The 72,089-nt window shown below is 34.6% G+C and overlaps 3 protein-coding genes across 3 annotated transcripts; 1 reads left to right on the top strand and 2 right to left on the bottom strand.

The window, feature by feature from the left end:
• Nucleotides 1-14,973: 14,973 nt before the first annotated feature.
• On the bottom strand, nt 14,974-17,707 carry LOC139888276 ((E)-beta-farnesene synthase-like). The gene is made up of 6 exons (XM_071871295.1): nt 17,611-17,707; nt 16,811-17,222; nt 16,455-16,673; nt 15,943-16,081; nt 15,603-15,851; nt 14,974-15,270 (listed from the first exon to the last, which is right to left on the bottom strand). The coding sequence occupies exons 1-6, from the start codon at nt 17,705-17,707 to the stop codon at nt 14,974-14,976; spliced, it is 1,413 nt and encodes a 470-aa protein (XP_071727396.1).
• Nucleotides 17,708-18,275: 568 nt separating this feature from the next.
• Nucleotides 18,276-21,666, bottom strand: LOC139888272 ((E)-beta-farnesene synthase-like). The gene is made up of 7 exons (XM_071871292.1): nt 21,520-21,666; nt 21,113-21,404; nt 20,113-20,491; nt 19,757-19,975; nt 19,245-19,383; nt 18,905-19,153; nt 18,276-18,572 (listed from the first exon to the last, which is right to left on the bottom strand). The coding sequence occupies exons 1-7, from the start codon at nt 21,664-21,666 to the stop codon at nt 18,276-18,278; spliced, it is 1,722 nt and encodes a 573-aa protein (XP_071727393.1).
• Nucleotides 21,667-39,303: 17,637 nt separating this feature from the next.
• LOC139888260 (uncharacterized mitochondrial protein AtMg00810-like) lies at nt 39,304-39,651 on the top strand. Its single transcript, XM_071871280.1, has one exon. The coding sequence runs from the start codon at nt 39,304-39,306 to the stop codon at nt 39,649-39,651; it is 348 nt and encodes a 115-aa protein (XP_071727381.1).
• The last annotated feature ends 32,438 nt before the right edge of the window (nt 39,652-72,089 follow it).

Here is a 72,089-nt window from a genome sequence, read left to right as displayed (position 1 = left end):
AGGTTTGAATCAAAGTGCATACATTGAAAAGATCTTGAAAAGGTTCAAGATGGAGAACTCTAAGAAAGGTTTGGTACCTATTCAAAGAGGAACGCTCCTTAGTTCATCTCAGTATCCCACCACGAAAGATGAACAGGAGAGAATGAAGAAAGTCCCATATGCGTCTGCTATTGGGTCAATCATGTATGCAATGATATGCACTAGACCGGATGTGTCATGCGCTCTTAGCCTGACAAGTAGATACAAGAATAACCCAGGAAACAGTCATTGTATTGCTGTTAAAAGTATATTGAAATACCTTAGGAGGACTAAGGATATGTTTCTAATATATGGGTCTGGTGAGGAGGAACTCGCTGTAAAAGGTTACGTGGACGCAAGTTTCCAAACTGATCGAGATGATTCTCGATCACAGTCCGGTTATGTCTTCACGTTAAATGGAGGTGCGGTCTCTTGGAAGAGTTCAAAACAGGATGTTGTTGCATTATCCACTACAGAGTCAGAGTATATTGCCGCCTCATTGGCAGCTCAGGAAGCTGCATGGATAAAGAAATTCATCGACGACTTAGGAGTAGTCCCTTCCATTCAGGACCCTCTTGAGATCTTTTGTGACAACGAGGGTGCGATTGGTCAAATCAAGGAACCTCATGCTCACCAAAAGACACGTCACATTGAGCGGAGATTCAACTACATAAGGGATGAAGTTGAAAAGGGAAAGATATGTATTCGCAAAGTTCACACAGATCTTAACATAGCGGATCCTCTCACGAAGCTCTTACATGGAGCAAAACATGCAGGACATGTTTGTGCATTAGGGTTTCGATATTATAGTGATTGGTTGTGATCTGTTTTAAGTATTGTAACGGAACAAAATTGTTCAAACTCATTAATATAATTATGGCATTAATTTATTTTGAGTTATGTTCCTATTTTGCATATTTTATCCATGAATAAGTAATTATTCTAAACTCCGTAGTCGATTACATTTGTGGGAACAAGTGTGAGGTTTAGACTATTATGAACTTGGATTGGTATACATTCGCGGCATGAATGTGGGGCAAGGTTGCAACCAAGGTTCATAGATATTTGTGGGATACAAATATTGGAAGACCCGCCCTCAAGATTTACTAAATGGAGCCTTTGTGGTTGATCACATGTAATCTTGAGTAAAGGCGAATGTCATTGTATCCTCTGACCTGAGATGCATATTGGGTTCGGATATTTACCAAGTATTGCGCCTTGATTCTTTCCTTCGCTATTCTGAAATATGGTAGTTCACAAGAAAGAGCTCAGGTATAATGCAAGGTATATATTTTGGACGTATGTAGTCAAGATGGAATTTGTCCCTCTTATTCGTTGAGAGTCAGATGTCTAAGGCCTGATAAAGTTAAATCTAGAAGAGAGTGATCACTCTGTATCTCTTGGATTTAACATGACATCTAGGACAAAAGGATGTGATGTAAGATTCACCTATTCATATTCGAGATGGGAACTCGAAAAGGATGATGTTATTGAATGGCACAAAGTCATAACATATTAGGGGTGATGGACGGTCGTTAGGTGGTATCCATCACTTGCATTAATTTCTTATGTTTCTCGTGCAAGTGGGAGATTGAAGGTTTTTCGTATGCCCGAGAGACATATTTAATTAATGTGGCTAACATGTTATGATCCAAGTCGGGTCATACCCAATAACAAGCTTACCGACACCTTATATGTATTTATCTTAACAATTGGATCGTTAAATAAATACGCGACACTTGAACTTTAGAAAATCGGTTTTCTAAAATATAATCACTTGAGATAAATTATTTGGATAATTTATATACATTATGAATTTAATTATTTATAGGTTTAAATAATTATACTGTGTTATATTTTGTAAATGGTTTATAAAATATGCAAGTAACTTACAAAATACTTGGCATTTTGTAACAAGCTTTTATAAAACAAAAATACAAGTTTTATAAAATAAAACTAAACCCACCCCACATGGTGGACGGTTTTGGGGAGTCTCCAAGGTCCTCCCATGCTTGTTTCCTTGTTACTTGTGTTGGCACAAGTTCATATATGCATGGGTCATTCAAATACCAAAGTATTCTTTGACTAAAGCCTAGAAAACAAGTGAAAAACACTCTCTTCTTCTTCATACAGCATTCTGGCCGAAATTTTTTGGTAAAAAGGAGTGTGCTTGAGTTTGTTTGAAAGCTTATCTTCAAGTGTCAACAAATCCTAACTATAGTATTAGGTGTTGGGCAAAGTTTGGGGTATTATCTCTTGAGGTTTCATGCTTTTGAAGCTTGCATTCTCATCATCTTTCTAGTTGCTGCTGTCCAGTTTTTCAAGTGCAAATAAAAGGGTTTTGAGCTTGGTTAATTAGTTAGTTAAGTGTCTAAATCTTAACTAACTTAAAGGGTGGTGTTGGTGTATCAAAGGATTGGGTTTTACACACTTGTTCATCATCTTCATCATCACTTATTAACCTCCTAACTTGGAGAAGGTATAACCTCTAAACTACTTCTATTTTGTAAGCATATACTCAAGGCTTAATAATTCATAATGGAATTCAATTGATGAAAATGGTTTAACATATACACTTGTTTATAAATGAAATAATGCTTCCGCTTGACTTAACACTCATAAAATTGGTTTTGTGATTATATAAACATTATGAACTTGTTGTTATGTTGAATTCCATCAATGGTATCTAGAGCCGAAGTCTTGAAATATGCTTCGAGATGGTTTTTGAACTCACCATAACTTTGCATTTTATGTACTTGCATGAAAGTAGAATGTAAAAATATTCGGGTTTGGGTGGGTTCATGATTTTGGCCGAATTTTAAGGGTTCCAAAAGTGGGTTTGGAACTTGCAAATTGGTCATATTTGTTGTATATTGTAGTTCACAATCAATGCCTTGACCTTATGTTTGGATGCATGTGTGTTTGAATGATTTGTATTATTCATTTGGTATGTAATAATTAATTTATTCATTTGGTTGTAATATTCATTCGTTTGGTTATGTAATTTATTTTATATTTGGTATGTAAAGTAGATTAGGTTGTATTTTCATTTTCTAGACAAAATGTATTAGGATATATTTTGTAACAAGATGAAGATGCATGAAGATCACAAGGAAGAACACAAGAAGCATGTGGATGCAAGGTTAAGTGGGAGGTTAAAACCTCTTACTTTGTGTTTTACCCATTGACCGGTGGCATTTTGTTTTCGGCTAAACAAAATGTCTACCAAAAGGCTTGATTGTGAACATTTGTTTTGCATGCGTGATTGTTTTAATTTCTTGTATGATTGTGGCTTGTGTATGTTACTACAACAAGTTATCACACAAGTTAACAACAAGCAAAACTAAAATTTAAATGGTTAAATTATTAACAACATGAAATTTACCAAACCACAATTTAATCGGTTAAATTGAAATGACTAAAAGGACATTAATAAACGGTTATTAAGAACATGATTAGGATCATATATATAAAATGGTTTATATCAAGTAATTGGCTAAAATTACAAGACTTGAAAATGAATTTCAAATGAACCATACACTAAATGCATGTTGGTGTATGGCATATAAGTTTTCTTAAACTAGAAATAATGAAAACTTAAAATCCCTTTTACACAAGGTAAACAAGTTAAACGCCATCCTTTTATGTGACACTTAGACATATTAGGGAACTCATGATGGGATAAAGGTCACCTAACCGTCATGAACAAACTAATATGATTAAGGTGAATTTCGCATGCTTGTGGGATAAAGGTCACCTAACCACTTGTATGTTAAGTTTACACGTTTACACAAGTAGGACGACTTGATTTGGAAATCATGAACTTAGGGTCACCAAAGCATGATGAACAAATAGGCGTTGATGGGATAATATGCCATGCAAAAGGATTGCATGATCCCATAACTTAGAAGTTGCAAAAGGATTGCAATTGTCATATAATGACTACCTAGCTAAATCAAATGACGGGATAAAGGTCACCTAATCGAAATTTGGTTTACCGTTGGATTCTAAAATTTAATAAATATCAATTGGATTTAAAGAGTATTGATTGTTAAATTAAAATTAATACTTAAACAACTTTGTTAAATTTTGTAGATGGCCGCCAATAACAACAACATTTCAAACGCACCAATAAACTTTAACAACCTATCGTTGAGGTCAATCCTCGAAAAGGAAAAACTCAACCATACGAACTTCATGGATTGGTTCCGCAATCTAAGAATTGTCCTCAAACTAGAGGATAGGGCGTATGTGTTAGAAGACCCCATTCCCGACCAACCGGACGAGGATGATACGGAAGCCATGACTTATTGGGAGAAATATTGCACCGATTCGTTGCAAGTTTCTTGCCTCATGCTTGGGACTATGATACCCGAACTCCAAAAGGATTTTGAGCATCATAGTGCATATGACATGATCACACAATTGAAGGAGATGTTCCTTCAACAAGCTCGTGTCGAGCGCTTTGAAACGGTCCGAGCGCTTCATGCATGTCGGATGGACGACACCCAATCCGTTTCATCTTATGTCCTGAAGATGATAAGCCTTATTGATCGTGCAAACCGTCTAAATTGCAACGTGTCTAATGAATTAGCCACGGACCTTATCCTTAATTCCTTGTCAAAGAGGTTTGACACATTTGTAATGAATTACAACATGAATGGATGGGATAAAAGCATTGGCGAGTTACATGCCTTGCTTAAGACGGCAGAAGCAAGCATGGGTAAAAGGGCTTCACCCGTGTTTACGATCAATGAAGGCGGGTCTAAAAACAATAACACTTCTAAGCTGAAGGCGGCTAAGAGGAAAGGACCCGCCTACCAAGGCAAGGGCAAGGGAAAGGGGAAGATGGTTACCCCAACCAACAACAACAAGAAGCAAAAGGTTGCCGGTAAAGCTAACCCCAAGGAAGATCCGTGCTTTGGTTGCGGTGAAATGGGTCACTGGAAACGCAATTTCCCGGTCTACCTTAAGGAGTTGAAGGAAAAGAGGGATGCAGGGCAAACCTCAGGTAATGTATATATGGTATACATTGAGCTCAATATTACTTCTTCTAGTACATGGGTATTAGACACAGGATGTGGAACTCATATTTGCAATTCTTTGCAGGGGTTCAAAAGAAGTGATCAAGAAGCGGGAACGACAAGTCCCTTCATGGGAAATGGAGCAAGGGTGCAAGTGAAAGCTCAAGGAGACTTTGTTTTAAAGCTACCAAGTAGTTTGGAGCTTATTTTGAAAAATATTTTGTATGCACCCGATTTATCTCGAAACATTATTTCTGTATCCCGTTTGAAACACTATGGTTTTAATCTTAATTTCATTAATGATGATATCCATGTTTCTTTAGATAATGTGTTCTATTTTAAGGCTTCGCCTTCGAATGGTATTTATGAATTGGTTCATAATGACACATCATGCAGTAGCTCAATGTTCCATACGAACACCAAGAAACTCAAAAGGGATTTGAGTGATTCCTACTTATGGCATTGTCGCCTTGGTCACATAAACAAGAATCGAATGCATACACTTCAAAAGAATGGACTTTTGAAATCAAATGAACTAGACTCGTTTGATGTATGTGAATCTTTTTTACAAGGCAAAATGACTAAAGCACCTTTCAAAGGGACCTATGAAAGGGCTAAAGACTTATTGGGATAATACATTCGGATGTATGTGGACCCTTTAAGCCCATAACTAGGAATGGTGAAAGATACTTCGTTACTTTCATTGATGACTTCAGTCGTTTCGGATATGTCTACTTATTAAGACACAAGGACGAAACTTTTGAAGCATTCAAGGAATATCAAAACGAAGTAAAAAATCAACTCAATAAGACAATCAAGGTACTTCGTACCGATAGAGGAGGTGAATACCTAAGCGATGCTTTCCAAGATCATCTTAAAAGTTGTCGGATTATCTCGCAACTTACTCCTCCCGGAACACCCCAACTTAATGGATTTTCCGAAAGGAGGAACCGAACCCTAATGGATATGGTCCGATCTATGATGGCTAGAAGCACATTACCTCTATCATTTTGGGGTTATTGTCTATGCTCCGCGGCTCGTATTTTAAATATGGCCCCAACCAAGAAAGTGGAACAAACACCTCATGAGATGTGGTTTGGAAAACCTCCATCTCTATCATACTTAAAGGTATGGGGATGTGAAGCTTACCCTAAGCGTTACGTCCCTAATAAGTTGAATGCTCGATCCACGAAGTGTATCTTCATAGGATATCCCAAGGATGATATGGGATACTATTTCTATGATCCATCCGAGCAGAATGTATTTGTTGCTCGGAAGGCTGAATTCCTTGAAACTAAATTCCTAATGGAAGCTAATAGTGAAAGGAAGATAGATCTTGAAGAGGTTCACGATCAAGTGGATAATACACAATTGGTTGACACTAGCACTCAACATGAAAATGTTGAGAATGATCAAATGGATGATCAAAGTATACAAGACGTTCGCAGATCTGGTAGGATTAGTAATCCTCCTGAGAGATATGGGTTTCTCATGGATAATTACTATGTGGTTGATTTGGATGAACCAACAAACTACCAAGATGCTTTATCAAGGATTGATAAAGATAAATGGCAGGAAGCCATGAACGCTGAGATGCAATCCATGTATGATAACCAAGTTTGGGAACTAGTTGTGCAACCTGCTAACTCCAAGTTAGTTGATTGTAAATGGATTTTCAAAATGAAAACCGACATGCATGGAAACTTAAATACATATAAATCTAGACTTGTAGCAAAAGGTTTTACTCAAACTCAAGGGGTTGACTATGATGAAACTTTTTCGCCTGTGGCAATGCTAAAGTCTATTAGGATATTATTTGCCATTGCTGCTCATTATGATTATGAAATATGGTAAATGGATGTCAAGACCGCTTTCCTAAATGGATATCTTGAGGAAGATGTCTATATGGTTCAGCCTGAAGGTTTTGTCGATCCGAAACATCCTAACAAGGTATGTAAGTTAAAGAAGTCAATCTACGGATTGAAACAAGCATCTAGAATGTGGAATCATCGTTTTAATGAGGAAGCCAAGAAATTTGGTTTCATTAAAAATGGTGATGAAGCTTGTGTATACAAGAAAGCTAGGGGGAGCACTATCATGTTCCTTGTATTATATGTGGATGATATATTATTATTTGGAAATGATATCCCGACGATGCAAAGTGTTAAAACTTGGCTAAAAAGCTGCTTCTCCATTAAGGATCTTGAAGAAGCACAATACATTTTGGGGATTAGGATCTACAGGGATAGATCCAAGAAATTGATAGGTTTGAATCAAAGTGCATACATTGAAAAGATCTTGAAAAGGTTCAAGATGGAGAACTCTAAGAAAGGTTTGGTACCTATTCAAAGAGGAACGCTCCTTAGTTCATCTCAGTGTCCCGCCACGAAAGATGAACAGGAGAGAATGAAGAAAGTCCCATATGCGTCTGCTATTGGGTCAATCATGTATGCAATGATATGCACTAGACCGGATGTGTCATGCGCTCTTAGCCTGACAAGTAGATACCAGAATAACCTAGGAAACAGTCATTGTATTGCTGTTAAAAGTATATTGAAATACCTTAGGAGGACTAAGGATATGTTTCTAATATATGGGTCTGGTGAGGAGGAACTCGCTGTAAAAGGTTACGTGGACGCAAGTTTCCAAACTGATCGAGATGATTCTCGATCACAGTCCGGTTATGTCTTCATGTTAAATGGAGGTGCGGTCTCTTGGAAGAGTTCAAAACAGGATGTTGTTGCATTATCCACTACAGAGTCAGAGTATATTGCCGCCTCATTGGCAGCTCAGGAAGCTGAATGGATGAAGAAATTCATCGACGACTTAGGAGTAGTCCCTTCCATTCAGGACCCTCTTGAGATCTTTTGTGACAACGAGGGTGCGATTGCTCAAATCAAGGAACCTCGTGCTCACCAAAAGACACGTCACATTGAGCGGCGATTCAACTACATAAGGGATGAAGTTGAAAAGGGAAAGATATGTATTCGCAAAGTTTACACAGATCTTAACATAGCGGATCCTCTCACGAAGCTCTTACATGTAGCAAAACATGCAGGACATGTTTGTGCATTAGGGCTTCGATATTCTAGTGATTGGTTGTGATCTGTTTTAAGTATTGTAACGAAATAAAATTGTTCAAACTCATTAATATAATTATGGCATTAATTTATTTTGAGTTATGTTCCTATTTTGCATATTTTATCCATGAATAAGTAATCATTCTAAACTCCGTAGTCGATTACATTTGTGGGAAAAAGTGTGAGGTTTAGACTATTATGAACTTGGATTGGTATACATTCGCGGCATGAATGTGGGGCAAGGTTGCAACCAAGGTTCATAGATATTTGTGGGATACAAATATTGGAAGACCCGCCCTCAAGATTTACTAAATGGAGCCTTTGTGGTTGATCACATGTAATCTTGAGTAAAGGCGAATGTCATTGTATCCTCTGACCTGAGATGCATATTGGGTTCGGATATTTACCAAGTATTGCGCCTTGATTCTTTCCTTCGCTATTCTGAAATAAGGTAGTTCACAACGAAGAGCTCAGGTATAATGCAAGGTATATATTTTGGACGTATGTAGTCAAGATGGAATTTGTCCCTCTTATTTGTTGAGATTCTGATGTCTAAGGTCTGATAAAGTTAAATCTAGAAGAGAGTGATCACTCTGTATCTCTTGGATTTAACATGACATCTAGGACAAAAGGATGTGATGTAAGATTCACCTATTCATATTCGAGATGGGAACTCGAAAAGGATGATGTTATTGAATGGCACAAAGTCATAACATATTAGGGGTGATGGACGGTCGTTAGGTGGTATCCATCACTTGCATTAATTTCTTATGTTTCTCGTGCAAGTGGGAGATTGAAGGTTTTTCGTATGCCCGAGAGACATATTTAATTAATGTGGCTAACATGTTATGATCCAAGTCGGGTCATACCCAATAACAAGCTTACCGACACCTTATATGTATTTATCTTAACAATTGGATCGTTAAATAAATACGCGACACTTGAACTTTAGAAAATCGGTTTTCTAAAATATAATCACTTGAGATAAATTATTTGGATAATTTATATACATTATGAATTTAATTATTTATAGGTTTAAATAATTATATTGTGTTATATTTTGTAAATGGTTTATAAAATATGCAAGTAACTTACAAAATACTTGGCATTTTGTAACAAGCTTTTATAAAACAAAAATACAAGTTTTATAAAATAAAACTAAACCCACCCCACATGGTGGACGGTTTTGGGGAGTCTCCAAGGTCCTCCCATGCTTGTTTCCTTGTTACTTGTGTTGGCACAAGTTCATATATGCATGGGTCATTCAAATACCAAAGTATTCTTTGACTAAAGCCTAGAAAACAAGTGAAAAACACTCTCTTCTTCTTCATACAGCATTCTGGCCGAAATTTTTTGGTAAAAAGGAGTGTGCTTGAGTTTGTTTGAAAGCTTATCTTCAAGTGTCAACAAATCCTAACTATAGTATTAGGTGTTGGGCAAAGTTTGGGGTATTATCTCTTGAGGTTTCATGCTTTTGAAGCTTGCATTCTCATCATCTTTCTAGTTGCTGCTGTCCAGTTTTTCAAGTGCAAATAAAAGGGTTTTGAGCTTGGTTAATTAGTTAGTTAAGTGTCTAAATCTTAACTAACTTAAAGGGTGGTGTTGGTGTATCAAAGGATTGGGTTTTACACACTTGTTCATCATCTTCATCATCACTTATTAACCTCCTAACTTGGAGAAGGTATAACCTCTAAACTACTTCTATTTTGTAAGCATATACTCAAGGCTTAATAATTCATAATGGAATTCAATTGATGAAAATGGTTTTAGATATACACTTGTTTATAAATGAAATAATGCTTTCGCTTGACTTAACACTCATAAAATTGGTTTTGTGATTATATAAACATTATGAACTTGTTGTTATGTTGAATTCCATCAATTTGACCTCTATATAATACATTTTACAAACATTGCATTCGTTTTTAAAAGACAAACATTCATCACATTGAAAGTTGACGGCATGCATACCATTTCATAATATATACAACTATAAATGACTTAATAATATTCTTGATTAACTCAACGACTTGAATGCAACGTCTTTTGAAATATGCCATGAATGACTCCAAGTAATATCTTTAAAATGAGCAAATGCACAGCGGAAGATTTCCTTAATACCTGAGAATAAACATGCTTTAAAGTGTCAACCAACGGGTTGGTAAGTTCATTAGTTTATCGTAATCAATCATTTCCATAATTTTAATAGACCACAAGATTTCCTTTATTCAATAATCATACACTCGTAAGTGTTTAAAAATCATTCATAAGGATTGAACACCTGGTAACCGACATTAACATCATGCATATAGAATATCCCCAAAACAGAAATCCATCTGTATAATATAAACTCGAAGTACTAAAGCATACCATTTTCCAGTATGGGTGGTGTTAGTGCCCGTAGATCTACCTTTATGATTCGCGTCAATTAGGGTGTCTGTTCCCTAATTCTTAGGCTACCAAGCTAAAAGGGGTGATATTCGATTCGATAATCCAACCATAGAATGTAGTTTTGATTACTTGTGTTTATTTCGTAAAACATTTATAAAAGCAACGCATGTATTCTCAGTCCCAAAAATATATATTGCAAAAGCATTTAAAAAGGGAGTAAATGAAACTCACGTTACTGTATTTTTGGGTAAAAATACATATGACGACATTGAACAAGTGTAAGGTTGGCCTCGGATTCACGAACCTATATCATACGTATATATATTAAAACATATAATCGTAATTGAGCAAATTTATATATTATATCCTAAATAATATATTATATATATTTAATTTATGTATATATTCAAAAGGATTAATATTTATATAGTTATATTAATATATATATCTGACTTGTAATGTATTAAAATACCTAATTTGTTAATTATGAATATTTATATAAAAATTGTTAATACGATTAATACATACTTATAACCTTAATAATATCTATAAAACTTTTATTTTCATAATAATTTTAATGTTAATAATATTGATAATAATAATAATAATAATAATAATAATGATAGTTTTAGTGATAATAAAATCATGATTGTTAATAATGATAATAATTTTTATTAATAACAATTCTAATAATGATAATTATATTAATAATAATAATGATAATATTTATAATGATACTTATGTTAATAATATTAATAATAATTCTAATAATTATAAAATAATATTAATACTAATATTAATAATGAAATTAATAATAAATTTTATTATTTTCATAATAATAATAATAGTAATAATCATAATCATCATTATAATAATGATAATAATACTTAAATGATACAGTTTAGAATAATCTTAATAATACTTATAAAAATACTAATGTTAATAACATTTCTAATACTTATAATTATAAATATGATATTATTAATAACAATATTATTAATAATAATAACTATAATACTAACAATAACAACAACAATAATAATCATAATATTAATAACGATACTAAAAATGATAAAATTAATAGTAATAATTATATAAACCATACTTATACTAATACTAATGATAATAACGATTATAATACTTATAAGTATGGTAATAATAATAATAATAATAATTATAAGTAAGGTAATAATAACAATAATAATAATAATCATAATAATTATTAATAATAATAGTAATAGAAATAAAATTAAGAAAGTATACCCTTTGAAAGCTTTTTCTAAAAAAAATTGCCCCAGATGAGATTTGAACCCGTAACCTCTAGCTCATACAATAACACCCCAAACCACTCGACCAATTCCATTTTTCTGTTTAATATTACAATTCAATTATATTTATCCATTATTTCTTTTCTGTTTCCCACTTCCTTCTTCCCAAAATCTAAATCGACCCAGAATCAATTCCAAACTTTAACGGATCAATTGTTTAGTTTTAGGATAAATAACCGAAATAGAATCGATTATAATCCAGTTGTGATGTCAAAGTTTTTAAATAAAAATATAAAAAATAAAACAGTCGCTGAATCAAAAAAATAAAACGAAGAACATATAAGTTGATTTTGATTTTCAGAAAGTTTTAGATCACGAGTTCAACATGAAACAAGCTTTAAATCGTTCATGGAAACTTTCTGGAACGTAAATTAAACTTAAAACATCAAAAATTGTTCGAATTTCTTCAAAAACAGAATGGTTGACTTATGAAAGATTAACTTTGACCTCAAAATTCTTACTCGATATTAAAAATTGGGATTTGAAACTTTTCAGTAAGTTTAAATGAAAGATTCATAGCAGAACTGCATTAGTAGAATTTGAAATAAAACTCAAATGTTAATTTTGGCTAAAAATATGAATAACAGAGGTTTACGAGTTCTTTTCTTGAATTTTTGTTTAATTAAATAATTTGAGCCTGTTTAAGACAGTTGTAATTAATAATGAGAGTGGAAAGTAGAATGATTTTTACTCCATAAAATAGAACGATCGATTGTTATATATAAATGGGAGGAGTTGTCAGTATTATTCGAACCAGGAAAAAAAAAATACATACATATATAAAAGCAGGATAAGACGTGCAACGGATTTTGTTTGCATTTGTAATCTGATATCGATTGGTAACAAAGTTGGAGACAGAAAAAAAATATTCGATTGTGATGTTAAACCAACTCTCATTATTTTTACAGTTATATTCTAATTATTATTAATAATAATAATTATAATTATATTAATAATAATAATAATACAATAAATAATAATAATAATAATAATAATAATAATAATAATAATAAATAATAACTGATAATAACAGCTGTAAAGATGATAATAATATTTTTTATGATAATAAGAATATATTGTATTATTTATAATAATAATGATAACTATAAAAACAATAATGATTCTTAGTGATAATGACAACAACAACAACAACAATAATAATAATAATAATAATAATAATAATAATAATAATAATAATAATAATAATAATAATAATAATAATAATAATAATAATAATAATAATGTAATAAGTTTCATGTATTATCTTTTATATCTACGTATAATAATTTTTAGAATATTAATAATACTGATATAAATAATGAAAGTAATAATAATAATATTAGTAAAGATAATAAATTAAATGCATTAAATTTCATATCTATATATTATCTATTATAATATAATTAACACTGATGTTAGTTATTAATATTATTATTAGTATTAATAACAATGAAGTAATAATATTACTATAACAATTATATTTTAACTTATAATTTAAATTTAATGTATTAGTATTAAATATTATTAATTATGTAATATTTAATAATTATATATATAATAACATATTTTAAATATTTAATATCTATTCATTATATATATATTACAAGATTATAGAAATCATATATGTATTCATTTTAATAATAACTTAATTATTTTGTATATTATTTATATATTTAATTCTAATGATTAACTTGTATATTATTATTCCTAATTACTATATATATATATATATATGTGTGTGTGTGTGTGTGTGTGTGTGTGTGTGTGTGTGTGTGTGTATATACGTACATATTTATTTAAATAATTGTTCGTGAATCGTCGAGACTGGTCGAGGTTAAATGAATATACGAAAATAGTTAAAAAATTTTGAGACGCAACATAACGGACTTTGCTTATCGAGTCAAAATATTAAATCGTATCGAGAGTTTGATTTAAAATTAGTCGAAATTTTCCGGGTCATCACAGCTCGATTTACTAACAGAACAAGTTAGGCCGCAATTTTGCGGTGGGTTTTTGCAGCAAAGGTAAAGCAGGCCGCAACTGGGGTCACACCACCGCAATTTGCGGTGGTGACGGATCAGGGCATTTTTGTTAATGCCGAATTTAAGGGTTTTTGGCTTGGGGATTAAGTTACTGATTTCCTATAACCTTCATATTTTGTCCATAGTGAATTTTTTCCCAAAAGTCTCCATATTTTTCAAAAGCCTCCATATTTTGTTCAAAGCCTTCATATTTTGTCCAAAAGACTTCATATTTTGTCCAAAAACCTTCATATTTTGTCCAAAATACTTCATATTTTGCCAAAAAAACCTCCATATTTTGCACCCCAAACCCCCCCCCCCCCCCCCCCCAAAAAAAAACAAAAAAAGAAAAAAAAAGATTGCGACACTTGTAAAAAACAATTCGCCCTCGGTAAAAAAAAAATTATGCTTCCGGTATTAATGAGGTGGTATTTATAATTGATACCACTCACCATACAATCAAGCTTAACAATAAGCTCAACCTTCTTTATCAGTAATCTGTATCTATAATTACTAGGAATATTATTCCTAACACAAAGCATCTAAATAAATTTGTTTCTAAATAATAATAACATGTTTGATAAATATTATAACTCAACAATATGAATAATAAGATAAAATTACATTATTAACTTTATTTTTATTAGAATGATGAATGATGAATAATGACATGTGATATGATTAACTCTTACGTTTATTCTTGTTTTTTTTTTTTTTTTTTTTTTTTTTTTTTTTTTTTAATTATTTTATGAAAAGCCATTTATTTATATATGAACAAAAGTATAAGGAAATAAATATACAAACATAGTATCTCACAGATCGATAATCACGAAGCAAACAATTACATAAGCAACCCACAAAGTATATTACTCTCAATACAAGGTAGCAAAATGAACCCTAACCCACACATGTACGCTCCATGTTCACAAAATCCATCGAGTTATCTTAGCTAACTCTACTTTTTTAGTACTTGAAGAGGGAAATACAAAGACTGACAATCAAACCAATACAACAAGTAATAAAATTAAAATAAGGGCACCAACAGTACTGTAACAAAGAAAGGTACTTGTAAAACATAGACGTACATTTCCAACGAAGACATTAATCTTAATTATGCGTCCATAGGGTTAACGAAGAGTGCTTGGATGTAATATTTGATGTCACTACCACCATGACTGTAACCATCCCTGCCTCCAGAATAAAAAGTATCGGCCACACGCGCAAGGTTGAGTGGAGGCATTAATAGAGGAACTGCGACATCTGTAGGCCTCAACAAAGCTCGGTTCATAACTTTCCAAGCATCTTCAACTTTTTTCGAGAAATATTCACATGCTTCCTCCTCTGATCCACCTGTTTCCTTTTCGTAGCATTCTATGCATGAAGCAACATGATCTCTTTCTTGTTCAATCTGATCCAAAGTTATGTCATTAATTATAACATTTTTAGTCTATTAGTCTATATATGAATATATTATGTACAATTAATTAGTAGCCAAGGTTACCCCTTAACCCTTGAATTCCACCCTAGGGTGTCTTCCGCACATCGCATTGCGGGGGCAGTGGCGGAGGGGTATTTTTTACCGCCCATGCCCTCGAATTGGATCGGGTTTCCTCCTGGGTAGCAGTTGGGGATAGGTTATACAACCGCAACGGGAGATGAACGCGTGGGTGGTTTAGTCCCCTGAGTGATCCGAACTGTAGTTAAAAAAACAATTGATTAGTAGCTAGGCATAGTGTATACCTTGTGGCCCCCAATGTCGTCCATAAGCCTTAAAACCATGGCCGAGGCTTTAACAATAGGTGGATGTGCAGCAACCCACTTAAAGGCATCCTCAGTAACATAGTCACCCTCGCCGACATAAGATCTCGCTGTCACAAGCGCGTACGCGCCTGTTATCTCCGAAACAACCATGTACTCTTCTACTTTTGGTATGTATCCATCTTTTACCCATTTGGCTTCCATTACGAGGTACCTAGTGTATTCTTTCGCCTACAATCCAATTTCCAAATTAATCATTAATTTAAATTAATAAATATAATATAATATAGAGATTTGGTTAATAATTATGCAATTTATTTACCATCTCCTTAATATAATGAATATGATATGCCTTTCCCTCCTTTTCGAGTTCTTGCTCCATTTCTTGGTGACTTTCCAAAAGTTCACGATAAATGACTTGCATATATTCAGGAAGGTCATTCAAGCAGCTTAAGGACCACCTAGATCGCGTAAAATTAATTATCAATCAATCAATTAGAATAATTATAATGCACATATAATATACTCTCTCCGTCCCATAATAATAAGTGCTTGTTTTGATTTTTTAATTTCTTTCTTTTTCAACTTTAACTTTAAATGTATGTGTTATATAATATTTGATAAAAATTATATAAGTGAACTTAGTTTTAGATAACTATTTGTTTTTATAAGTTTTGTCATCTATTATATAACACAAATAAATATATTTGAGGTCAAAGTTGAAAATAAAAAACTTTGAAAAGTGACACTTAATATGACAGGAGGGAGTATATAATTAAGAGAATTGCGTCGATGGATATAAGAGCAAATAAAACGCGTACACCATGTGCGTACCTTTGAACAGCTTGTGTAATGAGGTCGAGCTCTTCATAAGTACCATAGTTATCGAACAGGTCATCGAAAACAATAGTCCACATGCATAATTTTGTTAAAAAGATTCTCGTACGAGAATGTTGAGGCTCGAAATGGATTCCCAACATCCAAAAAAAACCTTCTACCAATCTGTCTCGAACAAAAGGTAGCTTGTTTCTCACGTCCAAATCCCTCCACCATCTGAAAGATATATATATTAATTAATGCACGTGTTTAATTAACTATATACTATATGAGAATGCATCATCAGTCACACAAAATAAATTGGATGATCAACATATTCATAACATAAATTTTATATGATATTACTAGCTTACTTGCTGACTTGACTAAGCTCATGTTTATGTAGTGATTGAACCATATTATAATCTAACTTTGCAAACTTCAATAAGATCTCATCGTGGTTAGCTTCTTGTGCGTAAATTGGTATGAAACGCAGTGCCTCTATTCTTTGTAGTTTTTTTCGGAGAGGCTGTTTTAAAGCTTGTTCTATTTGTGTTCTTAGTAAAGAGTCACAAGAAGGATCTTTAGCCATCATGCCAAGGTGGATTTTAGTAAACTCGATTGCATCGTCTAGTATTTTTTCGCCTTCGATCCTCATATACGCTGCTTCATATAAACCAAGCATTCCTAGTGCATCATTAGTTAACGATTCCTTAAACTTACCATCCACATCCATCTGGTTCTTGAATATTCCTGAAACATTAGTAGCAACACTCAGCGACGAATCTAGGATCAAACTCAATGGAATTTAAGGGTTTTTGGCTTGGGGATTAAGTTACTGATTTCCTATAACCTTCATATTTTGTCCATAGTGAATTTTTTCCCAAAAGTCTCCATATTTTTCAAAAGCCTCCATATTTTGTTCAAAGCCTTCATATTTTGTCCAAAAGACTTCATATTTTGTCCAAAAACCTTCATATTTTGTCCAAAATACTTCATATTTTGCCAAAAAAACCTCCATATTTTGCACCCCAAACCCCCCCCCCCCCCCCCCCCCCCAAAAAAAAACAAAAAAAGAAAAAAAAAGATTGCGACACTTGTAAAAAACAATTCGCCCTCGGTAAAAAAAAAATTATGCTTCCGGTATTAATGAGGTGGTATTTATAATTGATACCACTCACCATACAATCAAGCTTAACAATAAGCTCAACCTTCTTTATCAGTAATCTGTATCTATAATTACTAGGAATATTATTCCTAACACAAAGCATCTAAATAAATTTGTTTCTAAATAATAATAACATGTTTGATAAATATTATAACTCAACAATATGAATAATAAGATAAAATTACATTATTAACTTTATTTTTATTAGAATGATGAATGATGAATAATGACATGTGATATGATTAACTCTTACGTTTATTCTTGTTTTTTTTTTTTTTTTTTTTTTTTTTTTTTTTTTTAATTATTTTATGAAAAGCCATTTATTTATATATGAACAAAAGTATAAGGAAATAAATATACAAACATAGTATCTCACAGATCGATAATCACGAAGCAAACAATTACATAAGCAACCCACAAAGTATATTACTCTCAATACAAGGTAGCAAAATGAACCCTAACCCACACATGTACGCTCCATGTTCACAAAATCCATCGAGTTATCTTAGCTAACTCTACTTTTTTAGTACTTGAAGAGGGAAATACAAAGACTGACAATCAAACCAATACAACAAGTAATAAAATTAAAATAAGGGCACCAACAGTACTGTAACAAAGAAAGGTACTTGTAAAACATAGACGTACATTTCCAACGAAGACATTAATCTTAATTATGCGTCCATAGGGTTAACGAAGAGTGCTTGGATGTAATATTTGATGTCACTACCACCATGACTGTAACCATCCCTGCCTCCAGAATAAAAAGTATCGGCCACACGCGCAAGGTTGAGTGGAGGCATTAATAGAGGAACTGCGACATCTGTAGGCCTCAACAAAGCTCGGTTCATAACTTTCCAAGCATCTTCAACTTTTTTCGAGAAATATTCACATGCTTCCTCCTCTGATCCACCTGTTTCCTTTTCGTAGCATTCTATGCATGAAGCAACATGATCTCTTTCTTGTTCAATCTGATCCAAAGTTATGTCATTAATTATAACATTTTTAGTCTATTAGTCTATATATGAATATATTATGTACAATTAATTAGTAGCCAAGGTTACCCCTTAACCCTTGAATTCCACCCTAGGGTGTCTTCCGCACATCGCATTGCGGGGGCAGTGGCGGAGGGGTATTTTTTACCGCCCATGCCCTCGAATTGGATCGGGTTTCCTCCTGGGTAGCAGTTGGGGATAGGTTATACAACCGCAACGGGAGATGAACGCGTGGGTGGTTTAGTCCCCTGAGTGATCCGAACTGTAGTTAAAAAAACAATTGATTAGTAGCTAGGCATAGTGTATACCTTGTGGCCCCCAATGTCGTCCATAAGCCTTAAAACCATGGCCGAGGCTTTAACAATAGGTGGATGTGCAGCAACCCACTTAAAGGCATCCTCAGTAACATAGTCACCCTCGCCGACATAAGATCTCGCTGTCACAAGCGCGTACGCGCCTGTTATCTCCGAAACAACCATGTACTCTTCTACTTTTGGTATGTATCCATCTTTTACCCATTTGGCTTCCATTACGAGGTACCTAGTGTATTCTTTCGCCTACAATCCAATTTCCAAATTAATCATTAATTTAAATTAATAAATATAATATAATATAGAGATTTGGTTAATAATTATGCAATTTATTTACCATCTCCTTAATATAATGAATATGATATGCCTTTCCCTCCTTTTCGAGTTCTTGCTCCATTTCTTGGTGACTTTCCAAAAGTTCACGATAAATGACTTGCATATATTCAGGAAGGTCATTCAAGCAGCTTAAGGACCACCTAGATCGCGTAAAATTAATTATCAATCAATCAATTAGAATAATTATAATGCACATATAATATACTCTCTCCGTCCCATAATAATAAGTGCTTGTTTTGATTTTTTAATTTCTTTCTTTTTCAACTTTAACTTTAAATGTATGTGTTATATAATATTTGATAAAAATTATATAAGTGAACTTAGTTTTAGATAACTATTTGTTTTTATAAGTTTTGTCATCTATTATATAACACAAATAAATATATTTGAGGTCAAAGTTGAAAATAAAAAACTTTGAAAAGTGACACTTAATATGACAGGAGGGAGTATATAATTAAGAGAATTGCGTCGATGGATATAAGAGCAAATAAAACGCGTACACCATGTGCGTACCTTTGAACAGCTTGTGTAATGAGGTCGAGCTCTTCATAAGTACCATAGTTATCGAACAGGTCATCGAAAACAATAGTCCACATGCATAATTTTGTTAAAAAGATTCTCGTACGAGAATGTTGAGGCTCGAAATGGATTCCCAACATCCAAAAAAAACCTTCTACCAATCTGTCTCGAACAAAAGGTAGCTTGTTTCTCACGTCCAAATCCCTCCACCATCTGAAAGATATATATATTAATTAATGCACGTGTTTAATTAACTATATACTATATGAGAATGCATCATCAGTCACACAAAATAAATTGGATGATCAACATATTCATAACATAAATTTTATATGATATTACTAGCTTACTTGCTGACTTGACTAAGCTCATGTTTATGTAGTGATTGAACCATATTATAATCTAACTTTGCAAACTTCAATAAGATCTCATCGTGGTTAGCTTCTTGTGCGTAAATTGGTATGAAACGCAGTGCCTCTATTCTTTGTAGTTTTTTTCGGAGAGGCTGTTTTAAAGCTTGTTCTATTTGTGTTCTTAGTAAAGAGTCACAAGAAGGATCTTTAGCCATCATGCCAAGGTGGATTTTAGTAAACTCGATTGCATCGTCTAGTATTTTTTCGCCTTCGATCCTCATATACGCTGCTTCATATAAACCAAGCATTCCTAGTGCATCATTAGTTAACGATTCCTTAAACTTACCATCCACATCCATCTGGTTCTTGAATATTCCTGAAACATTAGTAGCAACACTCAGCGACGAATCTAGGATCAAACTCAATGGAATCCTATACAATGATGGTACCTTGTAAATTTACCCCCCCCCCCCCCCCCCCCCCCCCCCCCCCCCCCCAAAATATGCCAGTTTAGTTATAAAAAATCATTGATTTTAAAAATATATGAAGTCCTATATTTAAATTTAGTGGTGTCCTATAATTTAAGTAATAATTTATTAGAAGTGAAAAAGGTTATCATGGTAGGGAACCTTTAACCCCATGCACCCTTTGGATGCCAACTGTACGCGGGTCAGCACAGCCCCGGGCAAGTGTGGTCGGAACCAACCCCTGTCTCAGCGCCTAATACAACTGGTGGCCTAACCGAGATTCGAACCTTCGCCATATTAGAAGTGAATTGCCAATTGACTAGGTCAACTGAGCATTTGCGGGACACCCTGGCCACCCAGGCTATGCCCGGATGGTTTTTAAGTAATAATTTATAAAAAATTAAATCATAGTGGGATCATTGAACCCCATATGCTATAAGGTAAACTCACTATCATGATAAATGTACATGTTGCAAGTAAAATAGTTTGTTGAATGCAAGTTTAATTTTAAATTTCAAATTATAAGTTACCACATGAAACATTGAAGCCTTGTTGCCTAAGGAGTCGAAACCAAAGCGAAATGCTTTTTAAGTTTTTGTTGTCGATCCAACTATCGCCATATGTAATATAGATATGTTCCAAGGCCTTTTCAATCTCCTCTTCAAAATGATACGCTATGCCAAGGCGTTGGACGGCATCAATAAACTCCAGTACTTCCAAATGTTGCGTCATCGATTCATCGGAAGCACTGATCATTAGCTCTTTTCTCACTTTTTCTTTCAGCTCTTCAACCAGTTGTTCATCTACAACATAAGCATCTTTCTGCATGCATGCATGTATAAAAGAATTTAGAACAAGCTAGCATTCTTATATCAAAATCTAATCAAATCAAATCAAAACATATATTAAAAAGAAACATATATAAATTAAAATTGACCTCATTATATTCAAGAAATTGATCTCCCCATATGCTAGGAATAAAATTTGCAGTGCTGCGGACAACTTCTTGTTTCTTGCTGCTTTCAAAATCAGGAGTTGATAATGGAGCTGAATAAAAAGCAGCAGAAAGAGGAAGAGATGACATCTTAAAATTGTTCAAATTATAATAAGCTTATTATTATTTGATAGGCTAATGAATAATTTGAAATGGATCGAGTGAAGCAAACAAATATATAGGCAATATGTTTTCTATAGTACCATGCAAGTTGATTGACATATACTTTAGTTTATTAGGAATAAGCATTATTATAAGAAAAAAGTAAATTAAAGGTTACTTTTCAGGTATTTCAATTTAAGAAAGACAAACTTTATTTTATTTTATTTTCTTAATAAAGGTATTTTTTTTCTTTATAAATAACATATGGAGTAGCATATCTGCTTAATTGATTGCCATCAATTTTAATATTATTGAGGGTGACGGACAACTTTAAATATGAAAATAATGATGAGTTTTTTTTTTTTTTTTTTTTTTTTTTTTTTTTTTTAATTTATCTCACTAAATAGCTTTAAAATCGATCGAGAAATATTAATCGGTTAAGTAGATAAGTACTCTCTCTGTCTCATCTTAAGTGTCAACTGTTGACTTTTTAAAGTCTTTCTTTATCAACTTTGACCGTAAATATTCTTATTTGTGTTATATAATCTTTGATAAAAATTATATGGAATGAAAATACATTTAAAACTCAATTCATTCATATAATTTTCATCAAATATTATATAGCACAAATAAAAATATTTACGGTTAAAGTTGACAAAGAAAGACTTTGAAAAGTCAACAACGGACACTTAAGATGGGACGGAGGGAGTAACTTATAATGAACAAATTCTGACAACTCATTATATGTAAAATTTTAAGTAATAAAACCTTCCCTAACATGATTACAAAATGTTTTATTATTTTCTCCCGACATATCAACCTAATTATTATTCCTCAACTATCCTAGCATATGACATCGGTAGTCTTTTTTTTTTTTTTTTTTAAACGGCAAAGAAAGTATGTATTATATATATCAACACGAAATAATTACAATAATGTCACGCTTACAAAAACGGAACTACATCTAGGAAAACAAAACGACAAATATATAACCGAGATAGTAAGACTCCACAAGTGTGCAGGAAAACGCCGTAGTCCGTTCATTATCATTAAGGTCGAGATTGGACTTGAGAAGAATTAACTAAACAAGCTGGAGTGGGGACAGAGCACAGTGTTGGCAATTCAACGACAAAGCCCCCTGATCCACCTCAAATTCTCTCGACCAAAACGACCACTCCAAGAGTGGGGCAAAAAACCTGCGTGGAGAACAATTAATTAACCTATCCCGGATCTCCTAGACGATAAAGCTAGCGAATCATAACCTCGTGGATTTGCAAGCCAGACATCCCATTCAATATTGATACCTTTGATCCTATTAGAGAACCATTCGAAGCATTTAATTTGGATGTCTTTGAATACCATTGCGCATGTCGGTTTTATCTTAGTGAAAGTGAAAGTGAAAGCGTTCCTACTTTTCCAAATCATGTATCCCGTAACCCATTCCGTAGCTTGCCACAACAGTTTTCCCAAGTCGGAGGTGAAGTTATATCCATTTCCAAGAAAAGATTCATTTATACCCAAGTTTGTAAAAGGGCCGAGCTTCCACCAATCATAGACACGATTCCAAATGTCAAAAGCGAACGTGCATAAGATGATGGAGTGCTCTACTGATTCCAAACCATTGTCACAAACTGGACAATGTACCGTACCCAAGTCCATACCTCTCTTGTCGAGTTCAACTCTTGTAGGTAACCTTTTGTGTCGAGTACGCCAAATAAACAACTCAACTTTGAGGGGGACCAGTTTGTTGCGGAGCGACTTTATGCTCACGGTTGCGATGTCAGGGCTGCTCCGGACCAGAATATCTGTAAGCTTGTGAACCGAAAACGAGCCATCCTTACTCCAAGACCATGACCATTCTTCTTTACCTGAGCTACACGGGACAAAACTAGATAAAAGATTAGTAAGAGTGGTGAGGTCCCCGGCCAATCTCCCCGAGATATCGCGGGACCAACACCACGTGGCATGAAAGTTCCCGCCCTCCCATCTCGCCCGGTTTAGAATTGTGGCAAATTTATTTGTGTCAAGTCTATAAAGCCGACTAAATTTGTCTTTAAGAACCATTTCCCCAAGCCATAAATCCTCCCAAAAACGTGTACTAGACCCATTTACGACTCTTTTTTTGAAAGAATTAGCAAAAGCGGAGTTTGCATTGAAGATATTTTTACCCACCTTAAGGATACCCGCCCAAGTAGAAGAAGCTCGTGAGGAAGGGGGAGAAAAAGAAGTGCTAAGGCCCCCGTCCTCCCCGTAAATATTTTTAATAACAGACACCCAAAGTGAGTCATTCTCATGTTTAAACCGCCACCACCATTTTGCAAGTAAGGCACGATTTTTAAACGCAAGAGGGGCAATATCTAACCCTCCAAATTCACGAGGCTTAAGACAAGTATCCCATTTAACCCATGCCATTTTTGATACCTCGGAAGATCCGCCCCAAAAAAACCGATGTCTCAACCCCTCAAGTTTATCAATAACACAAGACGGGGATATGTAAAGCGAAAAGAAATAAAGAGGTAGACTAGATAATACCGATTTAATTAATGTAAGTCTACCACCATACGAGAGGGATCTAGCTTTCCAATCCGCCAGCCTCTTACCAAACTTGTCAAATACCGGATCCCATGACTTCGAGAGTTTCATCGACGATCCAAGTGGAAGCCCAAGGTAGGTAATAGGGAGTGTACCTGCTGCGCACCCAAGCCAGGCCGCCATATTTTCCGTTTCTACTTTTGAGACCCCGAGTCCATAAACACAGCTCTTATGAAAATTGATTTTTAGTCCCGATGTCAATTCAAAGCACTTAAGAATTTTAGTAAGATTTTGCACATTACGCCTATCCCATTCACCAAAAAATATAGTGTCGTCCGCGTATTGCAAATGCGTGACCCGTAAGTCCCTCCGCCCAATTGGGATCCCAGAAAATCGGCTATGAAGTGCAGCATATTTAATTAGATGGTTCAAACCTTAGGCTACCATGATAAAAAGATAAGGGGAGAGGGGATCCCCTTGCCTCACGCCTTTCTGAAGAGAAAATTCTTTAGTTGGGGAACCGTTCACCAAAATCGAAATGGAAGCGGAAGAAAGACTTGCGAAGATCCATTGTCTCCATCGAAGACCGAATCCCATTAACTCCATGATTTCCATTAGAAAGTCCCAACTAATGCTATCAAAAGCCTTCTCAAAGTCAACTTTAAAAAAGAAGCCTTTTCTTTTGGTTACTTTGATATCATGAAGGACTTCATTCACAATTAACACGCCATCAAGAATATAACGATTTTTAATGTAAGCACTTTGTTCGAAACCGATAACCGAAGAAATAACCCTTTGTAGCCTTTTGGTCAAAACCTTAGAGAGAACTTTATAAAGGCCCCCGATTAAACTGATTGGACGAAAATCACCAAATCCCTGTGGGTCATTTTTTTTTGGGAGTAATGCAACAAAAGAGGAATTATAACCTTTAGAGATCTCACCAACCTCCCAAAAATGAGTGAATACCGCGAGAAGGTCTTCTTTGACAACGTCCCAATATTTTGAGAAAAATTTCATGTTAAAACCATCGGGTCCGGGGGCCTTTTCACCCCCACATTCTAATATAGCAACATGGATTTCAGAGAGTGTAAAAGGAGATTCAAGGTTCGACGCCTCCTCATCATTAAGTTGTTTGCTCAGGGGGCCACGAATTTTGAAGGTACGAGAGTTATGTTCACTAAAACGATTTTTGAAGTATGTGAATGCCGCCATTTTGATGTCCTCTGGGTTCTCGATCCATAATCCATTTGAATTTATACCCCTTATGTTGTTTTTGTTTTGCCTCCTTTTAATACACGAATGAAAAAATTTGCTATTTTCATCCCCTTCCGTAACCCATTTAATCCTTGCCTTTTGTTTCAATATATCGACTTTCTCCTTATCTTTTTTAAGCCACTTTTTTTTCGAATCTAACCAAGATGCAATTTCAACTTCCGAAAGGTCACGAGTACCGATGATGTTTTCCCACTCAGAGATTTCTTTATGAAGTGAGTCAATTTTGACATTTAGACTATTATATTTAGGATTACATTTTTCCTTCAACACCCCTTTTACGTTCTTAAGTTTATCACGAAATACACAATCAGCCCTTGGATTGCAAATGGTAACTTTCCATGCATCTTTTATCAAATCATCACATTTATCATCTTCGAACCAGTTGTTGAAATTCCTAATAGGTTTCGGCCTGAAGTCATTGTTCATATCCTTCAAAACGATGGGGCAATGGTCGGAGTAATCCCTATCGAGAGTACATGCAGAAATTCCATCCCATGATGCATAAAACGCTTCCGAGACTAAGAATCTGTCAAGTTTACTATATTTCAAAACGTCGTCACTAATCCTAGTAAACTTCATTCCTCCCAATGGAATTTCAATGAGATTAGCCTTGTCAATGAAATCGTTGAACATCTTTGCTCTACTTTCGATAAATTCGCAATTTTTCCTTTCCGCTATTCGCCTTACTTCATTAAAATCGCCACAGAAAACCCAATCATCAATATCCACCTGCATAATATTGTCAAGACTATCCCAAAATTTATGTTTCAATTGATCATTATGTGGCCCATAAACGTTTAATATAATGGAGTCCGCCATTTTGCCCACCCATCGACCTCGTATACCCAAGAAAAATTCTCTTTCAACCGCCCCGGACACACAAAATCTAGTAGGGTTCCAAATTAAAATTGACCCGCCCGATAACCCCACCGATGGTTTAAAGATATATTCAAAAATTTTATTACCCCATAACAACTCAATCATAAAATCAGTAACACGTTTTCTTTTGGATTCTTGAATTGCAAAAATGTCCGGATTATGAAAACGAATTAATTTTTTAATCCAATTAAATTTTTCTTTTTCAAGTTTCCCGAGCCCACGTACGTTTAACGATATTATCTTCATTTTAAACACATAAATAAAGAGAAAACGAAAGAAGGGTAAAGTTACTTCCCTGACGGAGCCCCGATCCACTCAAGTCCAATGTCGTAGCCAAAATCTTTTAAGCCCAAGCTACAATTCGACATCGGTAGTCTAGTAATTCGCTTTCCAAATCACTATTATTAATGATAAAAATAATAAGTTAATAAATTATTTATCATATGAAAATTTTTAAGTCGTATTTCTAAAATTGAATTATTGATAAAAACTTATATTTATATGTACTTTTCCTTTACCATAAATAATATTATAGTCGTTTTAAAAATAAACAAGTATATTTTAATGAGAATGATTAAGCCACAACATAATTATGCGGACAGCCGCGTGGTTTGCACAAATTACATGGTCAGTCCTTAAGTTTTTATTGCATACACAGTCCTCATAGTTTGCACATTTTGCGCATATAGTCCCAGACCCTAACAATCTATAAAATTTCCGTTACTTGCATCAAATGAGTTACATATAGGGGTATTTTTGTCAACTTGTCATTTCTCCACTCTTTTTAACTCAGATAGTTACCTTTTTCATTCAACCTTTAAAAATATTACATTTTCAACCTTTAAATATGTTAGTTCTAAAAAATAATATACATATGCATAATTACTAATATTATCAACTGATTACAAATCAAATACATCAATTCCAACAAAATGATAATATAAATCCTCAAACCCAAATCGTTTCAATCATTTCACCTCTATCTTCAAAAAGTCTTCATAAGATCAAATGGATAAACCCTAATTTAAAACTTCGTTGTCACCAACGCATTTGATAGATCCGTCGAAATCCACCTTCACCGCATTTAATTGATCTAGTCTAAATCGGATGCGTGCCTGATTTTTTTAGTGAGGAGCAAGTCGAAATCCGAAATTTTCAGCTAAAATCCGAACTTTACATCTAATCTCTATCTTTGATAGATTCAACTCGATATGTGTTTGTTTGCAAGTATCTTAGTTCTTGATTTGGAGTTGATTGAAGATTTTGGATTTGATATTGGGTTTGAATTTAACATCCAGCCACTGACAGAGTTAAACCCGGCAACCGACGACCTCCCGTAAGTTCTATCTCTAGAAAAAACCTACCACCGTTCTTTGCCCATTCGCCTGTAATTGGAACTCTTTTTTAACCTTCTGTCACCAGTAATTGTACAATACCTTTATCAGAAACCTGCAACTCCGACCGTCGTTGGATCCTTCATTGTTAATCTTTCATCTACGAAAGGCAGATTGATAAAATATGAAGTTTATGTTCATTCTTATTTTAGTTAAATTTTGTCCTTTGTTTGCAAGTGTTTTTCTGTTTCAGGGTATATATTTGAAATACGTCAAGTTTGGTGCAGAAAGGTTAACTTGTGAAGTTCGGGGTCTGAAGTGTAATTATTATGTATATGCCGATTTTACATCTTCATCTTCATTCTCTGATTCGGTTGTGTGAATGATTACAATCCTGCTGTGTTAATTTATTGAGAGTTTGTATTGTATAAGTGATGATCGACTCTTTAGGTTTTGTATCTTTTGGGCTTTTCCCGGTACTGTTGATGTATTGTTCTTCTTAATTGAAGCATGTTTATTCCGCTGATTGAAGATAAAACTCTATGTTGTTGATTCTATACTTCTTTACATGGTATCAGAGCGTCGATACGATTGATTCTGGTGATTAGATTGGTTCTGGTGATTGTTTTCAACGATTGTTGGAATATGTTGTGGGTGATTTGCTGATTTGAACTTCCAACCCTAATTCTTCAAATTAGGGTTAGGGTTTCCTCTTGGTTGTTCCAGGGGATTTGCTTTCTGCTGATTCTTTTCTTTTGCTTGCACGGAGTACTCTGTAAAACTCTTCCACTCTTCTTTGTATGTTCATTTTATTTAGGGTTGTCCAACATTGTTTCTGCTTTATTGTAGCGGGGAGGGCTCCAAATAAGACCCGGAGTAGATTCCTTGAGAATTTGCTTATCTGGATCACTGTTTGGACTATCCTTGGGGATTTATTTTCTTGCATCTTTGTAGGAATCCGTGTGCTTTATTTCTATTTTTTTTTTATTGCTTTCATATATTCTGCTTGTGCTTGATTTGTTTTTGTTAAGATGATTAAAGGTGATGATACTGAGTCATCATCTGTTACATTGATTAATAAACTAGATTTTGAAGATCCTTTGTATCTTCATTCTAGTGACACATTCTAGTGACACACTTATTTAAGAACTGCTTATGCATCAGATAATGTTCTTTTGAATAGTGAGACAGATGTAACTCTGTTGTTCTTACTTGGATTTTAACTTCTATTTCTGATGAGTTGTATCTAGGGCAAAATTTTTTTGATAATGATAGTACTAGCTGTATGTCAAGAATTTAAGGAGACTTATGACAAAATAGATGGATCTGTTACCTTTAATCTTCATTATAAAATAAATTCATTAACTCAAATTGGATCTACTGTATCTGAATCAAGGTTGTAAAACTCGCAACTCGGGGAGAAATCGGCCAGAAGTTTTTGACGAGTTCTCGGTGACTCGGGGAGAACTCGAGGGAGAACTGGGATGTTATCTTTCGTTGACTTCTTAGTTTTTTAATATAAAAATATATAAATGTGTTGACAAAATATTATTTTAGTGTATAATAACTACTTATTAAATTAAATTATAGCCCAGATATTTTAGTCTCAAACTCTCATCTGATTATATATATATATATATATATATATATATATATATATATATATATATATATATATATATATATATATATATATATATATATATATATATATATATATATAAAAGGTACAATCCATTTATTTACTTTGTTCTAAACCCTTTTATTTACTTTTCTCTAAAAATAGAGTCCATATTTAAACTCTAGTGTTTCTGACTTCCTATACGTACTTCATTATCTTTCTAATGCGTGTGCCTCTTTCTTCTACTCCCCTTTATTTTGCACTTGTTTCTTCTCTTTCTTCCTTAACTTAAATTTGGCCATTAACTTCAACATCCGAGCACCAAATTTCATTTTCCAGCCACAAAGAAGATATAAAATGTGAGAAACAATAGAAAACATAAAAAAATATATTCATATTTGCATGTTTGACCAGCGTTGGCCGCGTTGACCAAGGTTGATCGAGTTTTTAGCAAGTTTGTGACCGATTTCTCGTTTGCTCCCTTATGCCAGTTTCCCACCGAGAACTCGCTCGAGTCGGCTGGGTTTTGAAACACTGATCTGAATACTTTCATAAGTTGAACACCTTATGGAAACAATATGACCCATTAGTTAAATTGCCTACATGTACTTGTGCTGCTGTTAATCAATTTACAACTCACAATCAACTAATGAAGTTAATGAAATTATTAATGGGTTTAGATGATGTTTATCAACCTCTTAGAAGTAATATCCTCACAAGAGACCCTCTGCCCAGTGTGAAAACTGCATTTTCGTTGGTTTCTAGAGAAGAATTACACATGGGAAATTTTTTTTAATGGCAATTTTATTATAAACACAAAATTACAAAGTTCTCACAAGATGGGGCATAATGATACCGAGAAAGAATCATATGCCACCCACTAAGTACAACTCGATGAACTCAAGTACACGAAAATATTAACAATTACATTTACATAACTAGAAAATGGGGATTTTGCAACCAATCTAGCCACTCGAAATTTTTTGTTTTGTTTCTTTTCGCGATCCATTCGTAGCTCTTCACTTGTATGTCATTGAGCGCGACCGGAGGAGACCAACATACACTCTTAAATATCTTGAGATTCCTATTTTTCCAAATTAGATAGATGCTAGTCCACACCGTTGCTTGCCAAATCTTTTCACCCTCACTTGAACAAGGTAAATGAGATTTCCCGCAAAGAATGTTGCCGATACTATGTTGTGCCGGATCCATACCCCACCATTTCAAGACTTTATTCCAAATTTATTGAACCAACTTACAATCAAAAAAATCATGACTAACCATTTCCACCTCATCACCGCACAAAAGACAAAGAACGGAGTTAAGGTCAACCCCTCGTTTGTCTAATTCAAACAACACGGGGAGCCTCTCCTTTCTTGCCCTCCATACGAAAACACCCACTTTAATTGGAACAAGATCATTTTTGAGTGTAGTTAAATTTGAAGCATTTGGGGGAAGACACTTAGCCATGATTTGCTTAGTAAGCGATTTAGTTGAAAATTTACCGGACCCGCATAAATTCCAAGACCAAGAATCCTCCTTTTCGGATGCCATCTTCCAAGTCGAAATCAACCTTTCTAATTCCTCTAGCTCCCCAATCGTCCGCCCCGTTACAACCCGCAACCATTCCAAATTCGGTGAGCACCGAGTACCATCCCAATTAACTCTATCCGCAACCGTCACCTTCGTGTTTGTCTCTAGCCGCACCAATCTTTTGAATACATCTTTCAAAGCAATATCCTTTATCCACGCATCCTCCCAAAATAATGTACCCCTTCCGTTACCGATAAGCTTAGTAAAAGATTTGGAGAAGTTTACCCCTTTGCCATCAATCTCGAAACCTGTTTTGACAATTTTACTCCAAGTAGTATTAGAGTACGCGATAGAATTGAACCCACCCGAATATAAAGCCCCCGAGACCCCATAAATACTTACATTAACCCACAAGGAAGTGGGTTCGGTGAAAAACCTCCACCACCACTTGCCGATTAATGCAAGATTTTTGCAATTAAGAGAACCAAAGTTAAGACCGCCATCCGCCCGAGGGCAAATAACATCATCCCATTTAACCCACGAGATTTTTGCCTCGTCACCCGCCCCACCCCAAAAAAATTTTCTTCTCACACTCTCAAGTTTTTTAAGCACGCAAGGAGGAGCACGGAAGAGGGAAAAGTAATACAACGGTAAACTATTTAGAACCGAATTAACGAGGGTAAAACGTCCACCGAATGACATCGCCCGAGCTTTCCAATCCGCTAACCTTTTCTCAAATTTATCCAATACCGGTTTCCAACTTCCCAATTTTTTCATATTAGCGCCAATTGGTAAACCTAGGTAAATAAACGGAAAGGCACCAACTTTACAACCAAAGAGATCCGCCATAAACTCGACCTCATAGTTTTCTACACCCACACCAAAAAGATTACTTTTCTTATAATTAACTTTAAGACCGGAGCACAATTCGAAGCACTTAAGAAGTTTCATGAGATGAATATTATCCAAACTCTAAGTACCAAAAAAGACGGTATCATCCGCATATTGGAGATGCGATATCGAAATTTTTTCTTTCCCTATCTCCACCCCACTATATAGACCATTTGCGACTGCCGATTTTGTAAGCCAAATAAGTCCTTCCGCCGCAATTATAAAAAGAAAAGGGGAAAGGGGATCGCCTTGTGTCACCCCCCTCCCGAGCTTGAACTCCTTTGTCGGTGAGCCGTTAACGAGAACCGAGATGGAAGCCGACTTCAAACAAGAACTAACCCAACCCCTCCACTTTGCACCAAATCCCATTAACCTCATCATGTCATCTAAAATCTCCCAACTAAGGCAATTAAATGCTTTCTCGAAATCAACTTTAAAGATCATGCTTTTAACCCGATTGTTTTTTAAGAAATCATAAGATTCATTAGCAATAAGGGCCCCGTCCATTATATTCCTACCCCGAATGAACGCACTTTGTTCAAATCCCACAAGCTTCGGAATTACCTTTCTAATCCTGAGAGAAATTAGCTTTGCAATAATCTTATAATAGCTTCCAATAAAACTAATAGGTCTATACTCGTTCAAACTCAAAGGGTCATCTTTCTTGGGAACAAGAGTAATAAAAGAGGAATTACAACCGTCGGATATTTCTCCCGTTGCCCAGAACCAATTAATTGCGTCTACAAGATCATCTTGGATAATACCCCAAAATTTCTTAAAAAAGCGCATATTCAACCCATCCGGACCGGGTGCCTTATTATTAGCACATTCGTTTATCGCACCCCAAATTTCTTCAACCGAGAACTTCTCCTCCAACCCAATAGCTTCCTCGACAGTTAACCGCAACCCACTCGTAACACTAGCTGGACGTGAGGGCCCACTCAAAAAAGTAGCAGGCGACGGATTAAAATCAGCAGCCCCCTCAGTCGTACAGTCCTGGGCAGGCCCACTTCGCAGAGAATCAGGCCCAAGTTCACGGACAGGCCCAACAAGAAAATAATTGTCCACCAATCTTGCATTATGGTTACTGTTACAGGCGAATTGCTTAGTGAAGTGATTACAGACAATTTCTTTAACTCGTTGTGGCTCATCTACCCAAACCCCATCAACCGTGATGCCTCGAAAATTACACTTATTGTATTTTCTACGAATCGAAGCGTGAAAGAATTTCGAATTTTCATCCCCATCAAGAACCCATTTAATCCTTGCTTTTTGTTTTAGCATACCTGTTTTGACCTTTTCCTTCTCAACCCAAAGACGTCTAAATTCTAACCATTTTGCTCGATCTGAATCACAAAGAATTTGACATTCCGCTTTTAGCTCCCACTCCATCGCTTCCTTTTGAAGAGATGTAATTTCACTATCGAGGTTGCCAAACTTTGAACGACTCAACGATTTTAAAGCCATCTTGACATTCTTTAATTTATCCCTAAACCTACAATCTTTTCTTGAACCATGAATAGGTTGATTCCATGCTGCAAGAACTACATCGCCTACATCTAAACAATTAAAACACTCGTCAAAGATCTTGAAGGGTTTCGGTCCATAATCGATCACCTTATCTCTAAGAATTAAAGGACAATGATCCGAGAGATTCCTATCCAAGGCAATAACCGAGAGATCATTCCAAAGATTAAGAAAGTTATCCGTAACCAAAAACCGATCGAGTTTGCTAAACTTCACTCCATCGTCACTGATTCTAGTGAACTTTCTCCCATTTATTGGAATTTCAACTAGATTGTTCCTTGAAATGAACTCATTAAATCTATCGGCCCATCATTGGTGGAATTGTGAATTCAACAGGTCCGAACTAGATCTAACTTCATTGAAGTCCCCACATAATAACCAAGAGGAATTAACACTATCTAAAAGTTTACCCAACACATCCCACATTTTTTTTGTCGCGATCCTTGTGAGGTCCATACACATTAACAATTATAGATTCCTCACCGGTATTCCTCCACTTACCTTTAATTGCCAAAAGGAAGTCACAAGACGTGAAACCTTCAACTTCAAACGCACTTTTATCCCAAATTGTTAATAACCCCCCGATTTACCCACAACCTCCTTTTGAAGAAATCCAAAATTGGGATCCCCCCATAGAACTTGAACCCACGAATCCAACACCACCTTACATTTGGTTTCTTGAAAAACCGCAATACAAGGCCTTTCTTTTACACATATACTACGCACCCACCCAAATTTCCCTTTTACCGCAAACCCAAGAACATTTAATGAAAGGATCTTCATAAAAAAAAAAATTAACAAATGAACAAACACGAAAAACAAACAGAGGACTTACTGGGGGATTGAGGTATTCCACCTCAATCCGATTTGCTCCCCATAATTCCTCACCTCCTCACTATCAAACGACCTAGCCTGCCCATCATCTTCCTGTAAATGCGAGTGCTTCTAATTCCCCTTTGAGCCTTTATTTTTCTTTTTTCCCCTATTCCCACAAGTTTTGCACTTATACGAATCACCCCTCGGTTTCCTCCTAAATCTCATCACCCTTGAAGAAGCCCTACAATTTGTCATTCCTACTAAATAACAATCGCTGCAGTACGAAACCTCAACCGTCTTGGATTTCTTTGAATCTGCTTTTGAAACCGATTTCCTTTTAACCTCAGGCTCCACTTCGTTCTCATTGATATGTTCTGGAATTGTGCTGCCGTTATTATCCAATTTAAAGTTACCATCTAACTCCTGAGGCCCATCAGCTCGATTTAACATTGGGCCTTCCTTTGGCCCAGATCTACCCAAACATGGCCCGCTAGTAATATCTGGATCATTAATATCCCCATCATTATTTTTATTTCGGTCCATTAAAGGGGTATTAATTGAATTTCCTGACATATCACTCCTATCGCACGTTTCAATCCTAGTCTTGGAACTAGGTTTTAAATCATTATTAATCTCAGCCTTGGAATTCATACAGACGCCTTCTTTTTCCTCGAAAGACTCTTCTACAATCTCATCATTATTATTTTTATCCCCAACCCCAATGTTGGCCGACCCTTCGTCTCTGATCTTCAAACCCTTCGGACTGGGACTAATCTTCATCTTTCCTGGAAAAACATCATCAGAATCTTTTGCAGGTTCACCATCTTCATTGTAACAGTTATGGACTCTATTGAATCTATTAAACCCAACTTCTTCATAAGGGCTTAGAACCCCATCCTCTTCACTGGCATAATCATCTGACTCAGTATTAAATGGATCATTATTATATCCAGATGAATCAGAGACATAGTCAGACGAATCATCACAATTATATCCATGTCCAGAATTACCAGGACCCTCGACTTTATCCCTGTTCTCACTTGCCACACTTTTAACTTCTTCATTGACATTTACAAAATACACTTTGGATTTGTAGATCAGCTTTAAGGAATCCTTAACAACTTCTGGCTCGTTCAATTTGACAAAAACTCTTCCATTCAACAAAGTTTGGTTCCCTGTAATCGAGCAATTCTCATGTAGGTATACCACTCCAAACCATTCGACAATAGACGAAAATGTCTTATCATTCCAGCAAGGTAACGGGACACCGCTAATTGAAAGCCATGCCATACGTCCCTCCGGCCAGTTTGATAAATCCCATAAGTTTCTTTTAAGAATCCATTTATTTAATGGATGCTTATTATCCAACGCACCTTTTACAACATCAATTGATGAGAAAACAAGTAATACACTTAAACCTCCTAATCTCTTGACCTCCACATTAATAAACCCTTCAGATTTTAAGATCGAATCCAGATTGGATAGGATATCAAAGGATTTTGCTTCTCCAACAATTGGTCTCTTCAATAGCTCGTCATTGTCCACACACGTGTCCTCATTCACCTCCACCATCTTAGCCTCTTTCTTTGCCTCTGTGTTCGAAGTATTACCACCAACCCGATTCTGTGCCTGCCTTAACTCGTTTAATGTATCCCTTAAGTCCCTATGACCCAAAATTTCTGTGAATGATCTTCCATCTTGGAATCTGTTTGCATCGAACCTCCCACCAGGCCCTGGATTAGCATGTGACCTGGGATGAACTGGGTCAGATTATTTAGGACCCCTAGCTGTTGCTTTGAAGACCCTGATCTCTAACTCATTAAACTTGATTGTTTCAAGGGTTTGTAGAAGCTTGTCATGGTCCTTAACTTCAGCAAATCTGACAAAAGTGAACCTCTTGCCATTTTGTAATCTCTTCTGAGGGATGAAGACATCCCTAACCAACCCATATTTTTTGAATAACTTCCAAAGATCAATCACCTTCAACTCCTCTGGGAAATTGAAAAACATGAACGATGTTAATCGATTTCGATTTGCCCCATTGTTAGTTCCCTCATAGTACCCGTTGTATCACTCTCGAGCTCCATCCGTGTCACCCTTAGCCGTGCTCACTTTTCCTCTCACACACACTCTCTCTCTCTAGATTTTCTCTCCCACACATATTGTTGCAGATAATTACACATGGGAATTGGAATTGGGTACACTGATAGTGCTAATAAAACTCATAACTCTGCTTTGTTGCTAGAACCTCTAATAATTATAACGATAATAATAATAATAATAATAATAATAATAATAATAATAATAATAGTAGTAGTAGGAGGTTTGTGAGGAATCATAATTCTAACCATAGGATACCCACTCAACTATAAAAAGAAACCTTTTAATCAAGGGCCTTCAAAGTTTACTCTTAATAATAATTGTTCTGTTGGTAATACTGAAGGTGTTTCTACACCAAGTTTACATTTTACTAGTGAACATGTTTAAATGCTTTTGAGTTTGTTAACTGAGAAAAATGGATCTACATCCAATGCTAGTGCCAATATGGCAGGTAACATGTATAATAAAGTAAACTTTCTAATAACAACTTTGATAAGTCTTTTTGTTCTTTCTTTTTAAAACAACAAATTTATAGTGATAACTGGATTGTTGACTCTCCAGTAAATCAACATATGATTTGCTGTGAAAAAGGCTTATTTGATATTATTAATGTTTCCAAATAAAATGTTACTATTTGGAGATCCCAATGGTATTGTGGCAAAAGTTAATAAAATTGGAAATTTTAAAATAAATGATCACATTGTGCTAAGGAATGTCTTATTAGTTCCTGAATATTGTGTAAATTTAATGTCTATTAGTAGAGTTTCTAAAGAATATAATTTAACTAGTTATCTTTAATAATACAAAATGTTATATTCAGAATTTAATGAGAAACATAACTCTGGGATTGGTAGTGAAGCTGATGGTCTTTACCTTTTTAAAACTATAAGTCAATGTATAAGTGTTAATTTTGCTATTGTCTCTTTAAGACTATGAAATCATAGACTAGGTCATCATGCATAACAAGTTATTTAATTATTAAAACCTGACTTAAAATCCATCACTAATTCTAATGCTAATCCTTGTGATAACAGTCATGAGGTTAAACAAAAAGGAGAACCATTTCCTTAAAGTGATCACAAAAGTAATTGTATTGGGGATTTAATTCATATTGATTTGTGGGGACCCTATAGAGTGCAGAAAGGTATAAGTATGTTTTAACTGTTGTAAATGATTTCACAAGGGCTTTGTGGACTTTCTTAATCATTACGAAAGATGAAGTATTTGAAAATATTTCTAATTTGTTTTCTATTATCAAAAATAAGTTTAACAAGAATATTAATATGTTTAGAAGTGATAATGAACTGAATTTGTTAATCAAAGAATAGATTTGTTTTGTAAAACAAATGGTATTATACATCAAACTACTATTGAGTATAATACCCCTCAACCGAATGTCATTGCTGAAAGGAAACATAGACATCTGCTCAATGTTGCTAAAAGTCTTATGTTTAAAGGGGGGTTGCATTTGTATTTTTGGTATGACTGTACTTTAACTGCAACTTATTTAATTAACAGGTTGCCTACTTCTGTGATGTCTGGGGGGTCTCCTTTTGAGCTTGTGTATAGTTTTAGAACAAATCTCTCCCATTTAAAAGTGTTTGGATGTCTGTGTTATGCAACTGTTAAAAATGAGTATGATAAATCTGGGTCAAGATAGTTTCATAAAAAATTACATCTCTTGAAAATAAAATCATTTTCTTATCAAGTTTATAACCTTTTTAACATTGGAATAACCAACAAAAACATATTTGTCTACTTTTCCCTTTTAAAGGTTTTAAAGAGATAGTTTTTAATGAAGAAGTAAACAACTTATATTTTTTTGATAAAATTTTTTGTAAGATTCAAACTTCAGACACTTTAAGTCTCAATGATGAAAGGAGGGATACTGAAATCAGTGATGGCAATAGTGGCATCTCTTCTTGTGACACAGATAGTGAAACAGAAGATGATATCACAACTGCAACACTTGATGATACTCAAAATCTTCGTGGGGAAATTCTTATAGTGATAATGACAATGTTGTTCATCAAGGGGAGACCACAGACATCAGAAGATCTAGTAGGCAGTCTAAGCTACCTACGAAATTTAATGAATATGTTGTGGAAGGTAAGGTTAAGTATGGTTTAGAAAAGTTTGTTAACTATTATTTTTTTGAAAATGATAATTTGTGCTTTGTGTCTAGTCTTAATAAAAGTGCTTAACCTAATTCTCATTTTGAAGCTTGTAATGATAAAAACTGGAATGATGCTATGTATTCTGAGATTGAAGCTTTAAATAGAAATAACACTTGGGTTCTTGTTGACTTACATCCTGGTAGGAAACATATAAGATGTGAGTGGGTGGACAAAATTAAATATAATGGCTAATTGAGAAATAGAAAGATACAAAGATAGATTAGTTACAAAAGGTTTTAGTCAAAGAGAAGACATTGACAATGTTAAAACTTTTTCACCATTTGGTAAAGACGGTTATCGTAATATGTTTAATTACTATGGCTGTTCAAAAATGATTAGAACTTGTATCAATTGGATGTTAATAATGCTTTCCTTTATGGTGAAATTGTTGAAGTCGTTTATATGAAACCTCCTGAAGGATATTATAGTGATAATAAAAAATAAGGTTTGCAAGTTGGTCAAGTCTTTATATGGTCTAAAACAGGCTCTCAAAAAATGGAATGAAAAGTTAGCTTATGTTTTAGTGAAAATTTGATTTTGTACAATCTGTTAAGGACTATTCATTGTTTACTAAGTCTTCTGGTGATATTTTTCTTGTTATGCTGGTTTATGTTGATGACATCATTATTACTGGTAATGATGAGAGTGAAATTAATAAGCTCAAATGTTGTCTCAGTTCTAATTTTATGATTAAAGACTTATGGTCTCTTGAAATATTTCTTAGGAATTGAGGTCTTAAAGCTTAAAACGGTATTTGCTTAAATCAAAGGAAATATTGTTTGGAGCTATTAAATGAATTTGGTTTATTAGGAAGTAAACCTTTGTCTACTCTTATTGAATCAAATATTTCTATTTCTAATGTTAAAAGTGACAAAAACAAGAAACTTAGTAATGTTACTGGCTATCAGAAGTTTGTGGGAAAATTAATATATATGTTACAATGGCTAGGCCAGATATCTCATTTGTTGCTCATTGCTTGAGTCAGTTTATGCACAATCCTTTTCAATCTCATTATAAATTAGTCGAACATGTTTTAAGATACTTAAAGTTATCTCCTGGAAAAGGACTTACTTTTGTTAAATCTGAGCATCTTAACATGTGTGTAAATGTTGATGCTGACTGGGCTAAGACTATAATATATAGAAAATCTGTTAATGGATTCTGTGTATTTTTAGGAAACTCTTTAGTTGCTTGGAAAAGTAAGAAACAAAATGTTGATTCTAGATCATCTAATGAGTCAGAATACAGAGCAATGAGCAATGCCACTTGTGACATAATGTGGATCTGAAGTTTCTTGAATATTTTAAGATCAAAACTGTTTTGCCTGTCCCTTTGTATTGTGATAACAACTTAACTATTCAGATTGCTGCTAATCCCGTTTCATGAAAGAACTAAACATCTAGAAGTTGATGTTCACTTAATCAGAGAAAAGGTAACTTCAGGTGTTGGTCACACTTTTAAAGTTTCCTCTGATGATCGAATAGCTGGCATATTTACAAAGGAATTAATTGTGAAACAACATAACTGGTTTTGCTAGAAACTTGGCATGATTGACTTGTTCCAAGATAAGCATGAGGGAGGGAGATAAAATATGAAGTTTATGTTCATTCTTATCTTGGTTATATTTTGTCCTTTGTTTGCAAGTGTTTTCTTGTTCAGGGTATATATTAGAAATACTCAAATTTGATGCGGAAAGGTTAACTTGTAAAGTTCAGGGACTGAATTGTAATTTTTATGTATATATAATTTTTTTTATGGGATTTAGGGTTAGAGTTTTGGATCTGCTTCTTCTTTTGTTCTCTGCCGATTTACATCTTCATCTTCATTCTCTGATTTGTTTGTGTGAATGATTAATACATGTTGGTGTTTATTCATTGAGAGCTTTTATTGTATAAGTGAGGATCAAGTCTTTGAGTTTTGTATCTTTTGGGCTTTGCCAGGTACTGTTGATGTATTGTTCTTCTTAATTGAAGCATGTTTGTTTTGCTGATTGAAGATAAAACTCTATGTTGTTGATTATGTACTTCTTTACACGGATCTTCAAATACAGTGGCGAGTGTACACTATAGGGTATGGGGTCCTATGACCCCACTAGTGTGAATTTTTTTTTTACAATGTATACTTCAAATTGTACAGGACACTACTAAATTTAATTATAGGACTCCATATATTTTTAAAATTTGTACTTTTTCTAGGTAAATAACCACTAAAGTACCCTTCAAATATAATTAGCCTTAAAATTTTTTTTTATGACCCCACTGACATTTCATCCTAGAATCGCCACTGTTCAAATATATCGTAGATTTCTGTTGTTGCTTCCGATGGAATATTAAAGAAAGAGGATATTACAATGTTATTGTTGTTTTTGGGAGTATTCATGATTTGACGATTAATTTTTTTACATTAGTTGTGTAATGTGAAAATTAACTAGAGAAATTGAAGAGATAGGTGAATAAAAGCGTTTATCCTATATCAGATTTGTTAGTGGACGTTGTTGATATATATAGGGTAGTCAAAATTGTATTTTTCAATTACTTAAAATGTTTGATTTATTAATAAATTTATTGAGTCTATATATATATATATATATATATATATATATATATATATATATATATATATATATATATATATATATATATATATATATATATATATATATATATATATATATATATATATATATATATATATATATATATAGGGGCAGGATCAATGGGGAAGTAACCAATCGGGGGGAAGCGGGGGGAAGCAAATTTTTTTTCCGTTTTTTGTGGAATTTTTTTTTCCGGCATCAAGATCACACGAAAATATGAACATTTAGAAGAGACACTTCGTGATGAATGTTATTATTTAGGCGGGAAAACAATCGACAAAAATAACATTCAAGATAATATTGTTCGTGAAGAATATGAACGTTTTTTTCCATGTTTTGTGAAGTAAAATTTAGCCCGATTTAGAGTTTAGGGTTTAGGGTTTAGGGTTTGGTGTTTTGGGTTTATTCCATAAACCCAAAACACCAAACCCTAAACCCTAAACCCTAAACCCTAAACTCTAAACCGTTCGTGTTAAAAACTCAATCTAAATCCTAAATCTAAACCATAAACCCTAAATTTCTAAACCCTAATATCTAAACCCTATAAACCCTAATATCTAAACCCTAATATCTAAACCCCAATAGCTAAAATCTCAAAATACGCTCGAAAAACACGATAATTGTTATATATTACTTCTTCGAACGTTTTCCTGCCAAAATAAAAATATTTATCACAAAGTGTCTCTACTAAATGTTCATATTTTCATCTCATCTATAATGTTCGTGAATAAAGTTTTTTTAAAAAATGAAAAAAAAAAACGTTTTTGCTTCCCTCCGCTTCCCCCCGAATGATTACTTCCCTCTTGATCCTACCACTATATATATATATATATATATATATATATATATATATATATATATATATATATATATATATATATATTTGCAATTGTTTGATGTAAAAATGTGTATATATGATTATTTGGTTCGGAATTCGGAATTTGAGTTCAACGTTTTAGATATTAGTTATATGATTTGGGTGGGGGTGGGGAGATGGGTGAATGAAGAAGGTGAATGAAGGGGAGTGAAGAAAGGTAAAGATTAAAATGACCGAAACACGCTCACATGCAAGGCATGCGACTAGTTTTAACGAAATTTTTAAACAAATGTTAATGACAAGGAAAATGCGCACAAAAACTGCTGTATTGCAAACCACGAGGACAGTCCGCACAAAAAAAATAGTTTAGGGACTGAGCACGTAATCTAAACAATCCACGCTGATTATTCGCGTAATTTTGTCTTAAGCCATAAATGTTTAAAAAAACATTTTGATATGAACAGTTGATATCAAAAACATTTTGATATGAACAGTTGTGTAAGCCATAATTTTGTTATCAAACATTTTCATATGAACAGTTGTCTTAAGCCATAATTTTGTCTTATTTTGTGAGTATGATTTTGTGAATTGTTTGTGGTTATAGCATTCCTCTAACTTAAATACTTTGAAAATTATTTGATATGAACAACTATTCAATTTACTCTTTTCTAGATCATTTGTTGAATATACTTTTATAGTTTGAACTAGGACAAAATATGTAACAAGTGTTGAGTTTGATACTTAAATTTTGATAGCACTAAGCCTATTTTTTTATGTCTATGGTTTGATTATAGGTTTGTATGGAATATTTTAATGACATTGCATATGGTAAGATTAGTTGGTCAATTTTAAACAAATCACTTTCAACGTAATTTTGTCTAAAAGAATAACGGCGTATTTGAAATTTGTAACTATCAGTACGAAAACTCTAACGATATAAAAATCAACTATACCCGACAAAGTTCAATACTTGAGTATGTGTGTCGTTTGTTAGTTATATGTAAGAAACGGTATGTTATGACATTTACGTATACATATATGTAAGATATAAATATCATTTATATTTATTTATTTATTTATTTATTTATTTATTTATTTATTTATTTATTTTTTATTACATGTACTATATATTACTAATAACGAATGGGTCATCAATAGTGATTTGGGTGATGTCATTATCACATCATCCATTTTTTAAATTAAACTGCTCTGCATTTATATATATTAATTAGTTAATAAACATTTATAAAAATTAATTAATAGTATTTTGTTATTTCACTAACGATTTAAAGATAAACTGTGTGGCCAAATCAATTTAATTATGCTTAATTTACTCACATTTCCTTCAATATTTTTTTTTATAAATTTTAATAGAGCATACATGTATTGTTATATTTTATTTAATAATTTTTTTTTACCAAACATCCGTTTGTGAATTGTAATTATAAATGCATGTAATAAAATCATATCTCGCAGCAACACGTGTGTTATCTCTTATAAAGTTATATATTTAATTACATAGCCATTTCATCAATTTATAACTCATGTTAGATGTATAGAAACAAGTCACTCAAAACGTTAATATTTTGGATATCTATTAAAAAAATTAAAAAAAATAGCATTATAAATAGAAAAACAAGTTGCCATTGTTTTCGAACATTTTTAATTAGGTAATTTTTGACTAAGAGTAAAGCTTTTTTCGCGACAGTGCACGGGAAAATCACACTTGTTATATATAAGTAAAGCTATACATTTAGTCACTAAAGTTATCATTTATATTGAGGCTATTCCATCTATAACTCACTACACTAATTGTTCGATAAATTAAATTAATTTTGCACAGTTATTGTCACCACCCCCTTTTCTCTTCATCTTCAACAATACATGTACTTGAAATCTACGTGCTTTTAAATTAAAACCAAATTAAATGAAAATTAAAACCAAATTATAAAACTGACCAAATTCATTCAATCAAACAAAAAAAAGGGAAAAAAAAAGAAAGAAAGTAGATTTTTATTTCGCGATTCCTGGTGAACAAGTATAGTGAAAAAAACCAATCAAAAACCCAAAATTAGTAGTAGAATGCTAAAAACAGATGGAAGCTCAAACTTGAAAATACATGAAAACCATAAAAACATATGTTAACTTACCAGAGTAAATTTCGATGGGTAATTTTCGGTCAAACAAAAATAACTTCTATACATCATCTTCTATACATCTTAATCCGGCTCCTGTTGAGCATTACTTTGAACTCCAGGTTCGAAACAGATTTTAAAAATGAAGGTACGTCGTCGATAAACAATCTTCTGATTTAGTTCCCAATTTTAGTTTCTTGCTCGATTTGAGTGGCATGTGTATCAAGATTTCTAGGTTTGTGGGTGGGTTTTAAGATTCTTTTCTGAAATCAAGAATTGAATTCTTGAATTGGAATCAGTAGCAATAATGGAAATTCACTAATTTTTTTAACGACGATTTTTTGGCATTAGTTAATCATGTATTTCAACGACTCTCATATATATATATATATATATATATATATATATATATATATATATATATATATATATATATATATATATATATATATATATATATATATATATATGTGTGTGTGTGTGTGTGCTATATAAATTTAGAATTTAGGTTTTTTTATTATTTTTTGATTAGCGAGTAACAGAACGAGTACATTGACTTTCTCATAAAAGGTAAACCTCGTGTAATTAAGTCCCCCGATTTGAGTAGACGAATTTAAGAATTTTACTCGAGTAGATGAATTTAGTGTTTTGATTGGGGTTTAGGGTTTACAAATGTTGAAGATGAAGAAAATGAGAAAGATGGTGAAGATGAAGAAGAATAAGAGATAAGAGATGAAGAAGAAGAGTAAAAGATAATTTACCCTCACATGCAAAAGCGCATGTCAAGATTTAACGGACTTATTTAACGAAAGTTAGACGGATGAATTTTGATTGTACTTTTTTGAAAATCAAAGGATTCTAAATGAAAAATATATAACCGAGGACTCTGATTGTTATTTGGTATATATTCAAAGACGCCGGAGAAAAAAGTCCAACTCAAAACAAAATATAGGATCGTGCTTCACTACAAAGCGCGAAATGTGTTTATAAATCTTACTACCTCAACTCCTAATTTATTTTCAAATTTTTCATAGTAAGATATTTTAAAATTAATTATTCACTTTCATAAATAAATATGAATAAGAGGATAAAGTTCTTTTATATCCTTATTTTATACATGTTGAATAAAAAACTAGGTAAAAAGTAAAGTATAAAATAAAAAAAAAAATTAGAAAAGAGAGTGTGAATTCTTAAAGTAGAGAGTAGACAATATAAAAAACATAAAATTTGCTCTATGGACTTGAATATAGACCAATAGAGTAGTAAGTAATTAACCACTTGAACTAAAATGTTTTCTTTTTGTTTAGTCATTTATTCTATATAAATAATACCTTTATCATTTTTGATAGAATAAAAAGAAAAGAAAAAGATATTGTGGCCATGTGGACCAATGGACAAGAACAAATACGTTGGTTAGTATATATATATATATATATATATATATATATATATATATATATATATATATATTAATATTAATTAATATTAATATTAATTATTAATATTAATAAATTAACAAATTACTTTATCAATTATATATTGGGTTAATAAATACTTACTTTTTAAAGGTACAACTAAAAAGCACCTTCACGTATCTGTTTATAAACGAGGCTATATTATTTTAATTTAGTAAATACACAACGAAAATTTGGTAGTTTAGCGCCACTTATGTTTGACTTTAATTTCTACTTAAATAAACGAGGCCGTATTACTTTAATTTATTAATTAATACGTTTTTAGCCATACGATTCACGTTAAATAATCAATTAAGAGTTAGTTATGATAAATTACATTTACTATATCATTAAACTCGTGCGATGCGGCTGAATGGATATGTGCATACTTGATATGGAAAAATAGGAATAACAAAGTTTTTCGGGGAAAGTGTTGGAACACTTCGGTGGCCTTTAACGAGGTTCAAGTTAAATTATACGAGTGGATTGCTCATCGTCTAAAAAAGAAGAAGATCGAGTGGTTATCGTGGTTAAATGATTCAAACGTTTATTTGAAATTAGCATAATAGAATAGAATGTAAACAGAACTTGGTTTGCTCACTTTGCAACCAAATTTTTCGTGTTTTATTGTTAGCCCTCTCGTTGATTGGGTTATCATATTTGCAATTGTCTTTGTGTGATAATAAACTTCCTTGCTTTTCAAAAAAAAAAAAAAAAAAAAAAAAAAAAAAACAAAAACAAAAACTCGTGCGATGCACAACCAATAAAACTGATTAACCAACTAATTATGATTATGATATATTTTAAAATAATACTCTTATTTAAGTTAAAAATGTAAGTATAAATATAAATAAACTGAATAAGTACTAAAATAAACGCATTTAAGGTCCGGTTCATTAAGTATTACTAATATACTTCATGTTGTATATGAATTATTCGATCAACATAATAGTTGTTTACTCGAGGCTTAAAATTATTAAGTTAAACCGACAACATATATTATTCGATTTTTTCAACATTAGATATTGTTACCAATATATTTTCAACATCACAAGTTTACATGTACCATCCACAGTATACCTGTATCAATTTTTTTTTTTTTTTTTTTTTTTTTTTTTTTTACAATATTCTACTTTGAAAAACATAAATAAGAACTTCGATCATCCACCAGCAAAGCAAAGCAAAGCAAATCAAACGAAAAAGGATTTCAACATATCTACTTAAAATTTTAAACGTATATAAGGAATACATAATAGAAACACAAAACGGTGTGGAGCGGAGAAATAAACAAAGCATAAAGAATACATATATTTTTACTCCTAATTATTTATTTTGATAATAAAAATATAATAATGGATACTCCCAATTAAAGGTTTCAAAGTTCGGTCAAACCAAACTTTGTAAAACATCTATATTTTACACGTTAATATGTGCGGATATATTATATAAATATATTAGTTTTATGAACTCGTGCGTTACACTACATTTGTATAAATTAGTAATAGATAACGTTAATATTGATAATTATTAAATATATAATACAGTTACATTAAAAAAATCATTTATTACTTATAAAATTTCTATCGAAAACATTAGTATTTAATACTAACGCATAAATTATGAGCTCATCCGTTAAAATCATTTTAACTTCAAGTAACAACATTAGACATTTGTATATGTTAACTAATTTCATTATGTCAAAATTCCAAATAAAGCAGGACAGACATACATCTAAATATCTATAAGCATTATCAAATACCCATTTTAACCATTTGACAAACATGAGTCTATGCGTTTATATAATATTTTACAAATATTATATTAACGTAATTTTTTAAATTTATGCGCAAAATGTAAATTAATTTTATATTATATAAAATATCATTCATAAATTATATTATAATTTAATAAAGAAATATCTATTTTATAATTTTTATTATGGTAAAAAATTGTAAATGTTTTCAATATATGATCATATATATATATATATATATATATATATATATATATATATATATATATATATATATATATATATATATATATGATCATTATTAATATTTATATTAAATTAATGTATCGTTTAAAAGAATACTACGTTTAATGTATATAATTTATAATTTAGAGTCGTTGTATTCACAATTTACCACAAATGTTATTAAATAAGAATAAGAATAAGAAAGTTGATTGACCAATTCATATATTAGTTGAAAGGCATATAGATATGAATATGAAACCTTTATAGGTGTTATTCACCACAATGTATAACCATACAGATATATTGGTTAGTAATAATTGAAAGGATAGTAAATGATAATAATAAATATTACTCCGTATTCAAAATAGTGACGACATATTAAAAAACACAATTTTATTTCTGCCAAGTATCCACCCATGGCACATTTCACATATCGTTTTGGGGGTAAAGGGGTGGGGTTTTATTTGACCGTGCCCTTGGATCGGTTTCAAAGCTTCCTCCCGGGCAGCGATCGGGGCGGGGTTTATCGCTGCATCGGCATAGTCAAAACGGGAGATGATCGTAACGGGTAGTTTAGTCTTCTCGGGTGATCCGAATCACTGTCCAAATAAAAAATAAAAAATAGTGACGAGTGACGACAATGTATTATGAGTTAAATAGTTGGATATAGTTAGTATTAAAACTATAAATATTATGTTTTCGCAAAATATTTAGTTATTTGTTATAAAAATATTATGGTTATTGGATATACCATATTTAGTATTAATAATAATAATAATAATAATAATAATAATAATAATAATAATAATAATAATAATAATAATAATAATAATAATAACATTTATCTCTACATATTATGATATAAACAGTTAGATAATATTAAATTTAATAATAATTCACCACAATGTATAACCATATAGATACATTGGTCAGTAATAATTGAAAGGCATCCTATTTACAAATGTTTTACTTTCGGTCGGCGTCTATTTCGATTTTGGTTAACGGGTCACCTACTCTAGAATTTAATCTTGAAAGGAGTATAAGACAAGGTGACCCCACTTTCCCCGTATATGTTTATTATTGCAAGCGAAGGATTAAACTTACTCACAAATATTACAATAAGGGACGGGCTTTTAAGGGGTGTCGATATAGGTAATAATCGGGTGAATGTCTCATATTTACAATTCGCGGACGATACGATCTTTTTTGGGGAATAGGGTCGTAAAAATATAAAAAACATTTTAAAAACCCTTACTTACTTTGAGAAGGCGTCGGGCTTGAAAGTAAACATGTCCAAGAGCTCGTTGTTTGGTGTTGGGGTCTCAGCGAATGATGTTGGAAAGGTTGCGAGCGAAATCGGGTGTAGTGCAAGTAAGTTGCCCTTCACTTATTTAGGCATGCCTATAGGGCAAAATATATGTAGAAAAGAGGCATGGAATGAGGAAGTCGATAAATTCAAAAAGCGATTATCGGATTGGAAAGCAAAAACGTTGTCTTTTGGTGGAAGGATAACTCTCATTAAATCGGTTCTAAGTAGTTTGCCCCTATATTACTTCTCGTTGTTTCGTGCTCCCTCCATTGTCATCAACCATCTCGAAAGTCTACGATGTAAGTTCTTTTGGGGCGGGTCGGGTGATTCTTTTAAACTTTCATGGGTTAAATGGGACACCATACTTTGTCCTTAGGGGGTGTGTGGGGGGTGGGGGGGGGGGGGGGGGGGGGTTATTAAATGTGGGGTCTCTAAAATAAAAAAATCTAGCACTTTTGGAAAAATGGTGGTGACGATTTAAAACCGAACATGACTCGTTATGGGTCAAGGTCATTAAAAGCATATATGGGCGGGATGGGGGGTTGGGTCATTTTGGTACTAACAATTTGTATGTCAAGCATCGTTCAGCATGGTGGAATATCATCAAAGTTAATGCGGATTTGAACAAGATTGGCATGAACTTGGATTCTTTTTTCGAGAGGCGTATTGGGGATGGGAGGGATATTAACTTTTGGGAAGACTCATGGGTAAACAATGAAATGTCCCGTTCATATCGATTATAAACGTTCCATATTAATTGATTTCGTTGCGAGGTTTTTGACCTCTATATGAGACGTTTTTCAAAGACTGCATTTGATTTTTAAAACAAACCATAACCTTTAAAATATTATGACGATTATCAAATAATGATAATCTAAAATATAGCGTTTTCACACGACCATTACATAATGGTTGTAGTGACCCGAACTTTTCCATGTTTATATATATGTTAAATGAAATTGTTATTTACATGATTAAGTGTTTCCAACATGTTAAGCAATCAAACTTGTTAAGACTTGATTAATTGAAATAGGTTTCATATAGACAATTGACCACCCAAGTTGACCGGTGATTTACGAACGTTAAAACTTGTAAAAACTATACGATGACATATATATGGTTATATATATAGTTAACATGATTTTATTATAAGTATGTATCTCATTAGGTATTTTAACAATGAGTTATATACATAAAAATGAGACTATTAATTTAAGAAACTCGAAAACGATATATATAACGATTATCGTTATAACAACGTCTTACTAGGTACATATGAATCATATTAAGATATTGATACACTTGGTTAATTATGTTAAATGATAAGTAAATATATTATTAAGTGTATTAACAATGAAATACATATGTAAAAATAAGACTACTAACTTAATGATTTCGAAACGAGACATATATGTAACGATTATCGTTATAACGACATTTAACTATATATATATCATACTAAGATATATTATATATCATAATATCATGATAATATAACAATTTAACATCTCATTTGTTATAATAAACAATGGGTTAACAACATTCAACAAGATCGTTAACCTAAAGGTTTCAAAACAACATTTACATGTAACGACTAACGATGACTTAACGACTCAGTTAAAATGTATATACATGTAGTGTTTTAATATGTATTTATACACTTTTGAAAGACTTCAAGACACTTATCAAAATACTTCTACTTAACAAAAATGCTTACAATTACATCCTCGTTCAGTTTCATCAACAATTCTACTCGTATGCACCCGTATTCGTACTCGTACAATACACAGCTTTTAGATGTATGTACTATTGGTATATACACTCCAATGATCAGCTCTTAGCAGCCCATGTGAGTCACCTAACACATGTGGGAACTATCATTTGGCAACTAGCATGAAATATCTCATAAAATTACAAAAATATGAGTAATCATTCATGACTTATTTACATGAAAACAAAATTACATATCCTTTATATCTAATCCATACACCAACGACCAAAAACACCTACAAACACTTTCATTCTTCAATTTTATTCATCTAATTGATCTCTCTCAAGTTCTATCTTCAAGTTCTAAGTGTTCTTCATAAATTCCAAAAGTTCTAGTTTCATAAAATCAAGAATACTTCCAAGATTGCAAGTTTACTTCCAAGTTTTCTAAATCCATTCCAAGTAATCATCCAAGATCAAGAAACCTTTGTTACTTACAGTAGGTTATCTTTCTAATACAAGGTAATAATTATATTCAAACTTTAATTCAATTTCTATAACTATAATAATCTTATTTCGAGTGGAAATCTTACTTGAAATTGTTTTCATGTCATGATTCTGCTTCAAGAACTTTCAAGCCATCCAAGGATCCTTTGAAGCTAGATCTATTTTTCTCATTTCCAGTAGGTTTATCCAAGAAACTTGAGGTAGTAATGATGTTCATAACATCATTCGATTCATACATATAAAGCTATCTTATTCGAAGGTTTAAACTTGTAATCACTAGAACATAGTTTAGTTAATTCTAAACTTGTTCGCAAATAAAAGTTAATCCTTCTAACTTGACTTTTAAAATCAACTAAACACATGTTCTATATCTATATGATATGCTAACTTAATGATTTAAAACCTAGAAACACGAAAAACACCGTAAAACCGGATTTACGCCGTCATAGTAACACCGCGAGCTGTTTTGGGTTAGTTAATTAAAAACTATGATAAACTTTGATTTAAAAGTTGTTATTCTGGAAAAATAATTTTTATTATGAACATGAAACTATATCCAAAAATTATGGTTAAACTCAAAGTGGAAGTATGTTTTCTAAAATGGTCATCTAGACGTCGTTCTTTCGACTGAAATGACTACCTTTACAAAAACGACTTGTAACTTATTTTTCTGACTATAAACATATACTTTTTCTGTTTATATTCATAAAATAGAGTTCAATATGAAATCATAGCAATTTGATTCACTCAAAACGGATTTAAAATGAAGAAGTTATGGGTAAAACAAGATTGGATAATTTTTCTCATTTTAGCTACGTGAAAATTGGTAACAAATCTATTCCAACCATAACTTAATCAACTTGTATTGTATATTATGTAATCTTGAGATACCATAGACACATTACATCTATATATATTTCGGAACAACCATAGACACTCTATATGTGAATGTTGGAGTTAGCTATACAGGGTTGAGGTTGATTCCAAAATATATATAGTTTGAGTTGTGATCAATACTGAGATACGTATACACTGGGTCGTGGATTGATTCAAGATAATATTTATCGATTTATTTCTGTACATCTAACTGTGGACAACTAGTTGTAGGTTACTAACGAGGACATCTGACTTAATAAACTTAAAACATCAAAATATATTAAAAGTGTTGTAAATATATTTTGAACATACTTTGATATATATGGATATATTGTTATAGGTTCGTGAATCAACCAGTGGCCAAGTCTTACTTCCCGACGAAGTAAAAATCTGTGAAAGTGAGTTATAGTCCCACTTTTAAAATCTAATATTTTTGGGATGAGAATACATGCAAGTTTTATAAATGATTTACAAAATAGACACAAGTACGTGAAACTGCATTCTATGGTTGAATTATCGAAATCGAATATGCCCCTTTTTATTAAGTCTGGTAATCTAAGAATTAGGGAACAGACACCCTAATTGACGCGAATCCTAAAGATAGATCTATTGGGCCCAACAAGCCCCATCCAAAGTACCGGATGCTTTAGTACTTCGAAATTTATATCATATCCGAAGGGTGTCCCGGAATGATGGGGATATTCTTATATATGCATCTTGTTAATGTCGGTTACCAGGTGTTCACCATATGAATGATTTTTATCTCTATGTATGGGATGTGTATTGAAATATGAAATCTTGTGGTCTATTGTTACGATTTGATATATATAGGTTAAACCTATAACTCACCAACATTTTTGTTGACGTTTAAAGCATGTTTATTCTCAGGTGAATACTAAGAGCTTCCGCTGTTGCATACTAAAATAAGGACAAAACTTGGAGTCCATGTTTGTATGATATTGTGTAAAAACTGCATTCAAGAAACTGATTTCGATGTAACATATTTGTATTGTAAACCATTATGTAATGGTCGTGTGTAAACAGGATATTTTAGATTATCATTATTTGGTAATCTACGTAAAGCTTTTTAAACCTTTATTTATGAAATAAAGGTTATGATTTGTTTTAAAAATGAATGCAGTCTTTGAAAAACGTCTCATATAGAGGTCAAAACCTCGCAACGAAATCAATTAATATGGAATGTTTTTAATCAATAAGAACGGGACATTTCAGTTGGTATCAGAGCGTTGGTCTTAGAGAACCAGAAATTTACATTAGTGTGTCTTATCGGGTTTGTTAGGATGCATTAGTGAGTCTGGACTTCGATCGTATTTTCTTTAAAAATGATTGCTTAACATTTTTGTTGGAAACTATATATTATTAACATGTATATATTATGTGATATAGTAATCTCTTAACATGTTTGATATTATGTGATAGATGTCTACCTCTAGCAAAAATCCCATTGACTCACCTAATAATAACGAAGAGTCGAATATATATTGGACTGATTCACAAGTTCCCGAAGAAGAACCGAAAGAAGAATCAGAACCGGAAGAAGAATCAGAACCGGAAGAGGAGGAACTGGAGGAGGAAATAGAACCGGTGGGGGAAATAATAAAACGGTTAAGTAAAAGAAAATCCTCAACCAACCGACCAAGGTTAATTATGGTCAATGTTGTTTCCGCCAAGGAAGCAAAATATTGGGAGGATTACCAATTCTCCGATGAATCGGATTCCGACGAGAATTCCGATGATGTTATAGAAATTACCCCAACTGAATTTAAAAAGGCAAAAGAAAATAATAAGGGAAAGGGCATAAAAATAGATAAATCTAATTCCAACCCCGATGAACTTTATATGTATCGTCAACCCCCGAAGCCCTTAAGTTGTAACAATGACCCGGAAACCTCTAAACCACCAGGTTTTTCTAAACCGTTGTGGAAAACGACAGCTCGTATTAGGGGAACATCATATATCCCTAGAAACTTGGCAAAACGAACCAAAACCGAAGAAGAAGAAACGAGCTAGTCGAAATAAGATAGTTGTATTTGTGTGGTGTAATATATGTAATATAGTGTGCTTATGCTTTATGATATATGTAAAAATTGCTTGTATTAATAAGTATTTTTTTTTATGAATCTAACTCTTGTCTATTTTACAGTATAAAAACACAAAATGGATAGACAACCCAATATTTTAAGAGACCTACCCGGAGACATGATTGATGAAATCTTGTCTAGAGTCGGTCAGAATTCTTCGGCACAACTGTTTACGGCGAAATCAGTTTGTAAGACATTCGAAGAACATTCCAAGAATGTCTTAGTTTATAAGAGACTTTCGTTTGAAAGATGGGGGATATCACATTGGGAAACCCATAAGTTACGATGTGTTTACTTTGACGCATATATTGCGGGGAACCCAAATGCTATTTTACACAACGGGTTAAGAAATTATTTTGACTCAATGTATCCGAATATAGGACTTCATGATTTAGAAAAAGCGGCTAACATGCAACATAAAGAAGCATGCTATGCTTACGGGTTAGTAATGTTCGCTTCTCACCAAAGTGAGAAAAAGAACATCGGGCTACAACTATTAAACAAAACGTTCCCACAAGTGACGGATTCGGTAATTGGGGTAAGAAATGAGATTTTTAGGTTATTACGAGACTGTTGGTCATTACGTAACCCTCGTCCCTTTGACAACGTTACAACACACTGTCTTATCAACGGCCATAACGGTTATGTTCCACAGGACCAAGGATGGGAAGTAGTCCTAGTAAAACCAGAATGCATGACTTGTTTCTGGACGTATGAATTACGTGTCTTTATTGCCTTTGCTGAACGACTTGTGTACTAGCTAGAATTATCTTCACAACTACCTTGTATCAAAGTTATTGTGTGCTATATTTCATGCTTTATGTAAAATAAGCGGTATTGTAAGATTGTAAAATATTGTATAAAAGTTTGAACGCGAAATATTATTATAATCAGTTTTTCATATAGAATTGTAGTAGTTGAATTGTATATTAGCTACTAAGTATGAACTTAATGGGTAGGTACTACCCGAATTTAAACTTATAAAACGCTAATATGAAGAAAAAGCTTTTATAAATGAGTTCATATTATGCTACGAAATACTATTAACTACTCTTAATATTCTGTATGATTAACTTGTTCCATTTGACTATTTTTGAAGGAAATGGCACCGACTACTCGACACACCGTGAATATGAATGAAGAGGAATTCCGTACTTTTCTAGCTTCAAACATAGCCGCAGTACAGGCTGCGCTACATACCAACAATAACCTTGGATCTAGCAGTACAGGAAATCGTGTAGGATGCACCTACAAAGAATTCACTGCCTGCAAACCTTTGGAATTTGATGGAACCGAAGGACCGATCGGATTAAAACGGTGGACCGAGAAGGTCGAATCGGTGTTTGCCATAAGTAAGTGTACTGAAGAGGACAAAGTGAAGTACGCTACACATACCTTCACAGGTTCTGCGTTAACATGGTGGAATACCTATCTAGAGCAAGTGGGACAAGATGATGCGTACGCACTACCGTGGTTAGCATTCAAGCACTTGATGAACGAGAAGTACCGTCCCAGAACCGAGGTCAATAAGCTCAAGACAGAACTTAGAGGGTTACGAACCCAAGGATTTGATATTACCACGTACGAAAGACGATTTACAGAATTGTGCCTATTGTGTCCGGGAGCGTTCTAAGATGAGGAAGAGAAGATCGACGCGTTTGTGAAAGGATTACCGGAAAGAATCCAAGAAGATATAAGTTCACACGAGCCCGCCTCCATACAACAGGCATGTAGAATGGCTCACAAACTAGTGAACCAGATTGAGGAAAGAATTAAAGAACAGACGGTTGAAGAGGCCAATGTGAAGCAAGTCAAAAGAAAGTGGGAGGAAAACGGTGATAAGAATCACCAATACAACAACAACAGCAATTACAATAATAATCGCAACAATTATCCCAACAATCGCAACATCAATCGCAACTACAACAAACGGCCCAACAACAACAACAACAACAACAACAACAACAACAACAACAACAACAACAACAACAACAACAACAACAACAACAACAACAACAACAATAACAACAACAACATCAACAACAACAATCATCCCAACAACAATAACAACCGCAACAACAACAACAATCAGAAGCAGCTATGCCAAAGGTGTGAAAAGTATCACTCGGGGTTCTGCACCAAATTTTGCAACAAGTGTAAAAGAAATGGTCATAGCGCGGTGAAGTGTGAGGTCTACGGACCAGGGGTTAACAGAACGAAAGGAACAAATGGTGTCGGAACGAGTAATGGCGGAGCAAGTAGTGTCGGAGCAAGTTATGCCAGTGTAGTTTGTTATAAATGTGGAAAACCGGGCCACATTATTAGAAATTGCCCAAACCAGGAGAACACGAATGGACAAGGCCGCGGAAGAGTTTTCAATATTAATGCGGCAGAGGCACAGGAAGACCCGGAGCTTGTTACGGGTACGTTTCTTATTGACAATAAATCTTCTTACGTTTTATTTGATTCGGGTGCGGATAGAAGCTATATGAGTAGAGATTTTTGTGCTAAATTAAGTTGTCCATTGACGCCATTGGATAGTAAATTTTTACTCGAATTAGCAAACGGTAAATTAATTTCAGCAGATAATATATGCCGGAATCGAGAAATTAAACTGGGTAGCGAAATATTTAAGATTGATTTGATACCAGTAGAGTTAGGGAGTTTTGATGTAATAGTTGGCATGGACTGGCTGAAGAAGGTGAAAGCAGAGATCGTATGTTATAAAAATGCAATTCGCATTGTACGAGAAGAAGGAGAACCCTTAATGGTGTACGGAGAAAAGGGCAACATGAAGCTACATCTTATTAGTAATTTGAAGGCACAAAAACTAATAAGAAAAGGTTGCTATGCTGTTCTAGCACACGTCGAGAAAGTACAAACTGAAGAAAAGAGCATCAATGATGTTCCCGTCGCAAAAGAATTTCCCGATGTATTTCCGAAAGAATTACCGGGACTACCTCCACATCGATCTGTTGAATTTCAAATAGATCTTGTACCAGGAGCTGCACCAATAGCTCGTGCTCCTTATAGACTCGCACCCAGCGAGATGAAAGAACTGCAAAGCCAACTGCAAGAACTATTAGAACGTGGTTTCATTCGACCAAGCACATCATCATGGGGAGCTCCTGTTTTGTTTGTCAAGAAGAAGGATGGTACATTTAGGTTGTGTATTGACTACAGAGAGTTGAACAAACTTACCATCAAAAACTGTTATCCACTGCCGAGAATTGACGACTTATTTGATCAACTACAAGGCTCGTCGGTTTATTCGAAGATCGATTTACGTTCTGGATATCATCAAATGCGAGTAAAGGAGGATGATATTCCAAAAACTGCTTTTAGGACGCGTTATGGTCATTACGAGTTTATGGTTATGCCGTTTGGATTGACTAACGCACCAGCTGTGTTCATGGATCTTATGAACCGAGTGTGTGGACCATACCTTGACAAGTTTGTCATTGTTTTCATTGATGACATACTTATTTACTCAAAGAATGACCAAGAACACGGTGAACATTTGAGAAAGGTGTTAGAAGTATTGAGGAAGGAAGAATTGTACGCTAAATTTTCAAAGTGTGCATTTTGGTTGGAAGAAGTTCAATTCCTCGGTCACATAGTGAACAAAAAAGGTATTAAGGTAGATCCGGCAAAGATAGAAACTGTTGAAAAGTGGGAAACCCCGAAAACTCCGAAACACATACGCCAGTTTTTAGGACTAGCTGGTTACTACAGAAGGTTCATCCAAGACTTTTCCAGAATAGCAAAAACCTTGACTGCATTAACGCATAAAAGGGAAGAAATTTGAATGGAAGGATGAACAAGAGAAAGCGTTTCAGTTATTGAAGAAAAAGCTAACTACGGCACCTATATTTTCATTGCCTAAAGGGAATGATGATTTTGTGATTTATTGTGACGCATCAAAGCAAGGTCTCGGTTGTGTATTAATGCAACGAACGAAGATGATTGCTTATGCGTCTAGACAATTGAAGATTCACGAGCAAAATTATACGACGCATGATTTGGAATTAGGCGCGGTTATTTTTGCATTAAAGACTTGGAGGCACTACTTATATGGGGTCAAAAGTATTATATATACCGACCACAAAAGTCTTCAACACATATTTAATCAGAAACAACTGAATATGAGGCATCGTAGGTGGATTGAATTTTTGAATGATTACGACTTTGAGATTCGTTACCACCCGGGAAAGGCAAATGTGGTAGCCGATGCCTTGAGCAGGAAGGACAGAGAACCCATTCGAGTAAAATCTATGAATATAATGATTCACAATAACCTTACTACTCAAATAAAGGAGGCGCAACAAGGAGTTTTAAAAGAGGGAAATTTAAAGGATGAAATACCCAAAGGATCGGAGAAGCATCTTAATATTCGGGAAGACGGAACCCGGTATAGGGCTGAAAGTATCTGAGTACCAAAATTTGGAGATATGAGAGAAATGGTACTTAGAGAAGCTCATAAAACCAGATACTCAATACATACTGGAACGGGGAAGTTGTACAAGGATCTCAAGAAACATTTTTGGTGGCCGGGTATGAAAGCCGATGTTGCTAAATACGTAGGAGAATGTTTGACGTGTTCTAAGGTCAAAGCTGAGCATCAGAAACCATCAGGTCTACTTCAACAACCCGAAATCCCGGAATGGAAATGGGAAAACATTACCATGGATTTCATTACTAAATTGCCAAGGACTGCAAGTGGTTATGATACTATTTGGGTAATAGTTGATCGTCTCACCAAGTCAGCAAACTTCCTGCCAATAATAGAAGATGACAAGATGGAGAAGTTAGCACGACTGTATTTGAAGGAAGTCATCTCCAGACATGGAATACCAATCTCTATTATCTCTGATAGGGATGGCAGATTTATTTCAAGATTATGGCAGACATGACAGCAAGCACTAGGAACTCGTCTAGACATGAGTACTGTCTATCATCCACAAACAGATGGGCAGAGTAAAAGGACGATACAAACGCTTGAAGACATGCTACGAGCTTGTGTTATTGATTTCGGAAACAGTTGGGATCGACATCTACCGTTAGCAGAATTTTCCTACAACAACAGCTACCATTCAAGCATTGAGATGGTGCCGTTTGAAGCACTTTATGGTAGAAAGTGCAGGTCTCCGATTTGTTGGAGTGAAGTGGGGGATAGACAGATTACGGGTCCGGAGATAATACAAGAAACTACCGAGAAAATCATCCAAATTCAACAAAGATTGAAAACCGCCCAGAGTCGACAAAGGAGCTACGCGGACAGTAAAAGAAAAGATATAGAGTTTGAAATTGGAGAAATGGTCATGCTTAAGGTTTCACCTTGGAAAGGCGTTGTTCGATTTGGTAAACGGGGGAAACTAAATCCAAGGTACATTGGACCATTCAAGATTATAGATCGTGTCGGACCAGTAGCTTACCAACTGGAGCTACCTCAACAACTCGCGGCTGTACATAACACTTTCCACGTCTCAAATTTGAAGAAATGTTTTGCTAAAGAAGATCTCACTATTCCGTTGGACAAAATCCAAATCAATGAAAAACTTCAATTCATTGAAGAACCCGTCAAAATAATGGATCGTGAGGTTAAGAGACTTAAACAAAACAAGATACCGATTGTTAAGGTTCGATGGAATGCTCGTAGAGGACCCGAGTTCACCTGGGAGCGTGAAGATTAGATGAAGAAGAAATACCCGCATTTATTTCCAGAAGATACGTCAACACCTCCAACTCCTTAAAATTTCGGGACGAAATTTATTTAACTGGTAGGTACTGTAGTGACCCGAAATTTTCCATGTTTATAAATATATATTAAATGAAATTTTTATTTACATGATTAAGTGTTTCCAACATGTTAAGTAATCAAACTTGTTAAGACTTGATTAATTGAAATAGGTTTCATATAGACAATTGACCACCCAAGTTGACCGGTGATTCACGAACGTTAAAACTTGTAAAAACTATACGATGACATATATATGGTTATATATATAGTTAACATGATTTTATTATAAGTATGTATCTCATTAGGTATTTTAACAATGAGTTATATACATAAAAATGAGACTATTAATTTAAGAAACTCGAAAACGATATATATAACGATTACCGTTATAACAACGTCTTACTAGGTACATATGAATCATATTAAGATATTGATACACTTGGTTAATTATGTTAAATGATAATTAAATATATTATTAAGTGTATTAACAATGAAATACATATGTAAAAATAAGACTACTAACTTAATGATTTCGAAACGAGACATATATGTAACGATTATCGTTATAACGACATTTAACTGTATATATATCATACTAAGATATATTATATATCATAATATCATGATAATATAACAATTTAACATCTCATTTGTTATAATAAACAATGGGTTAACAACATTCAACAAGATCGTTAACCTAAAGGTTTCAAAACAACATTTACATGTAACGACTAACGATGACTTAACGACTCAGTTAAAATGTATATACATGTATGTAACAACCCAAACCATAACCGACCAAACACGACGAAATTTCAAACAAAAAAAAAAATTTCTGGTGCAGGCCATCTGCGCGGCGCGCCAGGTGGCCGCGCGGCGCGCCAAACCACCTGGACAGCCCGCTGTCCCCGGAAGTCAATTTACTGAAAATGTTTGACTAGTTCCCGACACATTTAGCTAAAACGCTTTTAACCATGACTTCATATATAAAAAACTAGCACGTTTAATTAATAAAATTGAGTTTACGAAGCGGGGCCCACATTGACCCAAATTACCCCTTAAGTACCAAAATACAATTTTCGACCATAAGACTTTTAATACAAAACAAAGCCGAGCATGGCGATTGGGGACACGCTACCCAATCCTAATAAATCCAAAAGCAAGCCTTCTACGCAAACTATGCAAGTCCTCTAATCTTCGCGCTTACCCGAGCCACCATCCGCATGCAATCTATAAAAAGAGTCAACAACGAGAGGGTAAGCTAATGCTTAGTGAATGATAATATACTACATACATATATATGTATAAAATGGAAACGCCACAAAATAACAAATACCGCATACCGAGGCATCCATATAAGGCACTACACTAAGCATACCGTACGATCTCTAAGCAACGAGCTAAAGATACAATAACAATATAAGTTCACCAACGACGATGTGAACAACGCCAAATAGCTACACCCGGAGGGTTAGCTACAACACAACAATACATTAATATATAATAATATAAACGAACAAGGTTAACACCTTAACCCAATACCGAGAACCAAATACCACAATGAAGATTGGCCGAACTACACGAGCCTTAGTAATCCGAAACCACACGAGATTACTATCTTCACAACATCGAGGTTGGCCGAACTACACGAGCCTTAGTAATCCGAAACCACACGAGATTACTACCTCAATAAGATGACCGAACTACACGAGTCACCATGAATCCGAACTACACGAGATTCATTCGATAAGATGACCGAAACTACACGCGTCATCGTGAATCCGAAACCACACGCGATTCACTTCTCCAACTCAAACCCACGGTCACGGGATTATATAATCCACCACATCGGGGCCACAACATCCAAATCACAATCACGTGTGATAATGTACACACGAACGTGTACTTCGCCAAAGATGGTCAACCAAAACGCACAACCGTGCCAATTGGACTTATACAAAAGTCCATCAAGTCCACCTACACGTGAAGTGAGCTCTATAGCCGAGATTCACTTCACCCGACCCGCACCCATCCTACACATACATATGTACATAGGATAATATCACTCACCTTGAAGTCTTGAAGAAAGCTTCCAAGTAATCCGCAACTCGCCAATGGAAAATACCTATTCCATTATCACAATTACAACAATACACTTAGAGTGGATTTACAAATCAACCCAATTCGTCACTTAGTGCAATTTCGACCCAAATGCACTTCCAAGCACAAACCGTGCCCAAAACTAATCAATAATCACTAACACAAGTGAGAATGGTCTTAATACGCCAATTAAACCCGAACTCAAGTGTCAAACACGTGTCATACCCATTTAGACACTTAAACCCTAATTTTGACCCATAAAGGTCAAAATCTCGTCCTTTATAAGTTTTGACACCAAAACACATTTAACTCGGTTTTATACTTCAACTTAATCCATTTTAAGTTTATAAACTTCATTAAATCGCCAATTGGGTCATAATCACCACCAAACCCTAATTTGACCCAAAGTCAAAGTTAGTCAACCAAATAACCCTAAATAGGTTTCAATACTTCCACAATCACTAAACCTAGTGATTAAACCCAATTTCAAGTTCTAAACATAACCAATTTGTTCACCAAACCGAAATCCACCAACAATAACAATAAACCCGATTACTAGCATCACTAAAGTCACTTCATCACCTAAAAGGGTTTTACAACAAATTAACTCAAAACCCTAACTTGAATATCAAATTAGATAATTGAAATTCGGAGTTTGAGCTTACCAATACTATCACCGTGTAGCCGAGAACGAAAGGAACAACTTTAAAACCCGAGACTTTGAACGATTCGAGCTTCTTCCTCACCAAAACCTCCAATCTCTCTCTAAACTCTTACTCTCTCTCTAAAAATGGATGAAGATGATGAGTGGATGTGAATGGGATCCAAAACTGATCCAAACTAGCTCATAAGCCTCACAAATCCGGCCTCAAGTGAAATTACCCATTTGCCCTTCATTTAAACCAATTAAGAAAAACAAGGGATTCTGTCAGCAGCAAACGGCGCGGCGCGCCGAATCCCCGCGCGGCGCGCGACATAACTGAAACAGATTCTTTTGCATTTTAAACTTTATATAAATAATCCGCGAAACCCAATCTCGAACGTCTTAATACACAAACAAGCAAGATAAATATTCGGGTCTTACAACTCTCCCCCACTTAAACTCGATCACGTCCTCGTGATCCTCATCACTTAACCAAGTGGACCTCACCCTACGGTCCTCGACATAAGTCCCAATCCGACTTTCCTAAGCAATTCCTTTCCAACGAATCGCCTTCCACAACTAAATCGTCACCCGCGATTTATCAAAACCACAATCCGAGCACTAAAACCATGCTCATTCCCTAACATCAGGAAAACTCAACCAATCTCGTACCGAGATATAAATCCCTTAGCGTACTATTACCGAGTACAACGCTAAAAGCAACCAAGTCTCAACCTAAGGTCAACAACCCGAAACGATGAAGACCGAACCAAACGAATCCTTACGGACAACACCAACCACTAACATCCCTTGTAGTGCGCAATACGACCAAAGCGCAACTACCGTAACATCATAACAAACGGCTAAAACCGATAGCGTCCAAAACGATGATGGCAACGCTAAACCAAGGTGTACAAAATCGACTTTCGTCACACCCGTAACAACATGTGAGCGAAACACGGCTATCGCATCACTAATCACACAACATGGTCCTCACGACCCCACCATCGGTGTATCAAACAACCGATAGATCAAACAACACGGTCCTTACGACCCCACCATCGGTGTATCAAACAACCAATGGATCACACAACACACGAAGGCTGGCCGAAAACACACGCGCCTTAGTGAATCCGAACTACACGCGACTCACTACCTTCAACACAACAACAATCGGGAATGGCCGAACTACACGCGCCATAGTGAATCCGAACTACACGAGAGTCACTATCCCGGAGGAATGACCGAACTACACGAGTCAATTGTGAATCCGAACTACACGAGACTCACTCCTCAATACAATGACCGAAACCACACGAGTCATTTGTGAATCCGAAACCACACGCGATCCACTTCCACAATATGATGACCGAAACCACACGCGTCATCGTGAATCCGAAACCACACGCGATCCACTACTATGGCGAAGTCAGCGGACCCGAAGATCATGCTTCACCAAATCTCAACACCGGATAAAGTCAGCGGACCCGAAGATCATGCTTCACCGATCACGTACTCCCGTGATGAAGTCAGCGGACCCTAAAGATCATGCTCCATCACTCAACCGTACCATAATGAAGTCAGCGGACCCCGAAGGTCATGCTTCATAAATCATCAATACCACGATGAAGTCAGCGGACCCTAAAGATCATGCTTCATCGATCACATACGCACTTTCGGCCTCAAACAACGAGTAGTGCAACATCGCGCCCTGCTACACTATAGTGAATCCTAACGGATACCACTAACCATCCCCACAATCGAGCAAGAACCACCTATATCAAACATAGGTACCAAACAATGATTCCCCAAAAGAGAACCCGACACACACCTCCCTTAACCGAAGGATTTCACCTTGCTCACCAAACACGTCCATTATCTCTCAACGAGATTTACCACATTACCACCTCAGTGGTAATTCCAATCCAATATCATAAGTACAATTTAACCAAAATTGTACTCTACCACAAGTTGACCAAAACTAGGTCTCGACGAAATTTCCGGATCTACTAAAAACATCATCCGAAATATCACACTAAAACTTCCTCGTGCGGAAATGCGACTCCCCCTCTTGGAACCACGTTCCTATATCACACTCGTACAACCGTACAATGCTACCAAAGGTAGACTTTACCAACGATTGGGTACACACGACCCATCACTACACCTTGCTCCAACCTTGAGCATACGAAGGATTTCAAACAATCCTTAAACATTTCGAACGAAAAGTGTACCACGCATTACACAAACTACACCCTCGCAATCATCCAATTACTATAGTTGTCAATTTCACCGAGTCACTCGTGTACTTAAGGGTTCCTCCCGGTATCCTAAGTACAATGTAACTACAACACAATCGGAGTCGACACCACGCTAGTAGGTATAAAAGAGGCACCTAATGCCGCGTCATAAAGACTCCATTACCAACGCCCATCGAGATTTAAAACACTCGATCTCAAGGGTTCCAACCAACCGACGAACCTCATGATTCGTCAACTTCGACACGCAAGCGAACACGCGCTTAACAATCGAACACCAAAACCATTTCCGTGGCTTGGTAGAAACATACCCCAAATACTAAGGAACGCTTGGTTGCACCAAGTCTTACGCCCTTCGCCCGACAATCAAACATCACCTTAGGGTACTTCCATTAGGAACGTCACCCATAGCATAACATACACAACAAAGGCATGCAACTCAAACTCAAACGGCATTTAATAAATAATCAAAAGACATATTTATCAAAATTAAACGTACCTTAACGTCTCCTCGCCGCACCCGTCCCCGCTAACTTGGGACATTCCGACTTACGATGTCCTTCCTTTTGGCAATTGAAGCACACCATACTACCACCCTTTGGTACCGAACATTCCCAAGACTTGTGACCCCTTACGCCACAATTGTAACATCTAGCCGTACTAGAATCCGATATACCCGTTCGCGTACCACCCGTGCTCACACTCGGACCCTTAGTCCTCTTACTCGGAGCACCATAAGAAACAACTCTTCTCTCACTTGAAGATTCACCCCTCTTCGATCGTGAATACGACTCGAAACCTCTAGCCAAGTCGAATAATTCCGAAAACGATTTCGCTTGACCCCGACTAATCTTACTTTTCAAGTCATCATTCAAGGTCCGATAGAAATCCCCCATCAACAAACGATCATTTCCCAAATACTCCGGACAAAAACGAGCCTTTGCCATAAAGGTCGCCTTAAGAGTACTCAATTCCATAGATCCTTGTCGCAAATTTCGCAACTCATTATGCAATTCCCACAAATCGGCCGAAGTCCGGAACTCCTCAAAGAATTCCTCCTTAAACTCGTCCCACGATAAGGCCATAAACGTCTCGCCACCGACAAGATCAATCTTACCATCCAACCAATCCCTTGCCCTACCACGCAACAAACTCGTAGCGAGTCTCGTCTTCCTCTCGGGAGGGCAATCAATAGTACGAAAACACCCTTCGACATCCGAAATCCAAGTTGTGCTTACCAAAGGATCCGGTTTTCCGTCGTACATCGGGGGTTTAGTCCTCATGAAGCTTTTAAGATAACGCTCCATTTCACTACTACTTTGAAGTTCGGAATACTTCCTTTCCATTCTTTCTTCCAACCCACGCATTTGCTCCGCAACGGCGGCCGCAATTCTAGCGTTAAACTCCGCGTCGTTCGTATCGATCCCACTTCCCGTCGCCATTCTAAGGAATGCAAAACGATTAGATCACGAACGTATAAGTAAACACGCACAACCCCGACCCATCTTGCTAAGCACTCGTCGTACATCACTCGTTAGACACGATTTGCACCCGTAATAAGGTCTGCAAGTTCTTATTACGCACACACGCCGCATCGACTTGTTAGTACAACGACCGCCTCGCTCGATGATATAAACAAACACAACCAAAATTCTACGCGGTACAAACACACGCGAGAATTACTATCACAACACAAGAGCATATTAATAATATCCGCATTACTAATATAAACGTTAGTCAACCTATAAACAAGGCACTAACTAAACCCATTCCGACCCGTAATCCTACAAGTCCCGCAACAATTTAAGCACACACAAGTCTAAGTCTAGGCACCTATCTCAAGTCACCTAAATCCCTTAGACCATGCTCTGATACCACTTGTAACAACCCAAACCATAACCGACCAAACACGACAAAATTTCAAACAAAAAAAAAAATTTCTGGTGCAGGCCATCTGCGCGGCGCGCCAGGTGGCCGCGCGGCGCGCCAAACCACCTGGACAGCCCGCTGTCCCCGGAAGTCAATTTACTGAAAATGTTTGACTAGTTCCCGACACATTTAGCTAAAACGCTTTTAACCATGACTTCATATATGAAAAACTAGCACGTTTAATTAATAAAATTGAGTTTACGAAGCGGGGCCCACATTGACCCAAATTACCCCTTAAGTACCAAAATACAATTTTCGACCATAAGACTTTTAATACAAAACAAAGCCGAGCATGGCGATTGGGGACACGCTACCCAATCCTAATAAATCCAAAAGCAAGCCTTCTACGCAAACTATGCAAGTCCTCTAATCTTCGCGCTTACCCGAGCCACCATCCGCATGCAATCTATAAAAAGAGTCAACAACGAGAGGGTAAGCTAATGCTTAGTGAATGATAATATACTACATACATATATATGTATAAAATGGACACGCCACAAAATAACAAATACCGCATACCGAGGCATCCATATAAGGCACTACACTAAGCATACCGTACGATCTCTAAGCAACGAGCTAAAGATACAATAACAATATAAGTTCACCAACGACGATGTGAACAACGCCAAATAGCTACACCCGGAGGGTTAGCTACAACACAACAATACATTAATATATAATAATATAAACGAACAAGGTTAACACCTTAACCCAATACCGAGAACCAAATACCACAATGAAGATTGGCCGAACTACACGAGCCTTAGTAATCCGAAACCACACGAGATTACTATCTTCACAACATCGAGGTTGGCCGAACTACACGAGCCTTAGTAATCCGAAACCACACGAGATTACTACCTCAATAAGATGACCGAACTACACGAGTCACCATGAATCCGAACTACACGAGATTCATTCGATAAGATGACCGAAACTACACGCGTCATCGTGAATCCGAAACCACACGCGATTCACTTCTCCAACTCAAACCCACGGTCACGGGATTATATAATCCACCACATCGGGGCCACAACATCCAAATCACAATCACGTGTGATAATGTACACACGAACGTGTACTTCGCCAAAGATGGTCAACCAAAACGCACAACCGTGCCAATTGAACTTATACAAAAGTCCATCAAGTCCACCTACACGTGAAGTGAGCTCTATAGCCGAGATTCACTTCACCCGACCCGCACCCATCCTACACATACATATGTACATAGGATAATATCACTCACCTTGAAGTCTTGAAGAAAGCTTCCAAGTAATCCGCAACTCGCCAATGGAAAATACCTATTCCATTATCACAATTACAACAATACACTTAGAGTGGATTTACAAATCAACCCAATTCGTCACTTAGTGCAATTTCGACCCAAATGCACTTCCAAGCACAAACCGTGCCCAAAACTAATCAATAATCACTAACACAAGTGAGAATGGTCTTAATACGCCAATTAAACCCGAACTCAAGTGTCAAACACGTGTCATACCCATTTAGACACTTAAACCCTAATTTTGACCCATAAAGGTCAAAATCTCGTCCTTTATAAGTTTTGACACCAAAACACATTTAACTCGGTTTTATACTTCAACTTAATCCATTTTAAGTTTATAAACTTCATTAAATCGCCAATTGGGTCATAATCACCACCAAACCCTAATTTGACCCAAAGTCAAAGTTAGTCAACCAAATAACCCTAAATAGGTTTCAATACTTCCACAATCACTAAACCTAGTGATTAAACCCAATTTCAAGTTCTAAACATAACCAATTTGTTCACCAAACCGAAATCCACCAACAATAACAATAAACCCGATTACTAGCATCACTAAAGTCACTTCATCACCTAAAAGGGTTTTACAACAAATTAACTCAAAACCCTAACTTGAATATCAAATTAGATAATTGAAATTCGGAGTTTGAGCTTACCAATACTATCACCGTGTAGCCGAGAACGAAAGGAACAACTTTAAAACCCGAGACTTTGAACGATTCGAGCTTCTTCCTCACCAAAACCTCCAATCTCTCTCTAAACTCTTACTCTCTCTCTAAAAATGGATGAAGATGATGAGTGGATGTGAATGGGATCCAAAACTGATCCAAACTAGCTCATAAGCCTCACAAATCCGGCCTCAAGTGAAATTACCCATTTGCCCTTCATTTAAACCAATTAAGAAAAACAAGGGATTCTGTCAGCAGCAAACGGCGCGGCGCGCCGAATCCCCGCGCGGCGCGCGACATAACTGAAACAGATTCTTTTGCATTTTAAACTTTATATAAATATATAAATAATCCGCGAAACCCAATCTCGAACGTCTTAATACACAAACAAGCAAGATAAATATTCGGGTCTTACAATGTAGTGTTTTAATATGTATTCATACACTTTTGAAAGACTTCAAGACACTTATCAAAATACTTCTACTTAACAAAAATGCTTACAATTACATCCTCGTTCAGTTTCATCAACAATTTTACTCGTATGCACCCGTATTCGTACTCGTACAATACACAGCTTTTAGATGTATGTACTATTGGTATATACACTCCAATGATCAGCTCTTAGCAGCCCATGTGAGTCACCTAACACATGTGGGAACCATCATTTGACAACTAGCATGAAATATCTCATAAAATTACAAAAATATGAGTAATCATTCATGACTTATTTACATGAAAACAAAATTACATATCCTTTATATCTAATCCATACACCAACGACCAAAAACACCTAAAAACACTTTCATTCTTCAATTTTCTTCATCTAATTGATCTCTCTCAAGTTCTATCTTCAAGTTCTAAGTGTTCTTCATAAATTCCAAAAGTTCTAGTTTCATAAAATCAAGAATACTTCCAAGATTGCAAGTTTACTTCCAAGTTTTCTAAATCCATTCCAAGTAATCATCCAAGATCAAGAAACCTTTGTTACTTACAGTAGGTTATCTTTCTAATACAAGGTAATAATCATATTCAAACTTTAATTCAATTTCTATAACTATAACAATCTTATTTCGAGTGGAAATCTTACTTGAAATTGTTTTCGTGTCAAGATTCTGCTTCAAGAACTTTCAAGCCATCCAAGGATCCTTTGAAGCTAGATCTATTTTTATCATTTCCAGTAGGTTTATCCAAGGAACTTGAGGTAGTAATGATGTTCATAACATCATTCGATTCATACATATAAAGCTATCTTACTCGAAGGTTTAAACTTGTAATCACTAGAACATAGTTTAGTTAATTCTAAACTTGTTCGCAAATAAAAGTTAATCCTTCTAACTTGACTTTTAAAATCAACTAAACACATGTTCTATATCTATATGATATGCAAACTTAATGATTTAAAACCTGGAAACACGAAAAACACCGTAAAACCGGATTTACGCCGTCGTAGTAACACCGCGAGCTGTTTTGGGTTAGTTAATTAAAAACTATGATAAACTTTGATTTAAAAGTTGTTATTCTTTAAAAATAATTTTTATTATAAACATGAAACTATATCCAAAAATTATGGTTAAACTCAAAGTGGAAGTATGTTTTCTAAAATGGTCATCTAGACGTCGTTCTTTCGACTGAAATGACTACCTTTACAAAAATGACTTGTAACTTATTTTTCCGACTATAAACATATACATTTTCTATTTATATTCATAAAATAGAGTTCAATATGAAACCATAGCAATTTGATTCACTCAAAACAGATTTAAAATGAAGAAGTTATGGGTAAAACAAGATTGAATAATTTTTCTCATTTTAGCTACGTGAAAATTGGTAACAAATCTATTCCAACCATAACTTAATCAACTTGTATTGTATATTATGTAATCTTGAGATACCATAGACACGTATACAATGTTTCGACCTATCATGTCGACACATCTATATATATTTCGGAACAACCATAGACACTCTATATGTGAATGTTGGAGTTAGCTATACAGGGTTGAGGTTGATTCCAAAATATATATAGTTTGAGTTGTGATCAATACTGAGATACGTATACACTGGGTCGTGGATTGATTCAAGATAATATTTATCGATTTATTTCTGTACATCTAACTGTGGACAACTAGTTGTAGGTTACTAACGAGGACAGCTGACTTAATAAACTTAAAACATCAAAATATATTAAAAGTGTTGTAAATATATTTTGAACATACTTTAATATATATGTATATATTGTTATAGGTTCGTGAATCAACCAGTGGCCAAGTCTTACTTCCCGACGAAGTAAAAATCTGTGAAAGTGAGTTATAGTCCCACTTTTAAAATCTAATATTTTTGGGATGAGAATACATGCAAGTTTTATAAATGATTTACAAAATAGACACAAGTACGTGAAACTACATTCTATGGTTGAATTATCAAAATCGAATATGCCCCTTTTTATTAAGTCTGGTAATCTAAGAATTAGGGAACAGACACCCTAATTGACGCGAATCCTAAAGATAGATCTATTGGGCCCAACAAGCCCCATCCAAAGTACCGGATGCTTTAGTACTTCAAAATTTATATCATATCCGAAGGGTGTCCCGGAATGATGGGGATATTCTTATATATGCATCTTGTTAATGTCGGTTACCAGGTGTTCACTATATGAATGATTTTTATCTCTATGTATGGGATGTGTATTGAAATATGAAATCTTGTGGTCTATTGTTACGATTTGATATATATAGGTTAAACCTATAACTTACCAACATTTTTGTTGACGTTTAAAGCATGTTTATTTTCAGGTGAATACTAAGAGCTTCCGCTGTTGCATACTAAAATAAGGACAATATTTGGAGTCCATGTTTGTATGATATTGTGTAAAAACTGCATTCAAGAAACTGATTTCGATGTAACATATTTGTATTGTAAACCATTATGTAATGGTCGTGTGTAAACAGGATATTTTAGATTATCATTATTTGGTAATCTACGTAAAGCTTTTTAAACCTTTATTTATGAAATAAAGGTTATGGTTTGTTTTAAAAATGAATGCAGTCTTTGAAAAACGTCTCATATAGAGGTCAAAACCTCGCAACGAAATCAATTAACATGGAATGTTTTTAATCAATAAGAACGGGACATTTCAATGGTTTACAATAATATTACACAACAATATATATGTCTTTGAATGCAGTTTCTAAACAATATAATACAAGCATGCTGACTCCAACTCTTGTCCATAATTTAGCATGCAACAGCGGAAGCTCTTAATAATCACCTGAGAATAAACATGCTATAAACGTCAACAAAAATGTTGGTGATTTATAGGTTTAACCTATATATCAAATTGTAATAATAGATCACAAGATTTCATCTTTCAATAACATGCAATCTGCATAAAAATCATTCATATGGTTGAACACCTGGTAATCGACATTAACAAATGCATCTAGAATATCCACATATATAAATATCGAAGTACTAAAGCAGTTTAAATTCTCTGACTGGGGCGTGTCAAAGCCCATAGATCTATCTTTAGGATTCGCGTCAATTGGTGGCAATTATAATAAACACCAATTCTTAGGCTACCAAGTTCAACAAGGGCGATATCCGGTATAACGATTCAACA

This window comes from Rutidosis leptorrhynchoides, chromosome 1 (assembly GCF_046630445.1).
Source record: "Rutidosis leptorrhynchoides isolate AG116_Rl617_1_P2 chromosome 1, CSIRO_AGI_Rlap_v1, whole genome shotgun sequence".
NCBI classification, from domain to species: Eukaryota; Viridiplantae; Streptophyta; class Magnoliopsida; order Asterales; family Asteraceae; genus Rutidosis; species Rutidosis leptorrhynchoides.
This window is presented reverse-complemented; position numbering and strand designations above follow the sequence as displayed.

Excerpts from the sequence above, each read along its gene's own strand:
- LOC139888272 (XM_071871292.1), bottom strand. The coding sequence starts at position 21,666 with ATGTCATCTCTTCCTCTTTCTGCTGCTTTTTATTCAGCTCCATTATCA. Across the intron at positions 21,405-21,519 it reads AATTTCTTGAATATAATGAG|AAAGATGCTTATGTTGTAGA; the intron begins GTCAATTTTAAT and ends GCATGCATGCAG. Across the intron at positions 18,573-18,904 it reads ACGACATTGGGGGCCACAAG|ATTGAACAAGAAAGAGATCA; the intron begins GTATACACTATG and ends ACTTTGGATCAG.
- LOC139888260 (XM_071871280.1), top strand. The coding sequence starts at position 39,304 with ATGGCTAGGCCAGATATCTCATTTGTTGCTCATTGCTTGAGTCAGTTT.
- LOC139888276 (XM_071871295.1), bottom strand. The coding sequence starts at position 17,707 with ATGCTTTGTGTTAGGAATAATATTCCTAGTAATTATAGATACAGATTA. Across the intron at positions 16,082-16,454 it reads ATTACACAAGCTGTTCAAAG|GTGGTCCTTAAGCTGCTTGA; the intron begins GTACGCACATGG and ends TACGCGATCTAG. Across the intron at positions 15,271-15,602 it reads ACGACATTGGGGGCCACAAG|ATTGAACAAGAAAGAGATCA; the intron begins GTATACACTATG and ends ACTTTGGATCAG.